Consider the following 72,089-nt stretch of genomic DNA (forward strand, 5'->3'; position numbering starts at 1 on the left):
ACTGGAAGGATTGTTTGCTAAAGGCATTTTATCTCAAAGAATAGCGTCTTAAGAACATTCCCACAGATTTTCTCAAGGATGCGGAAATGGATAATAACGGAGATGGAAAGAAACCGAGAAAGTTATAACGTTTTGAAGGATGTATCGTTACGGTCATACTGCTTGAGCGATAATTCAATACAATTCTTGGCACTTAGAACTTAGATTTTAGAAAAAACTTTCAATAGAAAATGTATCCTAGCAACATTAGAGCTACAATTAAGGTTGTAAAATATCACTTGGGCCCTTTTTTGATAAGCAAATAGCTCATTTATGAAGTAAAATTTTGAACAAATTTGTATAACGAACCTGAATTCTTTAAGTCAGTGATTCCCAACTTGTTTGGCCTGACAGAATCCAAAATACAAATTTTGTAATACAAAGCTGTGTTTGTCAGATCCATATCGGATTTCAAATCCGCTTTTACAGAAGTATATAGAAAGAAATGTTTACCACGTCAAATTTACCATGGTCTTCGCGGCTCCCTCAGATGAGTACCGGCCGCGAACCCCCAGTTGAAAACCGCTGCCTTAAATAGTACTATAACTTTATCGAAAAGAGCATTACTCATACGCTGGAGCTTTTAGAGCATATTCTCACCAAATTATCGCGAAAATTATCAGAAAGATTATCGTTAACAATGTACTCGAATTAAGTAGTACAGAATAGTGAAATTTAAACAACGAGATCAAATGTTACAAAGGCTCTTTAAATCCTTCTTTCAGCAGAATCGAAAAACTTTACACTCTGTATCTCCAGACAAGATTTTAATTGCTCTCTGAGCTTGCAACACTTTTGTATGCAGCGTAAATTCTCGCTCATATTTCAAGATAAAACTATTACCAAAGTACTCAACCTACAGCATCGAAGGAAAGCTAGCTATTTGCTCTTAATCAATCGATTCGCACCATTGCACAGTACTGTTTACACTTGCAGCAGCTGAAATCGATTTCATTAAGCACTTTTCCGCGTGGCATTCGATTCTCGTACGTCCTAACGGCGCATACTAGTGCGAATTTTGATTTTTTTTTTCCATTCAACGCCATCTCGTTTACTGATGTCGGAAATTCCGAAAGCATACCGGTAAGTTCTGGCCGAGTAGACGGCAGCTATCGCACAGCTTCCGATAGTGCCAACACCGCCAGCAATGCGCCAACGCTGGTGGTGTCTTGCATAGGCATCCGAATCCATAACGCGCCGCTGGTAGCCGTGCACTCGTACCGGTGTATATTCATGCAAACTTCAATGGAATCGAACGTACGTGATTTACGTCGAACAATTCTTGCTTCGCCAGTATCGGATAGAGCATATTAATTATTACGTTCGAGTAGCGGTACGGTTGATGGTGAGACGTTGTCGGCTCGATGTTGTAGACACGGCCAAGAATCATATCAATATGGGTAATCAGTTGGTTGCAATGGTCGATAAGACCGGACCAAAATGAAAGAATTTATGCTCGATTTCATTACATCATAAGGAATCAAAATTCACGAGAGTTCGAACTGTATTCCAAAATTTTATTGAATAACTTAAGGGTAACTTCAAACGCTGTTATATCAGTGCTCGGAATTGGAAAACGACATGTGTCAGAACAGAACTAAGCGGAACGTACACTAACCATCTTAATTGATCCGAAATTGCGAACAGAATTGGGTTCAATTGAATAACGTATCACGTGTCCACACAACACAATTCCACGACACCGATGCGGGACGAACGGTTATCGTCTTTGTTTCCAGTTTAGTCGGTAGCATTCTTTCATCATCAGCGCATCATCGCAGTGTGAATGACTTTTTTTCACGAAACGGATTGATGGCAGGTATGCGCTCATAGCACTCGCCGAGAGTACAACCAGTATAGAAAGATACACCGTTAGGCGGTCATTTCAAAAAACGCAAATTTGGTCCAAGCTTACCATCAAATGAATCGAAACACAGGAGTTTTGATAAAATAGCAAACATTAAAGCTAAGAAAAGTATACATATCTTTTGCAATCTACAGCACAGTTCACTCGAGCTCAAGTAAAAATTGCTTACATCTCAACACCTCCAAGAAGTTATCTGCCATCACTCTTTATAGCTTTGCTGTTTCATCCATTAGCACCAGTTTTTTTTTGTTATTCACAGTATCTGATAGCTCCATCAACGGTGAAAGTTGAAAGACATGTTTGTAGGCATCGTGCAAGAAACCAATCTATTCTGGATGGTTTTCGACGTTGTAGTGAAACCACTGAAAGTTTCACGGTAAATAACAACGAACAACCTCTTAACGGGTGTGTCAAAGTTGATTTCGTTGTTTGTATAGCGAAAAAAAGCATCAAAGTTGAACGTTATTATTATTTCGAAGAGGATGGATGGATGGTTGGATGCAACGTGTCCGCCGCAGGCATACCAACCATAACCTGATGGATTGGAAAAGTATGTAAATCATAACAAACGAAGAGAAAATAAAATCCCACAAAAATAAAAAAATTAACTGACTACCATTCACTCCATTTGTCTTTTTGAAATTCCGATATGAAACCGTTCCGTAACCACATGATCATATTTCGATCAAATATCATACCTCGCTACTCCCGTGTTTGTTTATGTTGATTTTTTTGACGTAGAATTACGTCTTTCGGCAACATATACAGGGGACCAGTTTCATTACAGGGATCCAATTTCAAAAACCAAAACCATCGGCAGCGTCACAAAAATTGTCCATTTTCAACCGTTTTAAGCTCAGTCAGTTTTCAACCGATTCTCGTCATTTTTGCAGTAATCGATTGGAAAATCAACCAAGCACCCGTCCAAATGCAGAAAGTTGTAATCTGATTGTTCGAACGATTGTACTATTGGAAATTGTCAAGCCTTGTCGAAACGCAAATGTCGACCTCTGATTGGTCGCACAATGCTTCTTTCCCTAACAAGGTCGACAGAATATACCTAGTTGACTAAGAATGTGCGCTTTGTGTTTTATGTATAATTCATTCCATGATTGTGCCGATACCACACGGACGTTGGTTGCTGATCGTGAAGAAGAAAGAAAAGCCGGGTTTCAATCTTTGTCAGGGCGGATATCGCGCGCTATCTGGACCATGAAGCATTTATGCGATAATTCAATGAAATTTGCAACTGCAGCAACCAGTCTTTTTCAAGGCTACTAAATATATCTTGAAGGGCATAATGAATGGTTATTACTAAATTGCAACTTTGATTGCAGTTTGATGCTGCTGCAATTGCGCAGCAGTGTGATGTATATTACGATTCATTAACACTGTGCATCACAAGCGGTATATGCGAAACAAATCCGATTCCAAACAGAAAAGTTCAGCAAGTTCTGCTCACGGCGCTGAGTCCGTTTTAGAAAATTCATAACACTTCATTAACAAATATGTAACGTCTTTAAGAAGACGGTTTTTGCTTGACATCACAGCATAATTACGACCCTTATATCCGATACGAGAACGGGAACATCTTCTTTCAAGCCGTGCAACACACGATACATGTGTCCTTTATAAGGCAACCTTTATAAGGCAACAATAGGTTGACAAGAGGAATGTAACAATTTACTTGGAGCAGCAAACGTACGGCGGTCTGAATCTTGCGGCAAGTGTAATAGTAGAACGTTTGTTGTAATCCGCCAACCGGGAAGCAACCGAAAATGTTTCTCCTTACAACGAGGTACGACCTGTTGTGACAAATTTCCTGGCTCCTTTGTCGCTTGCCTCTGGTGCCATCTCAATGATGATACATTTGTTGCCAGGTACACAGTTAACGATAAAATAATGCGCTTTCACGCTCAAATTTCGCTTATATACCGACAAACTGTGAGCAGCGTAGCCCATCCTCTTTTTTTCGAACGTAGTAGAATGATATAACTGGAAATAATTTTTCCAGTTATCTCATTCCACAACGTGCGTGAAAAATCTTTGTCAGAGCGGATATCGCGCGCTATCTGGACCATGAAGCGTTTATGCGATAATTGAATGAAATTTGCAACTGCAGCAACCAGTCTTTTTCAAGGCTGCTGAATATATTTGGAAGAGCATAATGAATGGTTATTACTAAATTGCAACTTTGATTGCAGTTTGATGCTGCTGCAATTGCGCAGCAGTGTGATGTATATTACGATTCATTAACACTGTGTATCACAAGCGGTATACGCGAAACAAATCCGTAAATGTCAATTTACTAAGTTTTCATCATTACAAACCAGTCACTTCTTACAGCATCTCGATCATACTCATGGTTCATAACAATTTACAGAAGGGGCATCTTTGCCGATTGAGGATTCCGGCCTTTCTCTGGTTAAACTCCGTCTTCTTACAGCATCATGAAATACAAACAATCTTCATATTCATATACTCGACCATGGATTCCGACGATACCTTCGAAAAATTAAAATTCTTTCTGCTTTGTTTATTTTAAACATTTAACAAGGCTGAAATTATTAACTGTTACTGCACAGTTCAATTGTTTGGTAAATACAACTAATATCAAACATTTATGAATTGATTATTCGATTTTTTTTATGTTTCTTTCAACAGAGTCGACTTGAGCACATCGATTAGTGCGTTTTTGACGTAGAATTATGTCTTACGGCAGCATATATAGGGGTACAAACTGTAAAACCGAAAGCATCGAGAGCGTCACGAATATTGCCCACTTTCAAAAGTTCTGAACTCAGCTAGTTTCCAACGGATTCCGTTTATTTTTGAAGCAAAAATAATATACGAAACAAATACGGAAAAATATATCGCTTCACACCATTAAAATGATTAACCCTAATCGAGTGTATTTCCAAAGCTATTGCAAAAAATTATTGACATAAGACAGGCTGTCGTAATTCTACGTTAACCTTGCGGTCGTTTTGTATAAACAACCTCTTCCACTTTTTTTTTTTGACGTAGAGCTACGTCTCTCAGAAAATTCGGCTACACAGCGATGTAAAATGAAAATCTAAAAACGGAAAAGGAAAAATATGTCCAAGTTCAAATGCTAATAAGTCTCTTAGTTTTCAATGGATTTTCTCGTACTGACTTTCCTAAGCACGATCGACAGAATCATAGACCTAGTAAATCAGGAACGTACTGTTTGGCCTATATAACAGCCTTTTTTGCCTAAGCTAGTCATATTAATTCTAGACAGCTACTAAACCAGTCCTTACTCATCAGCAGCGATTGTGGCAGGACCAGCTTATACAGCGAGACTTCCTCTAGTGAAAAGCTGCCTTTGTGCGGTAGCGGGCAGCATCAGTGGTAGTTACATCAACCGGCACTTCCTCCAATGAAAAGAAGCCTCGTTTTGACAGTACACTGCATATACTCTGACTGTTGAAACTTATTTGCGCTGTATAGTGTTTGTTTCAATCATGTTCAATGATGTGGTATTTATGTATGTAAATTGAAATTCGGTAGCACTTCAACTCCTCTTTTGCTCAGAATTTTAAACATATTCAATACAAGTAATGTAACAAACAACCTTATGTAGTTCTACGTCAACCTTGCGGTCGTGGCTTTGCGTATAACCCATGTGTTTCTTTTTTTAACATTCGTTACAGTACTTGACATCGAAATTGTCAATTTAAAGACACATCATAGTTGAAACTTTTACGACGAAATTACCACTTAACAAAATACCAGTCAGCTGTTGAAAAACATGCAAAATTTATGTTGTCTAAATCAGTTTGTTTTGTCTCTTCAATTATCGTGGTATCATAATCGGAATTCAAAATGGTATCTAAAGTATATTTCCGGTCTCATCCTAGTTCCAAAAAACAGCATTTTAGATGACATTTGGCTGTTTCAAGCTGTATTCTAGAAACCAGGAACCGCCATCTTGGATATATGTTTTGGTATCTAGGGAAGGATTCAAATCGAATAAGATCAATTGAGTTTTTGTTATCACACTGTTAAACATAAGAAATTTCAAAGGTAAGATAAAAATATTTAGAAACGTCGAAATGAATACACTCCCCCCACAATTATGGAACTCCCACAATTACGGATCACTTTTGTGTCTCATGTTATTTAACTCAGTTAAACTAACGGTTCGAAGGCATGTAACATTTTTGCAGTAAACTATGCCATATTTGCTAACACAGAAAACATCGTTTTTATTCCTGGATTTATGTGTTTTTCATAAGCGTGAAATATTGTCTTCCAGAATGTATCAAAATATTTGTCGTTTTTCTCAATCAGCGTAAGTAGCACGCTTATCATTCATAAGGTTCATATGTGATATTATCGCTAATTCTCGTGCAAAAAATAACTCATACACAAAGATCAAGGTAAGTTCTTCACGATTCATCAATATGTTGATGGTTAATAACGATTTTTCTGTAAAAACTAGTTATTTTCTAAGTGTTCCATAATAAGGACCGAGACAAGATAGTTCTCTATAAATATGAAACACTCCGATTCAAATGTGATTTTCACCAATTACAAACCCCTCTCAATTTCTTTTGAGCTCTAAACGGAAACTAAACAGTGCTGAGCCTTTGAAAAATATTATTTCTAAGGTTCGAGGGACAGGAAAGCTACGTAAAGCGGGAAATTGTTATGATGTACCGTATAATGGTTGATTGCTATCTTCGGAAGCGACAGACCTGGACTCTCGATCTAACTGCACCCTCAAAAGCCACATAAAATGTGGCCAGGCCATGCGGGATCTTTAATACGATTTAAAATATGTTATTTCTTCAAATGACATTATTTGAATAAGGTTTATTGAAAAAATTCGTTGCCGAAAGCTGTTTTTATTATGCTGATCCATAATATGATGCGAATTGTCTCATAATTAAAACCGCTTTCAAAAGTGATCCATAATTGTGTATTTGGTTAGTTATGAAATAAATATACTTTCTGAGAAATATTCACAAAATATGGAAACAAATACTCAATGAAGTGAAAGATTACATATTTCTATGACTGAAAACATTAAGAGATTACTTATGAATAATAAAATTGGTCAGAAATGATTTTTTGAATTCATACATCTTCTTAAGTGATCCATAATCGTGGGGGGACTGTAGTTCTGACATCGCTCTATTTGATTCTCCCTTGTTCCGACCAATAGAGTATGACTTATACCGTGTTCAATAAATTCGGATACAATTTCAAAATTCCAATAAGTTAATAGTACACATTTATTTAATGAGTATGTGTTTTTTATTTAAAGTATATTTCATAGTAAACATCTACAGAAGCTGTTGTGGAATAACCCCTCCCTTAGCTAGGTTCACCTTAGTAAGGTAGCCCTTCCAGCTGGTCTTGGGGTACGATGCTGGCCTAACAAACCAGTTGTCGTAGATTCGAGTCTTGGCTCGGGAAAAACTGTTAGTGTCAGTAGGATCGTAGCGCTAGCCTTGCAATTGTCCTGTACTCTAAAACAGTTGGCTGCAAAATCTGTGTATAATGAACAGTAGGTCGAGTTCTGAATCGGAATGTAGCAACAAGGTTTTTCTTTGCTAGTTAGTTGACCACCTTCAATGCGGCACGTATAAATTCGATGGGGTTTTCATTACAGATTTACTGGATAACCTTTTGAACTGTTCCAATTCGGAGATCTTATAATTAGCAAGCGTCGAAGTCATATAGAACTAGGCAAAAACCCTAACGACCTCCGATTTGCAGTTCGTTATCACCGACGATGTTCAAAGCAGCAGGTATGGATCTGAAGTGCCTCACCAGATGCGGTTCAGATGAGGTACCTTCACTGTTTTAAAACGCTGTATGGGAACAGTAACAACACCGAAAGCCACAGTGTTCAATCACTCTCTGGGTATCTTGTTACTTGCTGGAAAGGCTCGTATGTGTTTCAGGTCTTCGAAAGAGGCTGTAAGGTCATCGTCTCGAATTATCGAGATATATGTGCATTGAATGCTGCTTCTAAGCTGTTTAAGCTGACAGTTATTCGCTTGCTGGCTCAGAAACAAGTACAATAAATATCACCGGATCAGTTCGGTTATATGCCCCAACGTTCGACAACGACCAACTTAACCTGCTTCGCTTCGTTAGTAATTCGTCACCCAGAAACGGTAACGGTAAGAAACATGTCACGTCCGTTAAAATCGGTGATAACACTTTCTCACATTTTCCCGTTTGGCCCGGCGTTCCTCAGGAAAGTCATCCTTATCCATTTCTATTTTCATTCTATGTCGATGAATTTAGGTTTTATTACACGACAAAACAACTAACAGATGCATTTTTCCTGGAACAACAATTGGAAGTCTTCGCTGAAGGAAGGGTTTTCAACTTCAAAACTCATGTTACATAAGGGAGAACCGTACAAAACGCACCAGTTGGGTAGGATGGCCCATGTTATTAATTCCCTAAAATACTCATACCTGTGGCTTTTAATGGTGAAATCCTACGTTTTTCTCATATGAACCCAGCTTGCCTACAGTTTTCATCTGAAAAAGTGTACCATAATAACTAAAACACTTGAAAAACTGTAGAATTGTCTGTCCAAAATGTAATTATTCTTGAATTATATACAAGCTTTTATGGTTAACTGACTTGTGAATAATACAAAAACTGTGGTTCTTCCAACTTTCGTACTTTAGGAATTTATAATACAATGAATATTTCAATTCATGTCACTAACTTCCATCAACTTTGACCTGAAATTGGGTAAAACTGAAATTGGGGTAGAATGCACTATGAAGCGCTGCAAAAGATGACTTGACAACTTAAGATATGTTCTATTGCTTTTGATTTTACTTCTAAGACGTCAAGCGTTTTTCACTTCGCGTGTTGATTCCTGCTAGGGGCGTAGAAATTTTCAGCTTTGGAGCATATTGGCCTATTTTGTGGTGCGTCTTGGTCATGAGCTTGTTTGGTGGCAATGGTAATTTTTATCGAAAATAACATTGAAATTTAAAATTTTAGAGTAAGCTTTGTCTTAAACATACATTCTATATATCGTATAATCATTCTACACTTTCCCTGTCGCTTAAAAACCGATTAGATTTAGTAATCAGAGCATTGAAAGAAAGCCCGGTTCCGGACGGCCGACGATCTTGAGCGACAAGAAGCTTTAAAGTATACAGAAGAGGAAGACCGAGGGAAATGTGGCTACATCGCTGCGTGCGCTTGGCCTGGAGGTCTGTGCAACCGATCAAACAGTGCTTGGCGAACATGTACATACATGTCAGGCGAACATAAACGGCCAATACCCGTTCAATAATCTCGGAGCTGCTGGCAATGAAGCAGCGGCAGCGCCTGAATAAGAGTCTTACCCTGGATAGCAATGACTGGTAGGACACTTTGTATTTTACTTCCACCACGAAAGAAGTAAGCACTAAGGTGAAATTTTTTTCACACATCAAGTTCCCCAAGACGGTGCTGCTGTGGCTGACAATCAGCAGAAGGGGATGTCAAAGCTGCTCTTCTTTCGCTACGGACTGGCTGTGAACGGGGGAATTTATAGTACGAAGTAGTGCTGGGACTTTTAACCGGATATACTCAAGATCCGGTTATCCGAAGCTCGGATCACGGATGGGTAAACGAATACTATCCGGATACTCGGATATCCGGATACGGATCATCGAATAGTCGGATATTCGGGTAACCGGATATTTATTATCCGGATATCCGTATTTTTTTTTGTCTTTTGAAACCCCGTCAAATAAAACGCAACACGAAAAATGGCTTTTTTCCCAATCAATCCCCTCGTAAGTAATTATTTACATAATTCTCTTTAAACTATGTTCGGATACAAAATCCGGATATCCGGATACCCGACTATCCGAAAATCCGGATGTCCTGTCGGATAATATCCGGGTATCCGTTTGATCCGGATTTTGGATATTTGCCGGATATCCCGGCTTAATGTCGATGTGGTACCCAAGTTGGCGAACCCGTCCAACGTTCCCAAGTTGCGTCTCATCGAGAATTTCTGGCAAGCCTGAGGCGTAAGATCTACTTCAAGAGTTATGTCGCGAAATTTCAGGAGGAATTGATAAAAAAAAACGAAAAAAGAATCAAAAAACATTCCTACACGCATGTTTTCGTCCGCCATAGCGAATGTTCCAGTTAACTGCCGGAAGTCCGCACGCAAGATCGTAGTTTTTATTTTGCAAGTAAGCTAACATAATTACCTTCCATAGGGCATTTATGAAACTCAATTATCTGTCTTAGTTATTTTTTTACCACGATCCGAAAAAAGTCCATTTTTTTAAGCCATACGTTAGCACAAAACGACATTTTTAGCCCATTGAAACATCTGTGTAAAGTATCAGCCAGATCAAAAATAATTGATTGAAATGCTTGGCCTATGTTGCGTGGAATTGCACAGGTTTTTCAGTTGATCCACTAAGGACATTGCAGCGGCAAAAGTACCGGGCAAATCCGTGTTGATCACTAACTACTAGTATTTATTCCTATACTTCAAAGTATCATTTTTTTACTTCTAAAATTTTGAAAAACTTCCCCCCCCCCCCCTAATCGAAGTTCTGGCTACGCCCATGCTGAAAGTCCCCTCTGACACTTCGCGTGCACTGACATGAGTCAACCCTCGCTTGTGAACGATCACATGGAACGAATTCACCATCCAGGAATCCGTCTTGGTCGACGTTCGACCTTGCCGGACTCAAACTGCCACTGAGATTTAAACCAAAAATGTTTTGACCTTGAACACCCGCAGCGGCAGCGATAAAATGATGTTGGCCATCCTCTTCGATTTCTAAATTTTTCACTGATGTCACTGTCAATTTTTCAGTTGCAGCTTTTATTCCAAAACAACTCGACCCCGATCCAGAACGCTAGTGGGGCTCTGATGCTACCACGAACGCCCGTTTCTACTATTCCGCTGAAGGCTTGAAGGACATTATGCTGGATCGATCTGGGATGGCATATTTTCTATTCCTGGATCACTTTAATGACAACACCTCAAGAACGTAACAATAAAACACTATTGCACTGCTGGTAATTCAAAAAATGTACCACAAGGAACATAATTTTCGAATTTTTCTAGTGAAATTAAAACCACGTCAAAAATTTATGTCTGTTCGCGCTTGCTGCGATCTCCCATTTCAAATGGAAGGTTGACCTTTTGTATCAAACCCATGTAGGGGTACTGGAGGTAAGCCCGGCCCCCTAAGAAGAATGATGCTTAAATAGGACTTGATGGCAAATATTGTTATATTTCTTTCACAGAATCATTGCCAAGATTGTTTTCTACAAGATATGGAAGCTTTCAATACTTTCAAACTGTTATTTTACAAGGAATAGTGAAATTTTTAAACTAAGATAAAAACGACGTTTAACAACCAGTGCGGGTGAAACCGGCACCCCTTGGGGGTAACACAGGCACTTAAGTTTGTTCATGAATTTACTCGAATGAACCTAACCAATTTTTATTCGGAAACCGCCAAATGAGAGATCTAACATTTCTGTATGTTAATGTTGAATTTGGTTGTTGTCGGTTAGCTGGTTCTGGGTAGATTGCCAGAACAAGTTCCGGTGAACATTATGTATGAACAAGGATCACATTGACCACACCGGAGTATATTCCAAATACCACCGGAAAAGTTGTCAGTTTTTTGACTTGATTCTGTACATTTGACACCTCTAATAACCCTTGGAATCATTCATAAATCACAGAAGAGCTTGAGTGCATGGTTGTAAGTCGATTAATTAATTTATTTAGCAGCGAGACATCGGTAATAGATGAGAAATATTTGGCAGTAACATCCAACTGGCCTCAGACCATGTCGAACTTACCCCACTCACAGGGTGACAGTGTTACCCCGACAGCACACATTTTTTTAAAAACAATATTTCTACAAATTTATCGCTTCAATTTATCTCAGATTGAATTCCTGTGATTACTAACAATACAGGCAATAAATTTTAGAGAAACGAAAAATTATTTTAGTTTTTTCAAATGAATAAAAGCTTAAGTTCCACTTACGAAAAATTACATCCGTCTACGCATCAGCTGCAGTAGCGTATGTTTTGTCTATTATTTTGACGTTTGACGTTTCACGGTGGCTTCGATGTATCTTAAAATGTCTAAGATATTACATACCAACTCTTCACATATTCCAAAACACAGTTAATTAGCGTTTTCTAGTAAAATCCTAGGGGTGACGGTCTTACCCTCAGTGCCGGGCTTAACCCCAGTACCCCTACATGAGTATGACATTTACATTAAATATGGAATCGTGGATTTCAGATATATTTGACCCAGATCAAACACTTGCGCAAAGTTCTATTTCAATGTAAACTTCAATTTAATAGATTTCAACTTAATAAACTCTCTATCCATGTTGCTAAATAATAACAAACGCAGTCCTTAAGGCAAACAGATTTTGTATTCCTTCATCTTTTGTATTTGCTTCAGATTTCGACACAGCAAAGCTGACCCATGTTGCAGTCCCTCGCAGGTCGTATCATGTCGATAAGCATGCAGTCGTCCATACAGTCACCAAAATACTCGTCACATGTTAGTTGACGTTTCGCTTGTAAATAAAAAAAAAACAAAATTTAATCAAATGATAGGATATTTTAGATTTAGTTTTGGAAATGTTTGAAAATCATATAACCAATCTAAAAAGTTATCGCTATGAAACGGAAATTCGACAAAGGGGAATTAGACAATTGCAATCAACTATATCATACCAATTTATTAAGCCGTAACTCACGTATCCTACAAGCTAAATTTGATATTCATTTTACTAAGAATCGCATACTCGCAGTACAAAAGAATCTTCCATAAAACGCTTTTTTCCAAATTTACACTAGAAACTGAACAAATCAATAAATTGTGATAGAGAACCAATGTCTCAACAACTACCTAGTCTAAGCTTTAATTATTGTGCTGCCGGCTTCGGTAATACATAGAAAAAAATATATTTTTTAGTTCAAAACTACTAAATCTTTATTGATAATTTCAAACACAACCATTTTAATACATTCATAGCTATCGCCGTAAAAGGCAACTCTTTTTTATATGGTTATATGGTTCAAGATTTCAATTTTTTCCAAAGTATAAGAAAACCAAACTAAGATGTATTACGAGACACAAATTTTAAATGCATCCAAGTTGTAGTGACCTTATTGATTAAACACGAAACGTAGTGTATAAGGAACCTCTGTGTAATAAAAGTTCACTGTAATAACATCGATATTAATAAAAATGTATCAGAATCGGTAGCTGTGTACTCGCAGATTCAAAAATATGCCCTTAAACTACTACACAACATAGCTCGTCTTCTGCACAATCCGTCGCATTTCGTCTCAGTCCAGGAACATGGCAAGCGGTCATGCAGGCTCCCTGGAAATCGGAACATGATTGTCCACGTTTTGCTGGAACGACTATCATCGAAGAAAAAAACATTCTTACTAATTGCCAAATGCTACAAAAAAGATTAAAATATCGAAATTGCTTTGATAGCAGTACTATTGTTATTATTTTTATTATTTTTCAAATAAGAGTAGTGTTGAAATTTAGATTCCTAATGTAATATCCTAAAATCATTTCTCTTCAATGGCCTTCCATATACAACAACAATAAAAATTTTATCTTTTAAATACAGTAAAATACATACAATACGGTATACCTCCTGAAAAAACCGCATAATTACGAAAATCCGCGTAAAAAAACCTGACTGTATTCAGTCGTTTAAGATTTAATATCTTTACAACATGTTACAACATGGTTAAAGCGACGCTATTTCAACACTTACCTCATAATTACTCTGATATCGACTTTTAAAGCTGCATGTAGTATATAATGGGGACGGGACACGAGGCATATGGACGCTAGGCATATGGATGTTAGGCATAGTATGCTAGGCATACAGACGCGAGGCATAATGGATGTGAGGCATAATGGATACGAGGCATACTGCCACAAGGCATAACGGACGCGAGGCCGAATGGACGCGAGGCCGAATAGACGCGAGGCCGAATGGACGCGAGGCCGATTGGACGCGAGGCCGAATGGACGCGAGGCCGAATGCGATGTTGTACGATCGCATGAGATCCAATTATGTAGTTCAGGTGTTATTATATTCCTAAAGAGTTTAAGTTGGGTATAATACCTTTCTTGAAATCATGCGGCGAAGACGCATAATCGAGGGCAAGGAAACGAGGCGGCACTAAGCCGCCGTGGTTTCCGCAGTCCGAGCCGGCCGCCGACCCGCCGTCGGAAGCGGCGGCCTCTCGCACCCAAACGACTGATCTACTGGTTTGCTAGGTCTACTCAAACAGAGTTTTCTTCCCTTAGTTAAGTCCGAACGAGCGGTAGCGAGTAAGGACAGCATTCGCTCGGACAGCGAGTCGGCCGAAGGCCGCGAGTGTATTGCTTTTCAAATGACACTTTGAAGCGAAATACATGTTATCGAATGCTGTGTTGATGATGACGATAATAACACATTCCATATCACTTCCCCTTGGCCTTGTGTCCTTTCGGCCTAGCGTTTATTCGGCCTCGCGTCCGTTCGGCCTCGCGTCCATTCGGCCTCGCGTCCATTCGGCCTCGCGTCCATTCGGCCTCGCGTCCATTCGGCCTCGCGTCCATTCGGCCTCGCGTCCATTCGGCCTCGCGTCCATTCGGCCTCGCGTCCATTCGGCCTCGCGTCCATTCGGCCTCGCGTCCATATGCCTGCCGTCCATTATGCCTAGCGTACTATGCTTCGCGTCCGTATGCCTCGCGTCTGTATGCTTAACGGGGTGTCATCGTATATAATAGAATGTGTTTGTAGATTTCATAACTGCTTTATTGAATAATTCAATCACAATAGCCGAAACATATACCTATATAACTAACACCTCGTAAGGTAGAGTCTACTCAAATTAAACTATTTTTGGTTCGAGATACATCATTTGATGTCACATTTTGGAGTACTTGATTTTGGTATTGTTGTTAATACAGCTCCGAAGAACTTGGTTAAGACACGGGTTTTGGAACCGATACTTGATTGAGAAAGAAATGTGCCGTGTTGCAAATCATTATTCCATTAAATTCCACAGAAGTACAGGTCGGACTCGATTATCCGGAACATCAAAAATTTTTTCGTTCCGGATAATCGAATCACACATAAAATACTGAAATTTTGCGATCAACGAACATAAAATAAATATTTCTTTTCTTTATTTACTTGTATGATGCAGTGGCGTAACCAGAAGTTATTTCTGAGGTAAAAAGGGGTAAAATCTTGAGAAGCAAAAAAAATAAATTTGACATTGATTATTTTCACTTAAATCGAACATGTCCCAAACAAGCCGGAAATGACTTAAATGGTAACAAATATGCCAGAAGGGATGGTAAAGACAAAATTACGGAATAAAAGTTGAAAACGGACAGCAAAAAAATTAAATTCCGGATAATCGAGTCTAAAATTCCGGATAATCGAATTCCGGATAATCGAGTTTCCGGACAATCGAGTCCGAACTGTTATACGATAGCAGCTATTCTAGAGAAGTAAAAAAATTTCATATTCTATGCTACAAGTAATACACATCACTTCTCGTTTTCTGCACAATCCGTCGCAGGTTGTCCAGCAGCTTTGCAAAAGGTCATACACTCGCCCAAGAAATCGGAACATGATTGTACATGTTTTTGTGGAATGACTATAAGTGAATAAAAAGATTATCCTTTACTTGATTCTAAATACTATTAGAATGATATAGAAAAACAATTACTCAAATAACTATTTCATTTCATAAACTGCAATTAATATTTGATCTCTAAGAATCAATGGCATGACTTATAAAATTGCAAATAGCAATCTTTCAACACTTACCTTGCAAATTTCTTAATGACTCATATATACTTTAAAAGTTGCATGTAGAAGTAAAATAAATTTCGTTCATTTTATTCTTATTTTATTGAATAATTCAAACACAACAATCAATATATATACATTACAAAGCTAACACCAACAATGGTAGAGTCAACTCTTTTTTACACGAACGGTTTGTCATCAATTACTTTTTCCAAAAAACACTGAAAAATAAATCCGAAATATACTACACAAAATATTATTATAATTTGCTAAGATTTTAAGTTAACTTTTGTCATTTTTTGAGCTAAGTTGACTTACTTTTTTACTTTTTTATAAATTTTGTAACAGTTATTTTATGCAGCTTCAAAAAGTTTGAAAATTGTATCACGACATGATATTTCAATGAACGTAATTATACGCAAAGGTAAAATAACATGGTTGAGAGACAAGTATTCATAGTCACACGAAACGAAACATAACGTGTTATGAATTCACCGCGCAAAAAAGAGCTACTGCAATTACATCAATATTATCAACAACATATAGTTACTAACAATAATTACAATGCCATTACATCTTTGTCTGTAATTTTGTATTCATAGATCCCATTCAGGGAACACGATTGTTGCTATTCTAGAGCACACAAAAATGGAAATCAACAAAATGTTAAAATTATTTTTATTATCTTATCTTATATTCTACATTCCTATGATGGTAACGAAAAGTACTGCAACCATTTTTTTTGTGCATACCAATTTCACCTCGCTTGGTCATAAATATGTAATTAGGTCAATACACAACAATACTCGTCTTCTGCACAATCCGTCGCAGGTCGCCTCAGTCCAAGAGCATTGCAAGAGTTCATACAGGCGCCCAAGAAATCGGAACATGATTGTCCACCTTTCGGTGGGATGACTATAATGGAATGAAAAAAAAAAAAGAAAAAAACTTCGATCGGTGTTTTGCTGGTTTTTTTGGATTGTCTAAGAAGTACAATCGCTTGTATTAGCCAATTTGTTATTTGAAAGGATGATATTAGCTAGCTATGATTTGAAATATATAGTTTTTAAATGAGGAACTGAAACGATGAGATCGTTTTCGAGTTTCCAATATTTTATCACAAATTTAGTGTAACTGATTGTAAATTTGGTAGATTAATTAAATAAAAACATTCTTTAATCCCCCACAGAAAACTCTCTCCAACATCATACCTTACAATAGTTTGTACTACAGTTACTCAAGTTGCATACTCAACGCCGTAAGCAACCCGTCAGAGAAATATTCCGTTGACTGTTAAACCGTCCTCATTTCTTGTTTCGAGTACAACAACTTTTACCAGCGCCACAGTCCTTGGCTGGCACACGATAAACAGGATGACACCACTCAACGCACTCTCCTTGATACCGCCGACACGTAAGTCCTTTCGGCGGTCGCACTATAAAAAGACGAAGCCAAAGTTCATGCTATATGAAGCCAGCTATTAGCTCTAATTTTACCATTAATCTTCAGTGCAGTTAGAATTATATGAGGCAGCTTTTTAACACAGTATGCACTCTTGGCCAATTACAAATATGACGCGGGATGAATATTACGAGAATGATAATAATCCTACGTCACAGATTCCAGTGAAACACATTTCAACACTCATTTTAATTAACAGTTAACCTCTCAATTTAATAAAAAAAATGCTCTGCTCAACTCGCCCAGTGATAGAATGGACAAAGTTTTCCTGTTTTTATGACAACAATCATTCGTGGAGATATTTTTTTATGCACATCTACTGCGAGAAACGGATGGTTCAAAAGTTATGTATTCTGTCTTCAAAGAAATGCTGCCCAACAACAGTATACAGCGTCATCATTCTTATCGTTGTGACTGACAATGTTAGCACCTGGGAGAGGAATAAATGATGGTAGCTCTCGAGGACGACGAAACAATGCGGATCAGTTGGAGTGTTATCGCGAAACCGTCCTTAATTTGGAAACTTTTTCATGATTATCGCTACGATACATATTTGCCGTGAACGAAGATGTTGAGAGGAACAACGGAAGGAGCGTCCTGCAACCTTCCTGAGTGACAGATTCGAATTAGTGAAGAGTTGTTAAAATGATACTTGTTTAGGGGAATTAGAAGACGAAAAGTACTCAAAAGTTCATGCAGACTACAAAATTAGTGAAAATAACCTTTCGGTTTCGCATGCGTGTTAGGCAATACAAAGAAGAAACGTCCAAAATTAACCTTCGTAACAGCACTCAACGCCCCTGTGGGCGTTTTCCGGACATAGACCTTTCTTCGTTGTGGGCGACTGGCAATCCGATTTATGCACGCACAGTCCACCCTGCCTGGCGCAGACATCTTCTACTTTGTACACCGTAACACCCAAGTATGCTGAAAATCGGAAATAAGATTTGTAGTTAATTATTTATACACGAACAATCTAATGCTTTCACAAGAAAATTTATTTTTAGTATAATTTTATCCGATGACAACATCCGATATTTTCACAAAGTATTACTCGGTACAGTTTCTGGTGGTCTATAATTTTTACTGAGGGCTTCGTACGTGGCTCACAAACACTTGACTCCGCTTCACATGCTTGGGATGGTTTTCTTCAACATGTTTATTGGACAAATAACTTCAACAGTCACATCTACCTGTCTAGAATCATCGGCCATATGGAGTACCAATAATCACGTGCACATATGCTACTGTTTGATTTCCTGACCCAGTTATGCTGTTAACTCAGCTGCACGGCGAATATAAAAAAATGCCATCAGCTAGCTTGTTTCACGTACGAAACACCCGGTCCATAAAGAGTTCTACAAACGACACTAGAAAGTGCAGGACACATATTGTCCCAGGTGAAGCAAAAGATCTCATTTTTTGATATGTATTTTATATGAGTTCAAAATTTCCGAATGATTCGTACACTATATACCATGTATACTAGGCCACACGATGCAGCAACTTGTAATCTGCAGAGCGCTTGAAAGTGTCACGTAATTGAATCAAAAATAGGGATACACGATTAATTTTCTTGGCTGATCCAATTTTAAATTCCTATTTAGATTGCTCGAAAATTCCATCTTTTGCGAGAGGATGTTTTGAAACTAATGATCAATTCTGCGCTCAATTTCTTTTCGGTAGGGGAGCATCAACACCAATTTCTTAACCGACAATTAGAATGATTTTCAAATGCATGACATGACGATTGGCATTTCGTTTCAATAGTAAACAATCGAAAAAAAATCGACTAAGTAAAGCAAAATTTTATAATGTTCACGAATTGGCCACACGCTATGCATCATCGTAACGCAGATATCGAAAAGGTAGATGAAAAAAGTAGGGTGAATGATCTTTGGTGCACTATGCAAAATCTTATCCTGGATCAAGCTATTAACTCAATCATTGACTAATCGGAATATCACTGAATCCGAATTGAATATTCGGATATTTTAAATTAAAACTGTTTTCAAAGCTGTGTCTGTCACTTACCGATACATACCCTGGATTTTTATAATTAAAACTACGTCAGCTAGTACGGATAATTAAGCTCATAAGAGATGTGAATTAGGCTGCCAATGCCTCCACCGAGGAAGTCTATTTCAACATCTCTACAGTATTATAGCCCAAATTTGAAACATTCCATTAAGCGGGGTGCGAAATTTCGCGAAATCTCGATTTTCTCGAAATTAAACAAAATTTATCGAATTTCAGCACACATTTTTCAATAAATAGTTACTACTTATGATTTCTGAACCAATTTTTCTGCTGTTATTCAATCTTATTAAGGTCCGAAAATGCTTCAAAGCTTTAATCCTTACAAAGTTTAAAAAAAATCTAGATTTTACCATATTTTTCTTGATATCCGGAATTCTTTTAACATTTTCCACTTAAATAAACTCAAAATATCTCTAAACCTCCTTTACAAATATGAATAAACGAAAAAAATTACATAAAAATCATAAATTGTTGTTATTTTTGAAGAATTTCAAAAAAAAATTCGCGAAATTTTGCACAGCCTTAATTCCATTCCAAGAAAAACTTTCTGATTGTGACTTATTTTGATAATACAATATCAATTTTGAAACTCTGGGTCGCCCTACAAATGTTCGTGTAGAGTTCGAACTAACTGCTTTACAGAAACCTCGTAAAGATCAAAAAAAACAGTTAGATTTTTCTATCAAATAAATGGTTCGGATGAAAATTATAATAATTTAACCGATATTTGATTGAAAAAAAACGACGTCACGTGCCCGACGATTACACCAACCGACAAAACCGAAAAAGCGCTGCCCTAAAGATAGAAATAGTTGCCCTAGAAAGATTATAGCTTTTACCCTATTCCTGTGAACTCTGGTGCCCCTAGCTTTTACCACAACGCGTCAACTTTCGTGAGAGTTCGCATAGTAATTGCTCGCCGGGTTCGTCGCTTCAACGTAATGTTTACGAGAAAACTCATTTAAGTCTCTGAAAAAATGTATTTGGCTGGGGGCACAAAAATTCACAAGTATGGCTAGGAATCTGTCACCTCCCATTTTTTACAGTTTGAGGTTCAGGGCCACACCTGTGTTGACCAGTGTCATACTTGAACCGCGATTAAAATTCTTGTAACTTTTGCAATTTTCATCCGATTCTGATAGTTTCAGTACCAAAAGATTCAGTAAATAATTTGCTTTCATAGAAGCGCAGCAGTGTCCAGAAAGATGCTTCTCGTTTTCGAATATCTGATTTTCCCGGGCTGTGTTCCGAAACTGAGGAATCCTATAAATACTCGAACAAAATCTTCAATAATTGGTTCAAATTTCATAAAATTAACAGGCCTTTTTATGGTTTTAGGTGTTTCGAAACAATATCGCACGCTTAGCCTTGGGGCTAATAGTGGTCTCGATCAACTAGATTAGTTGAGAGAATTCGTTATCGATATTGTTTTTGGCACATTTTGTATGTGTAGGATAAGTACAACGATACACCGTGCCCCAGTGCTGAGTCGAGAAAATTTCCAGCTCGAAAAGATCCTCGACTCGATCGGGAATCGAACCCGATATCACAACCGTGTGGGCGAGCTAGCCGACCGACATCGCTAACCACAGAGCCACGGGGACCACCGGTGTCAGGTGTTTCGGTTATGTGCATAATAATAAAACGGATTTGTCTTAAAAATGGCAATTGAGAAAGAACAATAAATGGAGTATGTAATTTCATAAATTTTGATACCCATTGTGTGACTTTTTTTCCTGTGTGGACTCATCACTGCGATCAGAACCATTGATCTTTTGTGATATCACCCGTGTGTTTATTGTATTCCGCAATTCTGTTGTTATTACTGAGAGTAAGTGATATATATATATATATATATATATATATATATATATATATATATATATATATATATATATATATATATATATATATATATATATATATATATATATATATATATATATATATATATATATATATACCGCGACGACGCGAGACAGGACGACGCGTCGTCGCGGTATGTGATTGTTCTTACGTTGGCACAAGAAAATTAATAGAGGTATATATATATATATATATATATATATATATATATATATATATATATATATATATATATATGTATGGGTCGGTATTTGGCGATTACCGTAGGCCACGGAAGTGCTAACTGCAAGAACGCAGTCCCGGACCATCAGCGAGAGCTAGCCTAGGTTGTGGTGAGACTCAGGCATTGGGCCTGGGCCGCCGAATTCTCACAAAAGCCACATTATCCGGAAGCAGCTCTGACGGAGCGAATAGTGCCGCTCCCACCACCCAAATGCACTAATTCGCCCATTGGGATTGATGCCAGTAAGTTCCCAATTACGGTAACTGGTCGCAACGCCATATGATAAAAGTCGGATTTCGTTTTCGTACCACGATTCTGGGCTGGCACCTGCGCCGAGCTCCCTTAGTAAGGTCGTGTGACAACGGCTTGAAACGGCAAGACAACAACCGGTGCAGGGGTCTCCGTCCCGTAAAACCTGGCAGGCCTTCCAGTACGTTCCAAATTCATTGCCCGGTGGGAACCGGGCAGGAGTGGGATCAGATGTCCTTTCCTGACTTGCGCCGGTCGGGTGTGTCATAGTTGCTCATAAGGCGCTTTGGCAGCCGCCCCTAGCCATGGCCTCACTGCTTCGGCATAGACTACCATGGGACCAGATAGGCGACCACTCCAGTATGGATAAGGATAGCGGCTGGAAGGGGGACCCAAATTAACAAGAATGAATATTGAAAAAAATGAAGATCAACAATTGGGCGCAGATGGGTTGAAAAACCCGTTTGCACGAGGAGGCATCCAGAGGTCTCCGCCGAGAAAGGCGGAGATGGATGCAGTAAAGGACGCCTGCGAAGACGGCAAAGGCAGTACGCCTACCGGATCGACGCAAGACATCGCAGTGGCTGGTCCACTGTTGATAAAGGCGGTCGGAAGACAGCGAGACACACTACCGAAGGTAGTAGCGCTGTCGGAGCAGCTCGATGCCATAATGTTTTTGGCACATTTTGTATGTGTAGGATAAGTACAACGATACACCGTGCCCCAGTGCTGAGTCGAGAAAATTTCCAGCTCGAAAAGATCCTCGACTCGATCGGGAATCGAACCCGATATCACAACCGTGTGGGCGAGCTAGCCGACCGACATCGCTAACCACAGAGCCACGGGGACCACCGGTGTCAGGTGTTTCGGTCATGTGCATAATAATAAAACGGATTTGTCTTAAAAATGGCAATTGAGAAAGAACAATAAATGGAGTATGTAATTTCATAAATTTTGATACCCATTGTGTGACTTTTTTTCCTGTGTGGACTCATCACTGCGATCAGAACCATTGATCTTTTGTGATATCACCCGTGTGTTTATTGTATTCCGCAATTCTGTTGTTATTACTGAGAGTAAGTGATATATATATATATATATATATATATATATATATATATATATATATATATATATATATATATATATATATATATATATATATATATATATATATATATATATATATATATATATATATATATATATATATATATATATATATATATATATATATATATATATATATATATATATATATATATATATATATATATATATATATATATATATATATATATATATATATATATATATATATATATATATATATATATATATATATATATATGTATGGGTCGGTATTTGGCGATTACCGTAGGCCACGGAAGTGCTAACTGCAAGAACGCAGTCCCGGACCATCAGCGAGAGCTAGCCTAGGTTGTGGTGAGACTCAGGCATTGGGCCTGGGCCGCCGAATTCTCACAAAAGCCACATTATCCGGAAGCAGCTCTGACGGAGCGAATAGTGCCGCTCCCACCACCCAAATGCACTAATTCGCCCATTGGGATTGATGCCAGTAAGTTCCCAATTACGGTAACTGGTCGCAACGCCATATGATAAAAGTCGGATTTCGTTTTCGTACCACGATTCTGGGCTGGCACCTGCGCCGAGCTCCCTTAGTAAGGTCGTGTGACAACGGCTTGAAACGGCAAGACAACAACCGGTGCAGGGGTCTCCGTCCCGTAAAACCTGGCAGGCCTTCCAGTACGTTCCAAATTCATTGCCCGGTGGGAACCGGGCAGGAGTGGGATCAGATGTCCTTTCCTGACTTGCGCCGGTCGGGGGTGTCATAGTTGCTCATAAGGCGCTATGGCAGCCGCCCCTAGCCATGGCCTCACTGCTTCGGCATAGACTACCATGGGACCAGATAGGCGACCACTCCAGTATGGATAAGGATAGCGGCTGGAAGGGGGACCCAATTAACAAGAATGAATATTGAAAAAAATGAAGATCAACAATTGGGCGCAGATGGGTTGAAAAACCCGTTTGCACGAGGAGGCATCCAGAGGTCTCCGCCGAGAAAGGCGGAGATGGATGCAGTAAAGGACGCCTGCGAAGACGGCAAAGGCAGTACGCCTACCGGATCGACGCAAGACATCGCAGTGGCTGGTCCACTGTTGATAAAGGCGGTCGGAAGACAGCGAGACACGCTACCGAAGGTAGTAGCGCTGTCGGAGCAGCTCGATGCCATAATCGAGTTTGCGAAAAGTCGCACCAACACGACGAAGTACCTGAAGCAGGCTCTCTACATGCTTCGGTCCTCCGTCGATGCTGCGAAGAAGGAGCACGCCGAGCTCAAGGCTAGAGCGGTGGCTGCAGAGAAGAATGCAACGGAGGTGACCGGAAGGGCGACGAAGTCGGTCCAAACGGACACCTGCACGTTTGCAGCGGTTTGCGCCTCCGGGTCAGCCGCAAAAAGAGCAAGGCAGTCTCCGGGGGAAGCCCCCGAGAACAGCAAGAAACGGTTGGTTGTGCTAAGCCCGCGAGATAGCACACCAACGGCCTCCAAGTCCGCCGAAAAGTCTGCCGAAGTGGCAGCTACGGGAAACCCTTGGGTTACCATGGGAGGAAGGAAGCGCCAAAAAGACAGCAAGCGCAACGACGAGAAGGCGACAAATCGTCCAAAAACGGGAAAGAAGGCGCGAAGCAGGGGCGACGCCCTCATACTCAAGACGGAGGGGTCCAAGTACTCCGAAGTCTTGAAGAAAATGAGAGGCGAAACCCAGCTCAAGGATCTGGGAGCGGATGTGCGGACCATCCGTCGTTCTCGCACCGGCGAGATGATCCTTGAGCTCCGTAAGGATGCTAAAAACAAGGGCGCTGCCTACAAGACGGTAGCCGAGCAGGTCCTCGGGAAAGATGTGCAAATTCGGGCACTCACCTCAGAGGTGACTCTCCAGCTCAAAAACCTGGATGAAATCACCGAGAGGTGCGATATTGCACAGGCCCTCAAGGAGAAGTGCGGAGTGGAAGTAGCCACTGAGGTAATTCGCCTCCGAAAGGGTCCAGCGGGGACCCAGGTGGCCACTTTTCGGCTTGCATCGGCCGATGCAACTCTGGCCCTGAAGACAGCCAAACTTAAGGTTGGCTGGTCAGTATGTCCCCTGAGCATACTCCAGCAGCCGGACGTTTGCTTCAGGTGTTTCGAGGGAGGACACAAGTCCTGGACCTGCAAGGGGCCCGATAGGAGCCAGTTATGTAGGCGTTGTGGTGGTGCTGGCCATAAAGCTAAAGACTGCGGGGAGCCTCCCAAGTGCTTGGTATGTACTGGAAAACGGGACGCCAAGCACTTTATGGGAGGCCCACGGTGCCCAGCCGGTGAGGCGGCCACGAAACCACGGGCGTGAGGGTGACACAATTGAACCTGAACCATTGCTATGCGGCACAGCAGCTGCTATACCAAGCAGACCGAGTCGCGGTCGGACATCGCAATCGTATCGGACCCCTACTGCATTCCTCCCGGAAACGGTAATTGGGTTGCAGATAAGCCCAGTACGGCGGCCATATGCACGACCAGCAAGTTCCCGGTTCAGGAGGTTGTGTCAACCTCAAATGAAGGATACGCGGTTGCCAAGGTGGACGGAGTGTTCTACTGCAGTTGTTATGCTCCGCCGCGTTGGTCTATCGAAAGGTTCACCCAGATGGTCGATCTGTTATCTATGGAGCTGACGGGACTAACACCCTTAGTAGTGGCGGGCGACTTCAACGCTTGGGCTGTTGAGTGGGGAAGCCGCCGCACGAACCGGAGGGGTCAGATCTTGTTGGAAGCTTTGGCAAAGCTCAACCTAAATCTGGCCAACGTTGGAACCAAGTGTACATTCAGCAGAAATGGTGCGGAGTCGATCATCGACGTGACGTTCTCCAGCCCAGGACTGATCGTGAACTGGAGGGTAGACGATGGCTACACCTATAGTGACCACCAGTCGGTCTGCTATAGCGTAGTCCAGAACGTGAGGCGGCAGGCGACGGGTAGAGCCAATACTCCGACCGTCCGCGGGTGGAAGACATCGCATTTCGATGCCGAGGTATTTGCAGAAGCAATGAGAAGAGAGCGCGAGGGGGGCAGTTGGCTCCACCCGAGTGCTGACCAATTAGTTGCCACATTATCGCGGGCGTGCGACGCCACCATGCCTAGGACCCGCCAACCTAGGAATGGTAAGTCACCGGTATACTGGTGGACCGACGCGATAGCGGACCTCCGTAGCGCGTGCCTCCGTGCAAGACGGATGTTGCAACGTGCACGTACCGATGCACAGAGGGTAGAGCGCCGTGTAGTATTCGGATCTGCAAGATCGGCGCTTAAAAGTGCGATAAAGGCGAGCAAAAGGGCCTGCTTCGATAGGCTATGCGCGAGTGCCAATACGAATCCGTGGGGCAACGCCTACAGAGTCGTAATGGCGAAGACCAAAGGCGTGTTGGCGCCTGCAGAGCGATCACCAGCGATGCTGGAGCGCATCATCGAGGGACTCTTTCCACGACACGAGCCAAATCCTTGGCCTCCGGTTGCTGAGTCTCACGTCCGACGTTCCAGTATCTCAGACACAGACCAGGGATGGTCGGCCAACCTGCCGGGCATCCAATCCGTGAGAGACGGCAGCCGTGCAGAGGTTGTGGAGGAGGTAAGGGTTACGAATGAGGAACTCATCGTGATCGCCAACTCCCTAAAGGTGAGCAAGGCACCGGGACCGGATGGAATCCCGAACTTGGCCATCAGGACGGCCATGAAAGTGGCCCCCGATCTATTTCGAGCAGTCATGCAGAAGTGCCTGGATGACTGCCTCTTTCCGGACAGGTGGAAGCGACAGAGATTGGTGCTGTTGCCGAAGGCTGGGAAACCGCCAGGGGACCCATCGGCATGCAGACCTATCTGTCTGCTGGACACTACGGGCAAGGTGCTTGAGAGGATTATCCTCAACAGACTGGTGAAGTACACAGAGGGTGTAAACGGTCTGGCAAGTAACCAGTTCGGCTTCCGGAAAGGTAGATCCACGCTGGATGCTATTCTCTCTGTCACCAAGACGGCAGAGGTAGCACTCCAGCGTAAGAGTTGGGGCATTCGCTATTGCGCAATCGTCACGCTTGACGTGAAGAATGCCTTCAATAGCGCCAGTTGGGACTCCATAGCGCTCGCGCTTAGGAGCATCCACGTACCGGTGTCGTTGTACAAGATTTTGGAAAATTATTTCCAGAATCGGGTACTAGTTTACAACACGGAGGAGGGTCAGAAGTGCGTCCCAATCACCGCAGGCGTACCGCAAGGTTCCATCCTGGGCCCGGTGTTGTGGAATGTCATGTATGACGGGGTGTTGAAACTAAAGTTCCCTGTAGGGGTTGTGATCGTCGGTTTCGCAGACGACATCACGCTAGAGGTCTACGGCGAGTCGATCGAAGAGGTCGAGTTGACGGCCGCGCACTGCATACGCAAGTTCGAAGACTGGATGCACTCTAGGAAACTGGAGTTAGCGCACCATAAAACGGAGGTTACGGTTGTGAACAACCGCAAATTAGAGCAACAGGCGGTAGTCAGAGTCGGTGACTGCACCATTACCTCAAGGCGTTCCTTGAAGCTCTTGGGGGTTATGGTTGACGATAAGCTCACATTTAAGAGTCACGTCGACTATGCCTGTAAGAGGGCTTCAACGGCCGCTGCAGGACTATCTCGAATGATGTCCAATAGCTCAGCGGTATATGGCAGCAAGCGTAAACTTCTTGCCAGCGTGGTTTCGTCCATACTTAGGTATGGTGGGCCAGCGTGGTCCAAAGCGTTAGGTACCAACAGTCATCGTCGAAAACTGGAAAGTACCTACAGGCTCATGTGCCTGGTTGTGAGCGCGTACCGTACAGTGTCATACGACGCAATCTGCGTCCTGTCCGGCATGATGCCTATCAGCATAGCCATTAAGGAGGACGTAGAATGCTTCGATCAACGTGACACAAGGGGTATACGAGGCACCAGAAGGTCATTCTCGATGATCAGATGGCAGCAGGAATGGTCCAATTCCGTAAAGGGTAGATGGACGTATCGACTTATTCCGGACGTATCCGGATGGGTCGGGAGGCGCCATGGAGAAGTTAACTTCCACTTGACACAGATTCTGTCAGGTCATGGTTGCTTCAGGCAGTATCTACACAGATTCGGGCATGCGGGGTCCCCCATGTGTCCCGAGTGTGCGGATGCGGAAGAAACTGCTGAGCATGTCTTCTTCGTGTGCCCTCGTTTTGTGCATGCGCGGAGCGACATGATGGTAGTGAGCGAGCCAGACACCACTCCGGACAACCTAGTTCGGAGGATGTGTAAAGACCCAAACATTTGGAGGGCGGTTTGTACAGCCGCCTCTCAAATAGTTTTAGAATTGCAAAACAGGCGACAGGTTGACCACCGACACGCCAGTGTTAGCTAACGGCCAGTCTCCAGGTTAGTTAGCTAAGTTAGCAAAGAGATCTATAGAACCAAGAGGGTGCACAGAGCACAAAAGCCGCTCCCCGAAGCAATACCTAGCGGTGGTCCCGGGGAGTATTATGGGCTGGAGACTGGAGGGGTTTTAGTGGGTCCGGTCACTGATTCAAACCAACCCCACACTCCCTGAGGTTGGTCACCTCAGGGGTTTGGATGCAAATTTCCCCTCCACCTGAAACAAAAAAAAAAACAAAAAAAAAAAATATATAAATATATATATATATATATATATATATATATATATATATATATATATATATATATATATATATATATATATATATATATATATACATATATATACATATATATATACATATATATATATATATATATATATATATATATATATATATATATATATATATATATATATATATATATATATATATATATATATATATATATATATATATATTATAATTCGTGCTTGTGTGTATGCCCTTCCATTTTTACTTTGTGTAGTATATTTTTAACCACCCTGGAAAGTCTATCTCGGAACAGCCGTTTCTAAGACAAATTTTCAAGTCACCTTGTTCATCGCTGGATTCATGAACTAAAATACATAAAATTCTATGGTTCTATTTAATTGTTCCTGTGGCTGTTACAAGATTCTGTTTAAATATGCGTAGAATTCATCAGTTTCCTTAGGGGAATTGTTGACGCTTATTTGGAAGTAGATAAGGATAAATCGGAGTAAAATTGCAGAAGTTCAAGAATTGTATATTATGGGTAACCGGGTAACCCGCCACGTAAAGGATTAAAAATTTCGATTAACCCCACCTAAACCACCTTCCTATTATTACTACAGAATACCTAATGTTGTTGAAAGTTTCTTTTAACGCGTTATAATATGTCACTGATTCACTCCGTCGAGCACATAATGATTAACAAGCAAGTCAAGTTAATATTCATTTTCTGGCCACATGCGCATGTAAATATTTTGTGCGTTGTGTCATTGTTTTCGTATGAGTCGTTCCATACGAAGTGTACATACCACTTGGACACGACCATCACATATTTTGCTCAAAGTTGGGAAAATTATTCATCTAGTGTCACTTAAAAAAAAACAATTTTGATGAAGATTAAAATACCCCCCTAGGCGGGGGCCTAGTTAGTTGGTAACGTCTCCGCCAACCACGCTTGACGCCTGGGTTCGAATCCCACCGCCGACATAGGTGTCGATGGTTGTGAGGTGGCGTGATCCACTCACAACCAACCCAACTGGTCTAGATTCAATCCTAGCCGACACCGGGAGATTTTCTGAGGCGAAAAATCTCTGGGATCACGCCTTCCATCGCATGAGGAAGTAAAGCCGTTGGCGCCGGTCCGTTAATAAAACGGGTCGTGAGTTAGGGTCCTGGGTGTGGAGTCGTCTCCCTGGGCGTCGGTGATTGGCCACAACAGTGGCGGAACTAGACCGACGGAAAATAAGCGAGAATAAAAAAAAAATACTCCCCGCTCTGTAAAACCCTCTTCTCTGTTGCTTAATAACTCACATTTTGCTAAAAAAAAATCCTTTTTTTTTAATGCATAGACGTAACGCAGCCGAAAAATACTGATAGGTGATTTTGAAGAAAATAAACCAGAAAAAAATATCTTTTTCAACCGAAAGTGAAGTGCCACCAGATACATTATTTTGTATTATGGAAAAATCTATACCCTGTTGGTTTCTCAAAAATGTTTCCTCAAGTTTTGATATTTTTCGTCTGAAAATGCATACCTACACTGTGCAACAACGCGGAATACCATTTCGAATAGCATTAGCCTGATAAAAATTTTGCTCTTTTTTTGTAAGATTAGGACCACTGCGACCATTATTTTGAGCAGACGAGAGCTGTATTGGCTCGTGCTGTATCAAGAAGTTGTTCTCTCCAAGCAGCGCGTACAGCTCATAGTTCTTGCGCTGGCGTCTGTACTCCACAATAGATAGTTCGCAGCACCTTCCTGTCGAAAACTCCAAGAGCGTTAAGGCCTTCCGCCAGAAGCGCCGTTGTATCGATTCCGTAGAGGACTACCGGTAGCATCAGGTACATCGTCAACTTTTTACTTCGTCGTACTACACTCGATCGAAGTGGGCATGCCCGAGCCAATATCCGCACCGCATTTGGTGCGTACGTTTGTATGTCGGAAAAGAACGTCGATGAGAACATGGTCAACGTGGTTTGTTATACGTTGGTCAGATGATCTCCAGGTGGTTTCGTGGATGTCCTTATGAGAAAGAAGTCTGTGAAAAGCTGTGAAGATGACGCATCGCTGGCCGTTGTCATTCTGCGTGGTGTGCAGGCTGTGCTGGCTGATCACCGACTTATATATGTCTTTTCTACCGATCTGAGTGTTCATGTCACCAATGACGATCTTGATGTCTCTACGCGAGCAGCTATCGTAGAGTTTCCCCAGCAGTGCGTAGAACGTTTCTTTCTCTATATCGGGTCGTCCTTCGTGAGGGCAGTGAACATTGATGATGGTGTAGTTGAAGAACCGGCCTTTTATTCTCAACAAACACAACTTTCCAGTTTCCAGCTTCTTATCGTCGGTCTTATTTCGTCGGCTAGGCCAATGCTGGTTATTTCGGTTCGTTTTCAATTCTTGATTGTTCGTAGTATGTTTATTTTAGCATGCTGCATTACTAGGGCTGGGATGCTTAGGATGGTGTAGCTGGCAAGACACCGCATTTCATAGTTATTTCGGATCAGTCGCTGTTTGAGCCGCCCCTTATCCTAGGAAACAGACGCTCAAACAAGCTGTACTCCAAAGAGAACAACTACCCCTTCCCTGTCAGCATACACTGGGGTCGCTTTTTACGCGGTTGGTTGTACCGCATTTAAAAGATTAGATTAGATATATTCATACTAAATTTATTTGATACCGCGTACAAACCATCTTCCGAATCGAGTAAAAATAATCCGCGTTATTGTAAAAATATCCCGTTCAAAAAACAGCATAAAAACAACCCGCGTAAAAAGCGACCCCAGTGTACGACCAAGTTCCCACAAAATCACCGATCTTCCCTTGGTTGCTCGAATTCCAGTCGGTTCCACGTGGTGGTAGGGATATGGCAATATGTCTTGGACCACACTGGGGTCTATTTATGCCAGCTAGTACGGGTGTACCGCTGGTATGCACTGCCCAGCCGTTTACCAAATATAGCTCTCCTCAACATAGAATCAGTGTTGCTGAAAGAGGTTGGCGTTGACGCTGTGGTCAAGATATTCAATACATCTTCGGAGATTCAATCCCGTTTGAAGTGATTTCTTCTACTATTACGACACTATTTTATGCGTTTTTAAATAAGCACATTTTAATTTTTTTTCTCTGTTCTTTAAATGAAATTTACGAAAACTAAAAATTTTCGATGTTTTTCCGACGCCGTTTTGTTATAAAACCAAATATCAAAATTTTAAGAGTTCGTCCACATATTAGCATTTTCTTACCTAACTTTCAAAAAAAAAAAACAATTGATTCTACGAAAACGGTGTTGGTATAGTTTTAGCATATTTCACAAAGCGAATTAATATCGAGTATGTCTGAGCATTAATGGTAATGCGCTAATATCTCAAAGTGGTAATCAAATTATGTCTTATATCAAGTAAAAAGGTCTCAGAAATCGATTGGTAGGTGCCTGATCTACGTAAACAAAAGCATAACATATAGCATGTAAGTTAGTTTAAAACATATGTAGTCTACTTTTGTTTGACGAAATAAATAAATAAATAAAATGTCAGCAAAATGTCGATTTTACCCCAATTCTCCTACAGTACCAAATTACGTTTATCTCGAGGTTATTTTAACTTTTTTGAAATCTGTTCAATGAAATATCAAGAGTGTAAACGATACTCAAGGATACAACAACAATTTGTCTTCACATGATCCTCCCCCTTTTGCGAAGGGAGGGGTCGCATTATTGGCCAGGACCGGTCAAAACATAAAAATCTCGCTTCGGGTATGAGACAGAATCATCGCATCGTCGATAAAGTTGAATGCGAACCCCTCCCTACAAAGTTGATATTATTTCGCTTTGTGAAATATAGTTTTCGTAGAATCACCGTTTTGAGCTCAGTTTTTATCCGATTTAAAATCTGTGTTTTTTTTTTATGATGGGCGAGAAAATTGTAATATGTGGAAAAACTCTTAGAACTTTGATATTTGGTCTTAAAGCAAAATGGCGTCGAAAAATTATTGAAAATTTCCGATTTCTCAAAAATTCAAAATGGCCCCACTGTTGACCCTAATGGTGAAATGTGTTCAAACTCGGGGGAATTTGTTTTTGCGTCAAAACACATGAAAAATCATATATAGAAGCCAAGGCCGAAGAAAAAGTTAATTTCTGTTGCACTGTGTGATCATTGGGTACCGAATAGCGTACGATTTTCCAGTGAAATTGAGCCAGTCACCAACTGGAGGTATGCCGAGCTGCTCCAAGAATGGGTTGAGCAACTCTAACGACGAACTAGCAGGAACAGCACGATTATTATCGAGCGCCAGAGATTTCAGAACTATTTGGTGTAAATCCGTAGATTCTACGGAATACTCCGGATTTCGCCTGTCAAGCGCCTTTATCTCCACAGCGAACGACTTTCGTTGAATACTTCGCCCCTACTACATCCAGCAGAAGATGCGGTTGATCGTGGTCCGTTACCACTAGCACAATCTTCTTCTCCAGTAATTCGTCTGATGGCTACTCGTTTTCCAAATGCTTCCGGGTGTTCCAATGTTGATCGAGAAGCGATAACCAGTTTGGCAGCTTTGCTAAGTCTTTCAGTATAGCTCTCCACGACACAAGATTGGTTGGATTCTCCGTTCCCTTGCGATGGTACCACTTATGACACTTCTACCTAAGCCACACCAGAAACGAGTCCCGATCTCCTTCTTTCTTGAGTGCGTGCCTGGCAATACATCTTGGCAGCAATATGGACATCTCTCAGCTCCAACCTTGCGGATATATTCATCTTCAGGCTTGTAGAACGAGATTTTGTAGCTTATAACTCGACCTGCAGAATACGTCTCCATAAAACTCGTTTTGACTGCTCCCATTCAGTCGCACCTTACACCCACTGCTTGGGCATCCTCGTCGACAGCACACATCCAACGTGTACAGGGTTTACCTCGAAGTCGTCGACCTCTATCTGCATCTCTGCAGAATGTAACCTGTTGTGTTTCATCAGCTTGATCAGCGTGTTAGCGCACTTCGTACAGCTCGTGACTCATGTCACCGCGTATTGATCGTAGGATTCTACGCTCGAAGACCCCAAGCGCTCGCCGATTGGCTTCCTTCCACAATCATGACTCATGTCCGTAGAACACCATCTGGTGGATCAACGTCCTATTTTGTACGGATCTGTAGACTGCAAGATACGCTGGCGACTAAATCCCTACAAGCCCCTATCTGTTGCCACAATCCATTATTTCATTTAGCGGCTCACCTCGTTACCACGCGTTACGGTAAACAAATTCATCAACATCTTCGAAAGTATCGCTACCATAATTCCAACGCCCGTAGGACTACCGCCCTCTGCCAGTCACCAAGTACTTCGTTTTGGCAGTATTTATAGTGAGTCGAATTCTCGTAGCTTCCCTTCTGAGAGCCGTAAAGGCCTCCTCCACAGCTCTTCAATTGGTGTATTGTATTTATATTTATTCGTTTTTCACCATCAGACCAATATCAGTCCCCATGAATGTTGCGTGAGGAAAAGCTCACTGGTCACGTGGTTCCTCGAATGTGCGTAAAAACCTCACCATCTTTTAGTCTAAAATATACTTTACAAAACTACAACATAACAAAATATTGGAAACTAATCTCCAAGGATACATTACTGATGATTCGTCGGAGCAAACATTTCACTAAAATCGTTGAATTGGCAAATCATAGATGTGATGGAAAGTTCGCGGCATACTGTGTTGACTGGAAATCCACCTGTAGCATAGCTTTGGGTCGTAACGTTCTGGATGGCGCATCGAATTCTGCAGTTATCAATTTGCAAACAAATACAGCTTGTTCCTCGGTAGCGTTGATCTAGCGTTTTTATGCCTAAAAGGCGGCAGCGGTTTTCGTATGTAGGTATGCTTCAGTGGGTCATTCAAGGCAAGATTTCGCAATGTATAACGAACAAATTTGCGTTGGACACTCTCTTTTTACCTTTGTTATACTAAACAAAGGTTATAAAATCGGTCGAAAAACGCAAAATAGATCCATGATCCGGAAGGCCGAATCGTATATACCATTCGACTCAGCTCTACGAACTGAGCAATGTCTGTTTGTGTGTATGTGTGTGTGTGTGTGTGTGTATGTTGTCTGTATGTATGTGCCGCAAAATACTAACGCACCTTTCTTACAGAACGTAATTTCCGATTGGAATGATCTTATACGCAAACGGAAGCTACTGTGCTCCCCCAGAATGCTACCGAGTGGATTTTTGATTAGTGGCTTGAATTTTAAAATATTGATCAAAGAGTATTTTTTATATGAGACAATTAACTTTTAAGGCAAAATTAATGGCACGGAGAGCCATGTGTTGTATACCAATTTACTCAGATCGACGAATTGAACAATTTATGTATGTTTGTGTATATGTGCTTGTACGTATGTATGTGTAAATATGTTGTTTATATGTGTAGTATATCAAAATCGACCAAAAAAAAAATAGCAAAAAAAAAACTCTCTTTACAGAACGCTTATTCCGATTTTGATGTTTGCATGCTCAAATGAAAGCCCCAGAGCTCTTTGAAAATCATACTGAGTGCGATCTTTTATTGGTTGCTTGAACTGTAGAGTTTTGACCAAAGTATATTTCAGACATGGGATATTTTACTTTCTGTATAATTTTTCTCTCTCACTGCTCTTTCTTCTTCTCTATCCCTCTTTTTTTCGTATCGCTATTTATTTCTCAAAAGAAACCAACAATCATCGACAACTTTTCATAATCTTTACACTCTTTGTAGTGCGTCTTAACTGGTGTAAATAAATTACCCTTCAGCTTTTTCTTGAAAATTTGAACCAGATTTTAGGAGAAACTTCAATGCTTACTTAGCTCCTTATCTTCCTTCACTTCTTATAAAATATATACTAAATTGTACGTTGAACCTAGATTTGCGAAGAGTAAGAAACATTTACAGCTTTCGGGAGCCAAGCATTGTAGTAAAATCTGATCCCACAGTGTGCAAATGTTTAGCGATGCAGATATTTTGAAAAGCTCTACCAAAGATGTATAGACCTATTTACGTACGAATGTGTCAGTGCCATCCGCTGAGAAAAATACAAATAAATCGCTGTTTTTTTGCAATGCTACGTTTTGAACAGCTGGAAAATTTTCCAGTTGAACACTTATTTTATGTTTTAAATTTGTGACTAGAAATCTGAAGTAGCTGATGAACGTAATCGGCAAAATAAGGAAAAAGTGTTGAAGCAACTCTACATGGCTCTACCCGTTTACTAGTGTGAGCAGGTGAAAAGTCACTTATCTCTATGAATGATACAATATGCTCATGTAAGATATAAATATTGCTTTCTAATTTAAGACTAAATGCAAACAGAGTAGGTATTAGAGTGGCCATTTTTGTAACATCATGCGATTTCGATGAGCGCCGGGCGGAAAAACTTTCCTTTTTACTCCAAAAATAAGCCATGAAAATTTGAAGTTGGTCCGAGTTCATTTAATGGACCCACAAAACGCTTATATTCAAAAAAAATAGATTCTCATAAGAATTGCTGTTTTTCATCTCTTTATGAAGTTTTTTGCCTTAGTTTCCTAAAATAGTTGTATATTTTGCGTCGAAATACTCTTTAATCACAAAATCATATCATTAGGGATATTCACATGTTACGAAACGCTAAATTTTAGCAATTTTGAATACCTTTCAACCCTGAATAACACAATTTTGCATGGGGCCTTGCACAACGGAACTCTTTATTGAATATCCCCTTCTTCTGAGTACGTTACGTAATAAATGAATGACCTCCTGTATTCGTTAGAGGATTTGAAGCTGCCATTCAGTGATTATATCCCTAGTGAACCGTCACAATCGGATTGGTGAAGCAAAATTATTGACGTTATCAAGAGCTTTTTGTATGGATTTATTATTAGTTTTAGTATTATTATAATTTTTTTCTATGAAAAAGTTCAGCACTAGTTATCTGAATTCACTAGGACAGTGATTTTTTTCAAATATAGTCGGTAGATCTCATGTTGATCGAATTGCAATTCTTATGAGTTACGATGGAACAGCAAAGTTCTTAGGCGCTTAAAATTGATTTAAGCTCCGGCCAAAAATATCGCCTAAGAAGTTCATAATACGCTAGTGGATAGGAATATTTCGGAAAAGTTTCAAAAACTAATCAATATTACTTGTACTCTTCATATCTTCGAACTTTTATGCAAAATATATTGCATGGCAAAAGCATCGGACCTTAAACACCTTTCTTCAACCATTTGTAAGAGCATCAAACGAAATCATTAACAGCTTCAATGATCCAAAAGTTCGCTCGAAATGGTTCGATGAAGATTGCAATCAAATCAAGCAATTTTATGCAATCAAGTTCGCGGCTACTATGAAGTGCTCTTGGAGTTAGCATTCACATTTCTTGGTTGTAAAGCGACCCTTTTTCACTTATCACACGCAAGATTTATGGTAAGAAAAAAACATTTATTGCCTGCGAAAATATTTGCTCTGATCATTGATAAATTGCATTCGGGACATGTCCCTTTTTATAGTCAAACTTTACATTCAGGTGTTTTTCGGGTGTACGAATGCTATCCAATGTATGATTCAAGTTATGAATTTTCTACATGATTCTTTCGCATATATCGAAATCGATAGTCGTTTCAGACGCTGTAACTGAAAAGATGAAGAATCGCTTGTGGTATTTAAGCGCAGAATAGGCTGGATTGGCTTGACATCCCGCTTTAAATTAAACGAAAATTGATCAGGCTCAGGATCAGGATTAAAAGCGAATGGTCCTTAAGGTGAAACGGTATTGAAGCCACAAACAGCCAGTTTCGAGCTCCCCTTCGAATTTTTGAGAAGCACAAGACTCGTAAATAGATAATGCATTCCCTGTAAAAACGCTATTTTATGTTTGCTTCACCGCAGCAAACATAAAACAGCGTTCTCACAGATGACGCATTACGTGTTACCGAGTCTTGTGCCTTTGAAAATTCAAAGTGGTGGCTCGAAGTCGGCCATTTTTGGTTTCAATACTGTTGGCCTTAAATAGCTGATGTCGAATGTCGCAAGCAATAAAATCCTGAACAGTTACCAGTATATAATTTATCCCATCTCGTTTTATATAAAACCAGTGCTTTCTTTTCGAGTTTTGAACTTAATATTGATTTTTTCGACCGTGACCCAGCCGAATAGAAAATAATGAGGAAAAGCAAACTTTTTTCAAAAATTATTCGTTATTTACGACGCCACAGAACATGCTGTTTAATTCATGAAAAATTCCAACCGTGTTCCAACACATAATGAAGACGAACTTCAGTTTATATTGCATGTTGTTGATTCATACCGTAAAAATACCCTACTCATTCAAAATTCGAACTTTTTAACAAATACCAAAAATTTTAGATTATTTCAAACTTAAATTAGGATAATAAAATAACGGTTTTATAAAAATACAAGTTTATTTGAATACGTTTATCGAGAGATATATAATAAAAAAAGAAAAAACTCCGTACAATTTTCATGTAAATCGATTTCTTAAATATAAGCGCTTTGTGGGTCCATTAAATAAACTCCGAACAATTTCAAATTTTCGTGGCTTATTGTAGAGGTCAAAAGGAAACTTTTTCAGCCCGGCGCTCATTAAGATCGATAGTTTCAAAAACGACCATATAAAATATGGCCACTCTAGTAGGTATCCATGTTATTCCACTTCTCGTTATCGCAGCAAGATTTAAAAAGTATTTATTCCGGATTTTTTCATACAGCCTAGGCTTCGAAAAGAATAATGTTCTCGCCTACACTCTGAAAATCCAAAATTCTCAAAGATCGTGGAGAGCCTTCATTTTCAGATAATGCATTTGAGATAGAATTAAATTGACAACTTTCATCAATAGCTATATTTTTTTCCTGTGTAATTCTGAATAATATTTCGAGAGCAGGTTTGTAGAAGCTTGCTTCAATTCGTAAAAACAAAATTCTGAAAATAAAGCGAGAAAGTATAACATACATGCTTGCTGTTCTAGTGTGAAATCAGCATCTATTACTGTTTCCCCACGTTCGATTATCTCAAAAAAAAATTAATTGCTTCTAGCCAGCATTTAAAAATTGGTTTGTGATCGAAAAATTAAGACTCATGTACTTCAGTGATAACATTCATATTATTTGCGAAAACCACGTCAAGCTTTAATTCAATGATCGTCGTTCTGAAAACTATCTTTTAAATTCATTACATTCACTATTGAAATTGGACTTACGTTGGTATACGATTTGTAATTGACTGGCCTAATATGTATGAAGTAATAGTTAGTATAACAAAGGTTTCTGCACCACTAGGTGGATTAATTCAGGTTTTTAAATCCAAACTGCTTGATAAGGCCACCATACAATGCTGGCGAATTCTAACGTCGAACGGACAAGTGCACAGTATAGCGCTTTAAAGCAGAGCAGGTTAAATTCTTGAGCGATTTTAAAAATATACCTTAGCTGACGATTTGCTCTTTCAATAGTAGCAGAGATATAAGGTCTAAATGACAATTGTTCATCCAGTACTGCACCCAAGTCTTTCAGTTTTGTACCAGGAATCTCGTAATCATAGGACAGAACATTTCGTGTGCGATGATAGCTGAAATTGAAGCATTTCTAAATGCTCAACAACAAGCACTTTCGATAACACCAGTCACTGAACAAATTCAATAAGTTTCAATAAGTTTCAATTCAATAAGTTGGTCCTCGAGGCACCTGACGACTAGGAAAATTTTTGAATCGTCATAATAAAACATATTCCCTCCTGAGTTGAGTAACAGTGCGACATCATTATTGGCAAAGCAGAGTAAAGCCTTGGTGCTACATTCCGATCCGGAACTTGACTTTCTGTTTACTCATAAAAAAGCAAAGCCTTGGTGCTACATTCCGATTCGGAACATGACCTTCTGTGCCAACCGTTAAGTGTACAGTACAATAGCGGGGCTAGCGCTACGATCCTACTGACACTAACAGTCTCTCCCGAGACAAGACTCGAACCTACGACGACTGGCTTGTTAGGCCAGCATCGTACCTCGAGACCAGCTGGGGACTCATACACAGACTAATTTGGACAAGAGAATCAATGAATAACCGAATCAAAGACAGTTTTTGATTCGGTGATTCATTCCATTCTCTTATTCAAATTAGAGAAGCTTGACTGCACTGTTCAATCCCTATGTTTAGAAGCATGTGAGGCTTCGTGCTGATGGGGCCGCTCCTCAGGCCATCCAACGTCATAAACGTGTCTTTTCCCCCACTGTCCTAACGCTTAAGGTTAAACCTATAGGAGTCGCACGTATTAGCTTTATCAGTTTTGTTAGGAAACCATGTTCAAACATAATCTACTAAAACTCGTTGCGTTTTACATTTCTATATTTTTTATATGAAATTCAGGTACGAAACGGGTTTATGAGAGATCCACTGTTTTCATAAGCCGAAAAAACAGGCCTCAAACTCCTGAAATTCATTCAATATCTACAATTTCAATGATGGTAATGAAACTCTGACAGCTAGTTAGTCTTACGAACAGATGAAATACGGTTCATTGCAGAAAAATCATCAATTGCAAAAAAATATGGAGTCTTTTTTACCTCAAACCATGAGAATTAGAAAAATGTATTTGCAATGTTATTGCAATCACGCTCGAGTCACTTCAAGAGCAGCTCACATTTACTGTAAAAAAAAATTTCATGATAGATCACTTAAATCCTTCTACTTTCCTCTTTTACTTCCCAAGGCGCCACTTTACCAAAGCATGTATGGAATTGGCAGAGGTTGTATATGTATGTTTGGCATTTTAAAAGAAAGCATTACATATTTTTTTTAGGTATGATTGAGTATAATGTTAAGAGATTGTTTCACTTTTCATGTTTTTATGAAAATTTCTTATAAATTTTAGAACCAACTAATTATTCTGAGTAGAAAATCACTCATCTGTATTGGATGGATTTTCAAATTTTACATGAAATTAGGCTGATACAAATTTCGAATTCTCTTATGTCCAGGGTTATCAAAATATGCAAAGGGGGTGGCAAAAAATAAATAACACCGAGACGAAAAAAAAGAAATATCTTTGATCAAAGTTTGTGTGCAAGTTATGACGTTTGTAACTTGCACTCGAATAAATGTTGAAAAATGACACATTCTTATTTTTATTATTTATTTCGCTTGCCTTTCGACGACACTCTCGCTGTCACCTGACTTGTTTGTTGCTTAATTAAGCATTTATGCTGTCGGAAAACCAATGAAATGAACAAAACGGTTTGAGTTTTTTTCTTCCCCTTCCAATATTCAAGATTTTTAAAAGGGGGGGGGAGGGGGTGACATAAAATGAAAATAAAATTTGTAACGGCCTCAGCATTGACTCTACATTAATTTCGCATCTTTTAAAATGCACACTTAGATCTTTCGATGAAATATAACATGTTCACCATTTCACCAATTAAACCCGATTCGATTCGATCAAAACCACGTACAAACACTCAAAACCTGATGTCGCCAGTGCTTTTAGTTTATAATGGGCATGAAAAACGTCCGCTGAAATTCATTTCCTAATTCCAGTTCTATGGAAGTTTTTCCCTCGCAGGACACTGTCAACCGGGAATGCCTCTGAATTGGTATGCTTCTGTAATTACCAGAAGACTTCTCCGTGGCACTAGATGATGGCATCTTCCTCCGTCGGCATACCGAGCAGTTTTCGTTCGCCGTTCCAGGCCAGGCTGCATCTGATCCCGAAAAATAAGCGCAACGCTACTTTGTTGGGTTCGTTCGCTCGCGCAAAGAAAAAGTTCAAATTACGGTGGAAAATTTGATTTCCACTAGTTTGCCACAAATTGTCAGCGCGGCGGAAATTCCTATCTAGTTTGCCATGGCAGAGGGTTGTCATGTTGTTAGTGGTATTTGTTTGCAGTTGGAATACCAAAATTGGTGAAACCAACACTTCAAGAAATATGTTAATTGAAAAACTTTATTCTATTTTACTATTTGCTAATTATAAAATGTGACGTGCGATGTTTTTTTCATTCTTGATTTTGATTAAATTTTACGATAGGAAAATAGGTATTTCTTTCCCATGTTCATAACAAGGCGTGAATAAATTCAACCGCACAGCGAAACATCCCAGGCTTCTGCAATTGCGCTCGAGGCAACAGCCCAAAATTTCGTTAATCATCCATCTATCCATCAGTCCTTAGAGTGTCGTCTGACAGGAACTGAAAGACATTCTCTACTATTTATCAAAAAAATATCGACAGCTTACCCAAATGAGCCTTCTCCAAGAACGTTTTGACCGACGAGTTCTTCTGTCGTCAGCAAATTATTCTGCCGGGAGCAATTACCGTAATTAATTTCGCTGAGATTTTTTTTTACTGCAACGCAAAGCCACTGAAAATTCCCAATTCCATGGGAGCGGTGGATTGTAAACCCCTGAGGATATGCATAGACTTTCATACAGCACAATCTGGGTGGATTGTTGTTAAATCCTTTTTAGCCAACAAGGGTGGGACTGGGGCGATGTGATAGATGCAAAGTATGGATTACACGATTTGAAATACATATTAATCGGATTTTTTTGCGATGAGGATCCCACTGAAATTCAAGTATTCACGGCGCCCATGTTCGCATGCATTTGTATCCACTGACCACGGCTTGGATATAGTGATAGAAAACGTTCGGGTGGGATTTTGGAACGCTGTTTTCGCCTTTGGTAAATCGAGCGCAGACACTAACGACGGCCGGTGCTGGTCATGATGCTGCAATATTTACTGTACACCAAGGACACTCTTGGCGAATGTTAGACAAACCAAGCTGAAACGGAGATGTTGTTAGTGGCTTGTTTGCCTGTGCCTATGAGAGCGACTCTCGTTAGCAGATCATATTATAGCTAACTGCAACAGAGAGCTGCAACAGCCCAGCTAGATACGGCGCTAGGAGCTGTGCCCTCGTGATTGAAATTAAAGCTAATGGCACAAATTGGTTTAAAGACGGTAAACCTGCGAGTATTCAAACAAGCGTGAAGTACTAGGATCCTATTTTCGCTGTATGAAATGTCGCAAGATATTATTTAATAGAATTTTAACGAGTTTTTGATAATTTTCACTAACATTTACTTTTATATAAAAAAATACTAAATACTAAACTGCTCAATGTTCTTATAAACAACACTACAATTTTTTGAGAGACTCACAAAGCTCATTTGATATTCAAGAATGTTCAAAAACAAATGCTTCCAAGGAAACCAAACTTTTATTTTATTATCAAAAATAAATTCTGTACACTATTTCACTCGAATGAGTATAAACTGATCTAAGAAATTGAAAACTTTGAAGAGTTTTTAATTGAAACTAAAATTATTTTGCTTTAATCAAACAGATGAAAAGAGACACTACAGCTTAAAAAGTGAAAGCAACAACAACAAACATTTTAACGGCAAAAGCATGCAGTGCCTAAAGTCCATTACAAATTGCCGCACTTTATCAAAGCGCAGCTCGAAAGAGAATATCACGCGACATTGAAAAACAACCGCAGTAGTGTTTAAAGCAATAACTTACATTAATAGCAAAAATAATAAAATGTTTTGCTCGCCCCCACCATTCACATTTACCGAGATCTATCTATCTGTTAAGCGAAAATTGCCCACGTCTTTCCCTGTTACCATATATCACCGGAAAATGTACGACCCGTCCACTTTACCGGAGTATCATTACGTGTGTGCAGCCCAGCCGCTGACGCGAAATGCTTGCCTCAACAACATACAGTGTAGGTACGCAGTTTATCAACGGGCTCGTGAATGTCCTCCGCAACGGAACTCACATTCACGCACGATATGCACAAAGATAATGGGAGCGAATGAGAACTGCTATCAAACGGAATATTATTCTCATTATGATTTTATTAACGTAAATAGCTCTAACTGGATGTGCTTGCGGTGCTTGGAATAATAATCATTGCTGTCTTTTTCCACCTTTTCACCATTCAAATTGTGCTTTACGTCAGCGTTATATACGCGTTTTCTTTTTATGTGTAGTCGTCAATGTTGTAATACGATTTGACGGATTTAAAATTATTTCATCAGATCAAAGAAATTTTATTAAGCACCCAAATTAGGTATTAATTATTTGCATTCAATGATAAATAACTAGCTGCTCACCAATATGTTCTCGTTCTTGCTTAGTCAGTTTATGCAACTAAATTTACAGCAAAGTTTTAAAAAGTACATGTTTGATTAAAATGCAATATTCTATAACACATTTGGTTGTATACTGAATTATACAAAAAAAAATAATTCTGCTATGCTAAGAGAGCCTATTGAGGATTTCAAACTTTGAAATTTGTTCAAACTTTTTGGAATGTTATCATCCTTCATCATATTTCATTTTCATTTCGTCATGTCATTCAATGTCATGTCTTCGGTACATGAGAACAACTTTCAATTTTTGCATTATAGACTCTTTAAATGGACATTTTAGACTCTTAAAATGGGCCATATCGGTTAATGAAAAAAACCAGTCCTAGAAGCCAGATTCCGTTTTGCGTGGTGGGACAAAGAAATATTTTTGACATTTTTTAGTGAAGGAAGAAATTTGAAAATAATACATTTTAATAAATTTCTTTTTGAGCGTCTTAGTATAATGGAATTGAATATTGAGAATGGAAACATAACCTTTTCTCAATATTTATAATACATTTAGCTTTAATATATATAAGCTAATCTATAGAGTGTAAACAGTTAAAGGATTCATTTCATTCATATGAATTAGGAAAATCGCGCTTGGGGCAATGCAAGCGCGTGGGGAGAGGAGCGGTCTGACTAACACACTCCAGCCCGCCCTCTCCCCTTGTGACCTTTGAATATTTTTGCTCCAAAACAGGCACAGTAAGCCTGTATTTGAAGGTCAATATAATTTACATTCACAGTTTTGTAAGATTTTTGTTGTGACTCATCGAAAATTGCACCAGATGTATGTAAACAAGTCAGTTGTATTTTTAAATAACTGCGTGCTTCGAGAGTCTAAATTTTTTTTCACTTGCGGAGAGAACTCAGATTGCCAAATCAAGTGTATGTTTAAATTGAAAATGGTCGAACTGGGACGATAGATCACTTGGTAAGGATATGCAAATTTTCTTCAACTTTGATAAGCGAGGTATAAAATTTACCATTCCATTTGAAGATCAGTGTGGCTTGAGTTGTCCGTCAGGTCTGTCGCATTTCGGTTGCCCGTATATGACTGCCTATATCTTTAACAGTTATCGTTGGTAGAGACAGCAGGAGATCCAATGTGCATGAGAGTGATGATAACAAAGTGCCTGCCACCAAACAATAGTCTCTATTGAGTAAATGCATGGTGTGCGAGAAGTGTGCAAGCGATACGAAAGAACTACTTAGTAAGGCCGATTTATACGTCCTCCGGTGGTGTAACGGAAACGCATCCTACCGTAGATAAGAAGTTGTGGGTTCAAGTCCCATCTGCTGGAGTATATTTTTCGAAAATTCCTAATGAACTATTTCCCCAGTTAGCACATTTTTCAATCGTCGACCCTACATTTACTGCATGAAATAAAAATAGAACTGAAGATTATAGTGTGTGACAGTGCGTTTTTCAACAACTATCCGAAGGTTAGATTACATCAAGGTTTTTGAAGTCTACTTATCCTGAATTGAACATTTCTCGTATTGTCTAAAATGACAGAATGAAAAAAACGCATCGCTACGAGGTGAAAGAGAGATTTTTCTTTCTGACACTTCTAGCGTTTGTAGTGAAAACTTGCGTGATATTCTGACTAAGCAACTAAGCATTCTGATTTAAAATAAAACCATTAAAAAAAACTGCTTTGAAAAGGCAGAAAGTTCGACCTATTACTTCCATTATTTTTGAATTTAATATTTTGAAAAAGAAACTTCCAACCACAAACAAACGTGCCTCTTCAAAAAAAAAATCCTGGAAAATCTGCTCCCTTGTTTGAAACGTGTGAACTTACTGTCTACAAACTTATTTTTGTAAAAACGGTTTTTGTTTTTGCTTATAGCAAAACCAGTGGCATTACTGTCTGCTAAGGGGCTTGTCACATTCCACGATACAAAAATCGTAATTTTAGACCCCCCCGGCCCCCCTCGTGGACAAGCGTGGACATTGACCTAGACCCTCCTCCCCCCTCTCTTTGTTCACATGGACATTTTTCTCACAAGAGATGAAAAATGTATTCCTGTGGTTTATTCAGTGACTATAAACTAGTCATAATTGAAAAGAATCCCATCAAAATTCAGCCTAAGAGGCAAAGACACGAAAAAGGGTTAAACAAACGCCTTCATAGTTCAAGAGAAACTGAAAGAAATATAATCACAACTTATGCTTTGAATGATTGAAAATATCTCTAAACGCCGTAAAAAAATAGATTCCAAAATCTATTGTATTTTTTCTGGCGTTAATTAAAATGGTTGTAAACCGTTCAAAACCAAAATGCCTGAAAAACGAATGAACAGAGAAACGCGTCTAAGACGAGAAAAACAGCTTAAAAATTGATCTCGAATTAGCATCTAATAACTTAAAAAAGCAATTATTATTCAGGAAATGTACCTTACTCCGAAAAAAATTTGATTTGGTTTGATTTGAAATGCATATACACTCTTGTAAATGTAGCTTGAAACATCTTTTTTTCAAATTAAAAAGATATATTTCAAATTAACGTATGAGGAAAAAAATCCGAACAAACTTTCAATCCCAAATTAAAATTTTGCGCAATTTATTTTTCTATATTTGTTAGTTTATTCAAGTAATATAACTCATTTACAAACCTTATAAAAAAACTCAGCTCCACATCGCGCTGATTTCCTGATCCTCTGGGGTACTTGCTTTATAGTTTCCTGAATTCCGGATGTTTCAATTGTTATGAGCTCCTTCTTGATTTTTCTATCAAACAATCGACGTTTTTTGCTCTGTATCCTTTATGGTAGACCGGATATTTGTTGCCCAGCTCACAATATGATTACGCCGACCGACCAGGCGTTTCCACCTTCAATTTCGCTCGAACTTTGCACTCTTGCAAAGTGCATAGTTGTTCGGAACCACATTTTCTTTTGAAGGTATTTCCATTCTCGAAGAGTTCGTCAAAAATGTATATAAATGTTTTTTTCTATATCGAAGATCTTAGAATAGCAGGACTCTTAACTTTTAGATTTTTCTTCATTTCGCTCACAAAAATTGCAAATCAATTTACGACGATCTTCTTCCAACCACGTCTTTTTCCCAACTAAGCGTCACTTGACAGAATCGACTAGTCGTGTTACCACTTATATAAAAGTGGATCTTCATTTTGTGGAAATAGATTTTTCGATTTCGTAATCGACTTCGTAATCGTAGACCAATTTAAAAGTTGTTTCATTTCATGATTCAGCCGCCCGCTCTCAGACGCTGTTGTGCGCCACCTCTAACATGGAGACAGCCGCATACGTTCCCCCTTCCCAGTCAGCATACGACCAAAGTGACGAGACACCTGGAAAACGGACGAAACAGAGCCCAAACCCAAACAACATGGTGAGCAATACTTCTTGACGCAGCATAAGCCAGCATTTTACAACTGTTTTGAAAAAGGGGAATATTATAGCTTTCACCATTAATACAGATTTGTATTAACTACACCAAAATATGTTGAGTCATTGCAGCTCAAATCGTCTTTTTTACTTTTTTTATTTTTGTATGAATAGTACCAAATATGTTGAGTCATTGGAGCTCAAATCTTCTTTATTACTTTTTTTATTTTTTTTATCTTTTTTCTATGAATAGTATCTGGTTGGCAAATGGCTGGGCACGTGTAACTTGAGACCCTAATGTGGCCATTCACCTCTGTCCAGCAACTCCTATCCCAACCTCCACGTGGTGCCGACCGGAATACGAGTAACCTTAGCGGAGATCGGGTAACGAGCCCCGAGGGAAACTAGGGTCGTATGCTGACTGGGAAGGGGGTCGTACGCGGCTGTATCCCCATAGGGGCGGCGTACAACAGCGTCTGACCCGGAGCGGGCGGCTGAATTGTGGAATGCTGTATCCCGCCAGCTACACTTAAGATGGCAGCCCCATCAGCAGGATGTAGGTATCGCGACCCTAGTAAGGTAGCATACCGAAACCTTTCATCACTCACGAACAACGAATTTAGAAATACGGAACGGATCAATCGGCGAAGACCTAGGCTACGAACACGGAAAAAGATTAAGGTAAACGATTGGAAATTGGGTACTGGGAACGTCCGATCTCTCAATGAACCGGCGCGGGCTGGCTTGCTTGCTCGGGAACTACAGCGACAGGGAGTCGAAATCGCAGCAATTCAGGAGGTTCGTTGTAAGATCCGCGCACGGTTGTCGAACGTGCTGAAATCTCGCACAGAGAGGACGACGCGTTTCAACATTCAGCGGTTGAAAGCTGATGATGTGGCAGCAGAATACGCCAGAGAGCTGGATCAACGGATCGCAGAACAGCGGGAGGAAGGAGTGGAAGACATAAATGGGCTGTGGAGCAGTATCCACGGCGCCATCGAAACGACTGCGAGAGAGTTGGTAGGTACGACGCGTGGAAGACAGCCTAATGGCTGGTTCGATGCAGAATGCCAGAAAGCGACAGATTAAAAGAACCGTGCCAGGAGCCGCATGCTCACTGCGGCTACGCGTCAGAACAGAGAGAGGTACAGGGTGGAAAGAGCTGCCGAAAAAACCGTCGGAAGAAGCGCGGGTACGAGGAGCAGGTGCTCGCCAGCGCAGAGGACAGCTATGTTCAAAACGGCGTGCGAAGATTCTATAGAACTGTCAACAGAGTCAGAAGCAGGAATTTTCCTGTGCCGGTCATGTGTAATGACAAGGACGGCAACCTGCTTACTGATAAACCGACGGTTGCAACCAGGTGGAAGGAGCATTTTCAGGCGCTATTGAACGGTGAGGATCCGGATGAGCAGCGCAGGAACAGGATGACGATTATGAGTGACGAACAAGCTGTGGAGCCACCAACACTGGAGGAGGTGAAAAAGGCGATTAGTGAGCTGAAAAACAGCAAGGCCGCTGGGAAGGACGGTATCCCGGCCAAACTTCTAAAAGCGGGAAGCGAGCGGCTGTACTATGCGATCCACCAGATAATACTAAGAATCTGGGCGGATGAACAAATGCCGAACGACTGGTTGGAAGGCCTCATATGCCCTATCTATAAGAAGGGCCATCGATTGGATTGTGGCAACTATCGAGGGATAACGTTGCTCAACTCCGCATATAAAGTGCTCTTCCGTATCCTGTTCTTCAGATTGAGACCGTTAACGGAATCCTTTGTTGGCGAATACCAGGCTGGTTTTCGACAAGGGCGTTCCACGACGGATCAAATCTTCACCCTGCGACAGATCCTCGATAAGTTCCGGGAGTACAACTTACCGACTCACCATCTGTTTGTGGACTTCAGGGCGGCATATGACTCAGTGAAAAGAAACGAGCTGTGGCAGATCATGCTGGAACACGGTTTTCCTACGAAACTAATAAAGCTGAGTCGTATGACACTGAAGGGATCAAAATCGTGCGTGCGGATAGCTGGCGAGACATCAGCCGCGTTCGTAACGTTGGATGGACTGAAGCAGGGGGATGAGCTCTCCAACCTACTGTTTAACATCGCTCTTGAGGGTGCAGTACGAAGAGCAAACGTCGAAAGAAACGGTACGATCATCACGAAATCTCACATGCTTCTTGGTTTTGCGGACGACATCGAAATCATCGGTATCAACCGTAAGGCCGTGGAGGAGGCCTTCGTACCTTTTAAGAGAGAAGCAGCGAGATTGGGACTTGTCATTAACTCTACCAAAACAAAGTACATGGTAGCTGGCAGTAAGCGTGGGAGTCCCCGTGGTGTTGGTGCTGAGGTGGAGATAGATGGGGAACGATTTGAAGTGGTTGAGGAATTCGTTTATCTTGGTACGCTTGTGACATGTGACAACGATATGAGCCGTGAAGTGAAACGTCGAGTTGCAGCTGCGAACAGGGCTTTCTACGGACTGCGTAACCAGCTAAGGTCCCGTAGTTTGCAAACTCGCACAAAACCAGCGCTGTATAGGACGCTGATTACGGTCATGAAGCATGGACGCTGAAGAAAACTGATCGACGAGTGCTCGGAGTTTTTGAGCGTAAAGCTCTGCGATCGATACTTGGCGGTAAACTGGAAGATGAAGTGTGGCGCAGACGCATGAATCACGAGTTGTACCAGTAAACATGATGATATAGTGAAGGTAAAACAGCGGGGCAGGCTTCAGTGGGCTGGACATGTAGCCAGAATGCCTGACGAGAGAGCCGCCAAAACTATCTTCAGTAGAGAACCAGGAAGAGGCCGTCGACTTCGTGGTAGGCCTCGCACGCGGTGGATGTGCGCGGTGGAAGAAGATGCACGATCTGCTGGTGTACGGGGAGACTGGAGAACGGCTGCCCAAGACAGAAGAAGCTGGACATCTCTAATTCGTTCTGCCCAAGACCGGTGAACGGTCCGTTAGCCAAAAAAGTAAAAAGTAAGTATGAATAGTACCTACTGCAAATACATTAAATGCAATTCGAATGGAAAATAAGTTGTTTTATAAAGGTCGGCTGATTTTGAATTATACTTTTTCAGGAAAAGCAGAACTTTTGGCTTAGCGCTTTTGAGCTGTTTATTTCACGGTGTTACAAATGAAAAAAATGCAAGCACTTTTGATATGACCTCGCTTAGGTTGTAGCTCTGGTCCAGAGTTGCTAACGCCCATGGTTAAAGTTTTTCAAATATCCCTAAAATGGTCAAAACCCCGTTTTTTGGAAATTATGCAAAATTGGATTAGAAAGAATCCTTCAATCAATACTGCGCAGTTATTGACAACGTCTTGGCATGAACTTAAATATATATCACAAAAAACGGTTTTTATACAAACATCTTTTGAAAATATTTGGTTCTTCTTGATCGACAGGTATTCAAAATTAAATCTTTATTAAATTATTATTAGCACTAGCTCTTGACATTGCTTTCATTAACATATAAGAATCTTATGCAACCTTATTATTTTATCATAACTCGAAAGGATAATCCACTGTTTTATTGACCTTTTATCAATGTCGAACGAACTAATTTGTTTTTATTTAATAATTTTAAAATGAATCAAACATTTTATTTTATTTGATTTTCAAAAAAAAACGATCAAATCACTGAAAACTGAAATCGAAAATAAAGTTTTCTTAACAAGTGAGTACGTTTTATGTTGATAACATGCATACGAAAGGGTGGCGATGCACCACGCATTAACTTTATCGAAGAATAAAAAATCAAAATCAAACAATCATTAAGGAATTTGATAAATTGTCTGACAATATACTACATGACAATAAAAAACTGAGTGGATAAGCCCGTATACATTTTAAAACGCAAAGCAAAACATCAACCTTCGAAAAAAACATGCATTATTCTGATAGTTTAACATTCATAAACAGTTTAACATTCATGAAGTCAATCGGTCGCATAAGAATAACCTTACTTTTATCTAAAACAAATGCGTGTCTACAACGATTTGATTTCTATTCCAGCTTGAAGGATTTTTGCAGGTTCCGCCGTGTCAGAAGGTAGCTGATCGGTTTCGGTTCATCCGACTTTCGCATGCATAATTCTCTTTCAACACGCCCTCAGTTTGTCGTAACCACCATCTGTTATTCGGTTCCGTTTATCTTCGATCCGGCTAAATGGGATATTCCATCGTCATCGCTGCAGCAGCCGATTGCTTGCTCAGATTACCTTTGCCTTCGATGGTAAACATGGTGAACGTGATAATTTATACATCATCTTGCCAAGTGACAGCTGCCGTTGAAGGTGGAAAATGGTTATATATTTTTATTCATTTGATAGACTTTTTATCGTTTCCTTCCTGTGTGGCAGCTGCGGATAAGAAATCGATGAGCTTAGTGGCGTGAGAAACGACGAGAATACCGTAATAATAGTTGATGATTCTGCTAAAGACGACCTTGGCCAATGCATAAATAAATTGAAACGTTATGACCTTGAAAGATTGTGAAACTTTACAACTCTATAGAGGCGATGATGGAATGAATGATTTTTTAAACATATGAAAGATGTTTCTTTCTGCAATATTCAATCATGACACATACCAAAACATTAAATATCCGTTTTCAGTCTGTTTCTCAATGACAATTGTCACAAATTAAACCGCTACCGGTTATGGTTTTAATCTGGATGCTACATGTATTTATATTGAAATGCCAACCGATGTAATTGATATTCGCTGTAAACGCAGCAATTCCCAATTCAATTTACTATCACTGATATCGCAATTAGCCATCAATTGAATAAGTTAATAGTGATCACCGATCACCTGGAGACACTCCACTGCTGTGCACTTATGGCCTGATTGCTTCTGCTGTTTTTGCTCTGGGGATTACAAGTGTACCCATATGTCATACAACTATCACTAATTGAGATTGCAAATCACACACAAGGTAAATTTTGTGCTGGAATATTGGTTTATCGTCGGTGGGTAGCTGTGTACAACCATGTTCTATTTAATTGACATAAGGATCAAAATCCATTTGAGCATTAACACATTCAGACTTATAGCAATTTTCAAATCGTACGTTTTTTTACAAAGCAAAATTTCATTACGTAGCACCAACAATTTTTTCTTGCAATTAAAAATTAATACACTTTGTTTAAAAATTTTCCTTTTTCTGATTAAATTCATTGCATTTGACTGACCCCACAACGAATCATAAAGCCACAAACATTAAATGGCCCGTTCGGCCAGTGTCCCTTCAATATCAAAACCCGCAATCGTCCGGTCCCGAAGGTGAGTGAAAAACGTTGCTGCTAGCGGGAGCAAGCAGCAGGTGTGACCTTTTTACTGCTGCTTCCGGGACATCGTTAAATAATGGCAACGTTTTTTCTGCACTTCCTGTCTATCTACAGCTTCCAATTAGGGTTTCGCTTCCGTTCTCCGTGTTGGCAACGTTGGTTTTTTTTGCCCACTTATTTTCCGTACGCTGGCTCCCACAATGATGGCCTACGGATGTGTGAATGTTTGTTCAACTAACGGAATCAACATTACCAACTCCCGCCTCCGTTAACGGGCCACCGCCACAGTTCGGTGGCCTAATGTAAGTTGATAATAAAAGTGTCTCGTTATATCCTAGTTAACGAACCGGCCTTTCATTCGCGTAGCTCGAGAAGCAGTGCTCGATTTCGTGGTTGTGTGTTTGAGTTCTACCGAATTAGGCCGTCTACCGGGGTTATAATTTTGAGTAAATTGACAAAAATGAAACATTATTTGCCATTCTCTGTGTCACATGTGATAGGAATTAACATGAATATAAAGCATTACGGTTTCAGATTTTTATTTGGCAAATCGTATAGCATTACGCTAGTTTTGATGGATTTTTTGTCGATTCGAGAATAAACTCAAAGGTTGAAATATCGTGGTCGACAATACACGGTGACAAAAAAGTCCGGTCACACTTTTTTGGGGTCGCCTGTAGCCTACACGTTGCATCTCTCTGGTGCAATCTATATGTCAAATGAAAGGGTTAACTTTGCTGCCCAAAGTGGCAGAGTTTCGTTTCTGTGCAGTTTGCTTACATTGAGTTGTGAGCCACGGCAGAGTTAAGAGCAGCTGTTATCGCTGAATATGTGAAAGGGTACAAACCCGGACACATATTCAAACACCCAAAACCGCTCGGAATCAACCGGAAATTCGTGTACCGGACCATAAATCGGAACCTAGAGACCGGAGGCACCGAGGACAAGGCACGATCTGGACGACCAAGGTCTGTGAGAACTCCAAGGCTGAAAAAGATTATACGAGACCGGAGTCGCCGGAATCCCGCCCAATCTGCACGGAAGCTGGCCAGGAACCTTAAAATGAACCGAGAATCAATACGCCTGCTTCTGCGCAAGGATTTAAAACCTACACCGTACAAAAAAGGTGGTTCATGGGGTTAACAAAGCTACAAAGGACAAGAGGTACCAACGGTCGCGGGAGTTGCTCGGTTGGCGCGCAGATGACGAGATTATTTTTTCGGACGAGAAGCTGTTCGTTTTGGAGCAAACAGTCAATCGCCAAAATGATCGAGTTTTGAGTGTGAGCCTCCAGCAAGCTCCTGCGGAAAAGCTGAACGTTTTCCGGTTCCAAAATAAGACGTCAGTGATGGTTTGGGGAGCCATTTGCAAGAGAGGTAAACTGCCTCTTATTTTTATCGATAAAACGGTCAAAATCAACGCAGCGTACTACCTGAACACGGTTTTGAATAAAAATGTCCTGCCTCAAGCTGAACTATTGTTTGAAGACGATTACTACTGCTTCCAGCAAGATGGCGCCCCATCCCACACCGCAAAGGTTGTTCAGGCAAACTTGACCGATTTCATTTCGAAGAATGAATTACCTCCGTCGTCTCCGGATCTGAATCCACTGGATTATTTCGTGTGGGGATACATGATGTCGAAGCTGAACGACTATAAAATAACAAATTTGGAGCAATTCAAGCGAGTTATCACGAAAATCTGGGACGAGATGCCGATGGAGCACGTGCGCACCGCTTGCGACGACTTTCCGAGACGTCAACAAATGATATCTCTTAAACTAAGCACAAACCAAAGCTTGAATAGCAATGAACTTCAGAATAAGTCTCACAACTGAAAATATCTAGCTTTTGCTATTATAAGAAATTTCGAAAATTTGGCGAAAGGATACTTCTAATTTACAAAAACCAGCACTTAGGTATCACAGTTTCACATTTTTTTAGTCAGTGCCTCGCTAAATTATGGTGAAAAAATTGAATGAAAATTCACACGCTTTCAGAAAAAGCTATATGTTTCACGGAAATGGAGCTATGTCTTACCATTTGTTTAAATAGTCTGAAGACTATTTTTTTGGCTCGGTTTGGCCATCAATAAACTGCTTCAACAAAGTTTGGTCCAATTCAGGATACTTTTGTTTATTTCTTTTGACCTTGAAAAAGGTCTTTCAGCGAATTCGACCTGAAAATATCACCAATAATTTTTCTTACCCTTTTCAAGCCTTCGAAAACGACTTGAAGATTCAATGCCCCTACTTCGAGAGTTTTTAAATCGATCAAAGACTTATTAAAAATATTTATCGAATCGGAAGAACCGATATCAATCATCTAGGCAAACGAAAAAGGACGAAAACTTAGCACTTGAAATGTAGAACTCTGCACGAAGCAGCATGCGCAAGCGTCATAACCAGAGAGCTGCGGAAGGCAAATGTGGAAGTAGCGGTCACACGAGAAGTGCGTTAGCCAAAAACGGGACAAACGGAACTTCGCGTCGGTTCCGTGCTACTAGGAAACCAAATGAAGGGTGTCATTAGGTGAAGATCCCTCTCTGTCCTTCTAGCAGATCTCAAATACAGCCTTATTAACGTGTACGAGCCGACGGTGTGAAGAATGAGTTCGACAAGCTCCTTGATATAGAGACCCACAACACGATATAAAGATCGTCATGGGAGATGTGAACGCACAAGCCGGTCGGGAGGAATTCTTTCGCCCCGTTGTTAGTAGAGAAAACCTCCACTCTACCACCAATGACAACTGATGGAGGTTCAGGAACTTCGCAGCGGCCAGTAGGATGGCCACCTTTTGTATCTATTATGCACGTCGCAACATTCGGAAGCTCACCTTGAGGCACCCCTAGCTCCGAAATGGTCTACAGTAAGGTTTTTTTTTACGCGGGGGATACGTACCTCGTAAAAAAAACGCGTTAATTCGAAAATCCGCGTAAAAAAAACCGCGCTTATTCAAAAATCCGCGTAAAAAAACGCGTTAATTCAAAAATCCGCGTAAAAAACCACGTTTTTTTAAAAATCCGCGTAAAGTAGTCCAGCAAGAAGGGCTTTAGAAAAAACCCGAGACACTCTAGAACCAGTATTTAATACAGTATTTGATTGTCCTCTTTGACGGTCATTCCGGATCTTTCGGTGGGCGGAGAGTATTTTTTGGACTATGTCTTTTACTAAATAAACACTTAAACGTTTCTGGTTCCAAAAACCGCGTTAATTCAAAAATCCGCGTAAAAAAAACCGCGTTAATTCAAAAATCCGCGTAAAAAAAACCTCGTAAAGAAAACCGCGTAAAAAAACCTGACTGTGTATGCTAATTGACGGCCGGCACTTTCCGGACGTCATCGATGTGTGGTCTTTTCGGGGGCCAAACGTCAATTCAGTCGCTCTCTCATGGCGGGCAAGGCTCGCGCCCGGCTAACCAACGTATTTAAATCGAGATCAAAGGGGAAGAAAAAGAATGTTACGATCAAAAATTGGTCAACTTCAATGTGCCGTATTATTTTTATCATGTATAAAAAAACCAGAACACCTCTCATTTTAAACATGCGTGTGTATAATATCATGCCTTAGGTATTTTTTTTTATAATACTTCATTTTTTGTACAATTTTGCTCCTAAAACATGACTGTAGCAATCAAACAAACCATCGTTCATTTTGAAACCTGAACTAAACTCACGGGTGAGAACTGAAGATTTTTTCCGTGTCAAATAAATGTTGTGTGAAAAAAAAATAATCTTCGATTGAACGACACTGGAGTGGATTTGTTGGGTTGCGTATTTGGGGTACAAATGGAGTCGAGTGGTTGCTTAGGAACGTTTGTGTTTTTGACGTACTGTGATGATATTTTTTCTGGCTAAATCACATACCCAATTCATCTATATATGATGTTTTAAAAGAAATGGAATCATAATGTTGTTCAAACATTCGTTCTGGTATAAAATGATGTTGAACGGTGAGGAATGTTAAAGAGTCGACGAGGGGAACACGATGTGTAAAAAGCTTGCAGAGAGCTGAAGAACCACGTAGCCCATTAGGGGTACTGGGGGTAAGCCCGGCTCCCTAAGGAAAATGATTCTTTAGTAGCACTTGATGGCGAATTTTGTTATGTTTCTTTCACGGAATCATTGTCCAGATTGTTTTCTACAAGATATGAAGGTTTTCAGTACTTTACAGTTACTTACTCAAAAACGACGTTTAGCAATCAGTGCGGGTGAAACCGGCACCCCTTGGGGGTAACACCGGCACCTAAGTTTGTTCATGAGTTAACTCGAATTAACTGAACCAATTTAAATTCGGAAACCGCCGAATGAGAGATCTTACATTTCTGTATGTTACTGTATGAATTTGGTTGTTGTCGGTTAGCTGGTTCTGGGCAGATTACCGGAACAAGTTCCGTTGAACATTATGTATAAACAATGGAAGAATTTGATACTCGACAAGCCTATCATGTGGCACTTTAAATCATATTATTAACTAGTTTCATTGAAGCCAGGATCACACTGACCACACCAGAGCATATTTCAAATACCACCGGGAAAGCCGTCAGTTTTGTGACTTGATTCAGTACATTTGGCATCTCTAATAACCCTTGGAATCATTCATAAATCACAGAACAGCTTGAGTGCATGGTTCTAAGTCGATTAATTAATTTATTTATCAGCGAAACATCGGTAATAGATGAGAAATATGTGTCAGTAACATCCAACTAGCCTCAGACCATGTCGGGCTTACCCCACTCACTGGGTGGCGGTGTTACCCCAACAGCACACATTTTGTTAAAAAGAGTATTTCTACAAATTTATCGCTTCAATTCACCTCAGATCGAATTCCTGTGATTACTAACAATACAGGCAATAAATTGTAGAGCAACGAAAAATTATTTTAGCCTTTTCAAATGAATAAAAGCTTAAGTTCCACTCACGAAAAATTACTTCCGTTTACGCATCAGCTGCAGTAGCGTATATTTTGTTTATTATTTTGACGTTTGACGTTTCACGGTGGCTTCGATGTGTCTTAAAATGTCTAAAGTATTAAATACCAACACTTCACATATTCCAAAACACAGTTAATTAGCGTTTTCTAGTAAAATCCTAGGGGTGACGGTCTTACCCCTACTAGTAGCACACAGAACCACTACTTACGAACTGCTTGGACTCATATGCCCGATCAATAATAAGGGACACAGGCTCGACTGTAGCGACTATCGAAGCATAACCCTCCTCAATTCCGCACAAGCTTGGTATTCTCCTCAATATGTGAGAAGAGCAGAGTGAATATTAATTGTTTACTTCTTGTCTAGCATGAGCGCTGCGTGTAGCTTTTTTTAACACTACGCTTTTTTTTGTGCTGTGTTTCTGTTCAGAAAAACTAAAACACTTGCTGCTTACACCACAGCTGAGCGAGACAAGAGTCTTGAATCACTCTAGTGTGAATACACTGAAGTAAGTACGCCGCGATGTGCACTGCTAAGATAAATTCTATAGCATTCGAACAGCAAATAGGCATTACGGGAACCGGTTTTTTTTTACAGTTTCGAGATGCAACGCAAACAACGCAATATACTTTCCTACATAGATTTTCCCCTCATTTTATATTTGCATAAGAGACACACAGTAAAATCACTACAGTGAGCTCTGTTGTGTGGTTATTAAGTATACTGTCCAGTGTCCTTACATGTAAGAAGGATCAGGAAGGATCAGTTTATTACTTCTCTGAATAGATATATCAGATTTCACCGCGTTGTTTTTTTTTGCGTGCTTTTCAAATACACACGATTCACAACTCTCATCGCTTTGCCCATTAGTGTTAGAGCAGTTGTTTTCGCAGTGAAAAATAATTTCCTACATGGTAGTGCTTCTTTCTGAGGAGAAAAGACAAGCCTGATTCGGCATATAACATCCTCTACCGCATTCTTTTCAACAGACTGGGGCCGCAGCAGGAAGCCTTTGTTGGTGACTACCAGTGTGGTTTTTAAGCAGGACGATTCATAACGGACCCATCACCTTGAGACAGATCCTCGACACATTTCGAGAACACAAAATGCAGACACATCATCTGTTTATAGAATTCAAGGCAGCGTACGATTCAGCGAAACGCAACGAGTTGTGGTAGGTTATGCTTATAAATTGTTTTTCAACAACACTAAGTAAGTTGAGACGTGCAAATCTTACCGGTTTCACATCAAGCGACAGGACAGCGGAAAAAACTTCGGACGTGTTTGTGACGTTGGATGACCTGAAGCAAGGGAACGGGATCTCGAACTTGCTGTTTAACATAGTGTTGGAAGGTTCAATCGGCAAGCGACACCATCATCACGAAGTCTCACATTCTTCTAGCAACTTCACCCAGAGCTTGAACCTACAATCATTTAGTTTTAACGTAGGACTACGTCTATCTGGAAGTTAGGTGCCTGAATTTGAAAGTCATGAAATTCATTTTCATTTTTTAACAGATTATCGAGGTTTTGGTATCAATCGATTAGAAATTTCTTTTCGGTAGAGTTGTCGTAACAAAAACAATTATTTGATTGGGACACTGTTGAAAAAATTGGTGGATAACATGGATTGTCTAAATCATACCGAGCAACCATTCCCAAGCACAGTCGATTTCAAAGTATACAACCGATCTGACTTTGGAACGATTTGTTGTTGTTGTTTTACTCGCTCTAGTACACACGGTACGCTTTCCGGAAATTTATGTAAGTTACCATTCAAACATTTAACCATCATTTTCCTTCCAAAACCGTACCGATATCATACGGACGCTAGATGCTGAACGTGAAAAGAAAGAAACGGCAAAATAGTGCCGGTCATCTCGTGCCGAGTTTCACCCGTATATTTGGCGGCTGTCAAGTAGTCCTTGGTAGCCGCAAAAGTGCCAAAAATGACTTGAAATTCTGCCCGAATCAAACAGTTTAAAACACTAGTGGACCCGAATCGCTTGGATTTGACTTATCAATGGTTGGAATCTCTTTTAAAAAATAACTCGTGATTCGAAAAAGATTTGTAAAACATAAACGGTTTTATACGCGATTACGCGATCATTTGAATTAAAAATTCGTATGAAATTTTGAATATTTTCAGGTCATTTTAGATAGAAAAATTGGTGATTCTTAGTAGTAGATGGATTTGCAGTGCTAAAGTACAATATTACAGAAGGGACAATTTGAAAAACCACTTATTGCAATAATGATACAAACGACAATACATTTTAATCCGGAGCCCGACATTCTGTAGTTTCAACACAAAAACTCTGCATCCAGTCTTTAGGTGTACAGGTCAAGGGTTAGTTTATGCTCATACTGAAGCAATATAGATTTCTAGTATACTATAACTGCCTTGATAGCCCAGCATCCTACCTCGAGACCATTTCATTGTCACCGATCGAAATTCTTGGACACCGTAACTCGAAAATCTAATGCTATCGAATCAAGATAAACATTAAGATACCGCCTTTAGAATGATTGTACAACCCAATACTTGAACGAACGTAAATGTTAATTTAATTGACCATTTGTCTCAAAATTTGTATTCATTCCCAGTTCAAGCTGAATCGTTTCACATTGGCCCCCGGTGGTACCGAGCGTATTAAGAGAAAGTTAGCATCCATAAACCTTTTAAACGACGACAAAATCCAATAATAATAGACGAGAAGATGCACCGTTAAGATAGCTTACGGCCGGTATTGAATACTCACAGAGTGCTTCATCGCCGTTCTCGTGAACCGATGGCAGCGCAATTTCAGCTCCGGAACAAGCGTAAACTGATGCCACCACCAGCAGCAACAAGGTCATCGGGTAGACATTCATACTTCAGCCTTCAGCGCGTTGCAGCGTGTTGCGGTTTACCGAAATGTGCTCACTGTTATTCTGGCAGCGACCGTAACGATTCAAATTGGTTTTGTTGCTGATAAGCAATAGTTCTAGATCACTAAATTCACTGCACTTATAAACACTGAATATTTGCCTAAACACTCGATCCTCTGTGGACGTTTTGAAAATCGGCAGAACAATTTATATGACCAAATCCCAAATTATGGTCACGGTTCGGGTTGCATTGGCCACTTCCGGATGTTTTACAGAATTTAAATTCATATATTGAACTCAACGCGCTCGTCAACACTAATGTTATATTGGATGCTAGCTCTTGGTGCTCTAAACTGTCGACTGACGACCGTTTATGAGTAATCAATAGCTTTTATATGGGTGGCACTTTAGATTCGCGGTTTTGACACCGCACCTTTTTACTGCTAGTGCCACGCCATCACAGGCCGTGTCTAGTGTGTGCACACTAGAGTATGACGGCACTATAGTCTGAACGGCTCTATGCCTACAGCCACTAATACCTACACGATGCATGCATGATGGGCCGGTTGATATGGATTTTGCATACCGGGCGCAACAAATGAAAACAAAAACAACGCATCACTTTTGTACAGTACCTTAGCTAGATGGAGAAAGCCAAACGACGCGCGGAAGGGTGTCGCGATTAGGAGTTTTGACTTCCGAAGAGTTGTTGACGTTTCATTTCAGTTCTGATTAGGTATACTGGAAGCATCGATGATTGGATTAGTGTTTTTTTACGTCAGATATTTATTAACGTTTATTGAGCAATTTTGTTCTCTAACTCTTTCTTATAAAACTAATCATTCCCATTATTTGAGATTCATTAATGCAGATTCTTTGAATTAAAAAAAAACAAATTTAAGATCACGCCACATTTCAATATAACCCATCGATGTCTTACATCTCTTTCAACTGTATTGGGCTGGACTAAACTGGACTTTGTTTGTTTTATTTATTTATTTATTTATTTATTTATTTATTTATTTATTTATTTATTTATTTATTTATTTGGCATTCCGCCATAATGACATGCCCGCATAATCAATACCATGAACGGATGATTATCCATAAGGTTCAACGATAACCCAAGTAGTCGGGACTATATCCTGAACTAATTGTTAGGCACGTTTTATGATTATTGATTACGAGGGTGGCCTGATTCACAAAGTTTCTTCAATTCACTCGATTATTGGCTGCCGCTCTCCAATCCTTGGGTCAGCGTGATCTCCCTACCAGATCTCGCTCCACTCGGTCTAGCCGTTTTGTCCGCTGCGCCCCTGGTCGTCTTCTTCCTACCGGATTCGAGGCAAACACTATCTTCGCAGGCTGGTTATCCGGCATTTTTGCAATATGCTCTGCCCAGCGTATCCGTTTAGCTTCAGCCACCTTTCGAATACTGGGCTGTGCGAGTTCATGGTTCATCCTCCACCCCCATAATCTGTTTTCCTGCACACCGCCAAAGATCGTTCTCAGTACTCGTCGTTCGAAAACTCCGAGCACTCCACAATGGTCGGAAAATTGAAATTTCCGGCCAAAATTCATTTTTTGTGCCAAATTTTTGGTTTTCCACTGCAGATGATTATGACATATAAAAAAAGTTTTGTACTGACAAGGGGCTGTCTATAAACCACGTAAACTGAGGCAAATGTCTTGAGTTTTCGAATAAATGTAAATAACTCGTTAGTGGAACGAGTTAACCGATTACTGTTTTCAGCAAAGATGCACAGAATAGTAAAACGCTTCTTATGGCTTTGAGAGTTAGTTCGCGATTTGTCCGCAGAGATGGCGCACGAATCTAACTTTTGATAGGGTCATCCAAGAGATATGGTTGCTTCAGCAAAGTTGTGAATCTATTCAATTCAAACAAAACTACTGATGACGAAACGATTTAGCAAATCTCGATTGTAGAGCCAAATGTTGATGCAGTTTTTTTATGGTATTGTTTGTAAAAAACTGTTTTAAAACGGTGCTTGATCAATTCAATGCAATCATTTATAACATTTTCTGTTCTAGGTTGTATGAACAAACTCACTAAATCGATATTATTAACCTCCTCGTATGATCCTTGCTATGACATATGTTGATAAGTCAACATAAAACTCCAAAAAATTACGTAAAAAATAAAAAATTTTAAATTATCTTTCTTTACAAAAACGTTAATTTTATTTAAACTATTGACATATGTTTTAAACAACGTATTTTCTTATAAACCAATTATTTTAATAATTTCACGTTTTTTTAGTGTGCTTTGAACCAAATTGCTATTATATACAAAAAACTTTGTTGATAAATCACCCAAAAATTCAAAAATTGCAAAAAAATGGAAAATTTTTAATCATCTTTTCCTACCAAAACGCAAATTTTCTGAAAACTTTTAATACATATTCTTGAAGGGCACAAGTAGGGTTCTCAGACACACTATCAGGTGCTGTGCTTACACGTGCTTACATTTAATGTTTTTGATGGTCAAAATTAGGAAAATTACGCATATTTTCAATGTGGCCTGCGACTGACTCTGTAGGGTTGAAATCCATTACCCATCCTGTTTTAGGAAACTAATTTAATAAGCTTCAAATCATATGTGAACATACCATGATAGCTTTAGTAGGTTTTTATATATTCCAAAATATTCAGAAAAACTATTTTTCTCCGTTTCTGAAATAGGTAACTTTGACGGCATTTTTCAACATGAACCGTTTTTTGTATCAAGATTTCATTCCAAAATTATGAAAATATAGATAAAATACTACAAAATCATGTGCTCGAAATATCCTGAATATGAAATTCGCATTTTGGTAATTTTGGCCACTCTTTTATATAGGGACCGTCTTATGTGCACTCGCAGGTCCTCATCGAGCATTGCCCACGTTACATGCCCGTAAAGAAAAACCGGTCTTTTTTTTTTCAAAGGTGGCGGGGAAGTCTGCAAACAGACACCTGCGAAGAGAACTCAGGGTGTGGGGATGAGACTAGGGGAGAGATGCTGGGGTAGTTACACTCCCCCAGACACCTACTGATCCCTGTCCCGACCCACTAAAACCCCTCCAGTCTCCAGCCGTGGTCTTCCCGGAGCGACGGTTAAGTATTACGTCGGGAAGTGGCTTTTGTGCGTGATGCACCCTCTTTACTCTTATAACCTCCTAGCTAACTACCTGGAGACTGGTAATTAGCTACCACTGGCGTGTTGGTGGTTGACCCGCCACACACGTTGTCCGGGTCGTCGCACATCCTCCGGACAAGATTGTCCGGAGTAGTGCCAGGCCCGCTCACAGCCATCATGTTGCTCCTCGCTCTTACGAAACGGGGGCATACGAAGAAGACATGCTCAGCAGTCTCCTCCTCCTCCACGCACTCGGGACACATGGGGGACACCGCGTGTCCGAACCTGTGCAGATATTGCCTGAAACAACCATGGCCCGACAGGATTTGTGTCAGGTGGAAGTTCACTTCACCATGTCGTCTCCCGACCCAGCCGGATATCTCCGGTATGAGTCGGTGCGTCCATCTGCTCTTTGTGGAGTTGGACCATTCCCGCTGCCAGCGGAGCATCGAGAATGACCTTCTGGTACCTCGTATGCCCCTTGTGTCACGTTGGTCGAAACACTCTCTGTCCTCCTTGATGGCGATGCTGATAGGCATCATGCCGGACAAGACACATATTGCATCGTATGACACCGTACGATACGCACTCGCAACTCTCAGGCACATGAGCCTGTAGGTACTTTCCAGTTTACCACGGTAACTGTTAGTACCTAGCGCTCTGGACCACACTGGCCCACCATACCTAAGTATGGACGAAACCACGCTGGCAAGAAGTCTTCGCTTGCTGCCATAAACCGCTGAGCTATTGGACATCATACGAGATAGTGCTGCAATAGCCGATGAGGCCCTCTTACAGGCATAGTCGACGTGACTCCCGAACGTGAGCTTGTCGTCCACCATAACCCCCAAGAGCTTCAGGGATCGCTTCGAGGTGATGGTGCAGTCTCCGACTCTGACCACCGCCTGTTGCTCCGATTTACGGTTGTTCACAACCGTGACCTCCGTCTTATGATGCGCGAGCTCCAGTTTCCTGGAGCGCATCCAGTCCTCGACCTTGCGTATACAGTGCGCGGCCGTCAACTCGACCTCCTCGATAGACTCGCCGTAAACCTCCAGGGTTATGTCGTCTGCAAAGCCGACGATCACAACCCCTACAGGGAACTTGAGTTTTAACACTCCGTCATACATGACATTCCACAACACCGGGCCCAGGATAGAACCTTGCGGAACTCCTGCGGTAATTGGGACGCACTTCTGACCCTCCTCTGTGTCGTAAACAAGTACTCGATTCTGGAAATAATTTTCCAGAATCTTGTACAGCGACACCGGTACATGGATGCTCCTGAGCGCGAGCGCTATGGAGTCCCAACTGGCACTATTGAACGCATTCTTCACGTCGAGCGTGACGATTGCGCAGTAGCGTATTCCCCTTCTCTTGCGCTGGATTGCTACCTCCGCCGTCTTGATGACGGAAGAGATTGCGTCCAGCGTGGACCTGCCCTTCCGGAAGCCGAACTGGTTACTTGCCAGACCGTGTACACCCTCCGTGTACCTCACCAGTCTGTTGAGGATGATCCTCTCAAGCACCTTGCCCGCGGTGTCAGTCAGGCAGATAGGCCTATATGCCGATGGGTCCCCTGGCGGTTTCCCAGCCTTCGGCAATAAGACCAGTCTCTGCCGCTTCCACCTGTCCGGAAAGAGACAGTCATCCAGGCACCTCTGCATGACTGCCCTGAACAGCCCGGGGGCCGTTTTTATCGCCAGCCTGATCGCCAGGTTAGGGATACCATCCGGTCCCGGTGCCTTGCTCACCTTTAGGGATTTGGCGATCACGATGAGTTCCTCACTCGTAACCCTTGCCTCCTCCCCTGCCTCGACACGGCTGTCGTCGCTCACGGATTGGATGCTCGGCAGGTTGGCCGACCATCTCTGGTCTATGTCTGAGATACTGGAACGTCGGACGTGAGACTCGACCGCCGGAGGCCAAGGACTTGGCTCGTGGCGTGGAAAGAGTCCCTCGATGATACGCTCCAGCATCGCTGGTGATCGCTCTGCAGGCGCCAGCGCGCCTTTAGTCTTGGCCATTACGATCCTGTGGGCGTCACCCCACGGATTTGTATTGGCACTCGCACATAGCCTATCGAAGCAGGCCATCTTGCTGGCCTTTATCGCACTCTTTAGCATCGATCTTGCCGAACTGAATGCTTCGCGGCGCTCTGTCCTCTCTTCTTCGTTTCGCGCACACTGCATCCTCCGTCTTGCACGGAGGCACGCACTGCGAAGGTCGGCTATCGCGTCCGTCCACCAGTAAACCGGTGGCTTTCCATTCCTAGGTTGGCGAGTCCTAGGCATGGTGGCGTCGCACGCCCGCGATAGCATAGCAACTAGTTGGTCAGCAGTCGGGCGGAGCCAACTGCCCCCCTCGCGTAAGAAAAACCGGTCTTATGAGCGTTTTGTACATATTAGTCTGTTCGACCGCAATTCCTTGTGAAGCCACGACTTCCGCTGATAATACGCCTCCGTATCTCACGGCTCTTATCATTGTCCTTAGTGAGCCAAGATAGACAAACTCGAACTCATCGCCGTCGATCGTAAATGCTACTACCAAGGCTTCATCGGTCGGCTTCGGTACCGCGGGCTAGCAAATACTTGGTGTTTATATGTCTACCTGCAACCCAATCCTCGTTGCTTCCCATTTTAGCATGGGGTACTGTTCTGTATGTCATCAGCAGAGCAAACGCATTGACTGGATTTGTTGAATGTCGTACCCGACGTGTTGATTACCGCTCGATTTATAACCCTTCAGCGCAATGTTGAATACCAGCCAGGAGAAGCCCTCACCCTGCCGAAGCTCCCTGCGGGATTCAAATGGACCCGACAATCCAGCCGAAATCCGCACACAGCACTGCGTCCCATCCACTGTAGCCTTTATCAGTCTAATCAGCTTCCCCGGAAAGCTCTTTTTGGTCGATAGTGTTATACGCGGCTTTGAAGTCAATGAATAGGTGGTGCGTGGAGCTCTGTATTCACGGCATTTCTGGAGGATCTGCTGTATGGTAAAGACTTGGTCCGTCGTAGACCGTCCTTCCAAGAAGCCGGCCTGATAAATTCCCAGAAATCAATTGGCGGTGAGAGTCAGCGGAAAATGATTTGGGAAAGCACTTTGTAGGCGGCATTCAAGGCGGTGATCGCACGATAGTTCCCACAGTCCAATTTGTAGCCTTTCTTATAGATAGTGCAGATCACTCCAGCCTTTTACTCTTCCGGTAGCTGTTCTGTATCCCACATTCTTGCAGTTAGCCAGTGCAAACAAGTGGCCAGCTTTAACCCCCCCCCCCTCCTTCTTTATGAACTCCGCTCCGAGGCCATCCTCCCCGATTTATTGTTTTCCAGCTGCTTGATGGCATCCGTAACTTCGCCTTTCGTTGGGGCTGGCGCGTTGTTCACGCATGTCGCACCGACGGGATCGCTTTCTCCGCCGCCATGGTCCTCTGCCTGGGCGCCCTTCCGGTGTTTGTCGGAATGCTGCCTCCACCTTTCGGTCACCCCACGATTGTACGTCAGAATACTACCATTTTTATCCCGACACATTTCGGCTCGCGGCACAAAACTTCTGCGGGATGCGTAGAGTTTCTGGTAGAACTTTTGAGTTTTCTGAGAATGATGCAGCTGGTCCAACTCCCGAAAAATTTGGGTTTCCCGGCAGATTTGGGTTCGCTGCACCTTCTTCTATCTGTGTCTCTTGACGTTCTGACGAGTGTCACTGCGTGTCTTAGCCGCCCACGCAGCGTACTCCTCATCCATCACCCTACTACTTTCGTCGTCGAACCACTCGTTCCGTTGGGATCGTCCCAACGTAGCTCAACTTCGAGCGAATGCGCGTAGTTTTCGGCGACGTTAGGCTGCTTCAGTCGCGCGAGATCTAACCGGGTAGGGTGTCGGAACCGAATGTTGTTAACAACGGAGAGTTGAGGGTGAATCTTAACCATCACCAGGTAGTGGTCCGAATCGACGTTAGCGCTCCTATAGGATCTGACGTCTATGATGTCTGAGAAGTGTCAACAATCAATCAGAGCGTGGTCAGTCTGGTCGTGATCACAAGTACACCTCCGAATGTACTTGTGTAGGAGGCTGTTCTAGGAGCAGGTACTACGCACGGCCATGTTCTTGGAGGATGCAAAGTCGATAATTTTAAGGCCCATTTCGTTAGTCAGCTGGTACGCGCTGGCTTGTATTGCTCCTCCTGGCCAACCTGAGCGTTGAAATCCCCGATGACGATCTTAATATCATGATTTAGGCAGTGGTCGTACTCACGTACTCCTTACCTTACCAAACAGTCCCAAGCCGTGGTGTGGCCTTTGCTCTACGTAAGAGTCGTCTCCATTCCACTCGGTCCATGGCCGCAGTTCGCCAGCTCTGCAGTCTGCGTAGGGTCTGCAGTCCGTCTTCCACCTGATCGATCCACCTTGCCCGTTGTGCACCTCTCCGTCTCGTCCCTGACGGATTGGTTTCAAAAACCATCTTTACCGGGCTGTCGTCTGACATCCTTACAACATGCCCAGCCCACCGCAACCTGCCTATCTTAGCGGTGTGGACGATAGATGGCTCCCCAAGTAGCTACTGCAGTTCGTGGTTCATTCGCCTTCTCCACACTCCGTTTTCCATCTGCAGTCCACCGAAGATGGTACGCAACACCTTCCGCTCGAAAGCCGCAAGGGCGCGTTGGTCCTCCACAAGCATAGTCCATGTCTCATGCCCGTAGAGGACTACCGCTCTGATCAGCGTCTTGGTTAACTTGGTGCGGCGACGAATTCTACTCGATCGGAGCGTCCTCCGGAGACCAAAGTATGCACGATTTCCTGCCATAATGCGCCGTTGAATTTCTCTGCTGGTATCGTTGTCGGCAGTTACCAGTGAGCCCAGATACACGAACTCATCAACCACCTCGATTTCATCACCACCGATTTGAACTCGAGGTGGGAGGTTAGCACGGTCCTCTCGTGAACCCCTTCCTTTCATGTACTTCGTCTTCGATGCATTGATGACCAGTCCAATCCGTTTGGCTTCAGCCTTTAGTCCGATGTACGTATCCGTCGGCGAAACCAAACAGTTGAACCGACTTTTGGAATATCGTGCCTCGTATAATAACCTGCCGAACCGCGAATATCTGATCCGTGGTGGCGTGGGCACCCAAAAATCCCGCCTGGTAGCGCCATACAAACTGCTTCGCAAATGGTGATAGTCGACAGCAAAGTATTTGGGAAAGTACCTTGTACGCGGCGTTCAACAGAGTAATTGCCCGGTAATTGCAGCACTCCAGTTTGTCGCCTTTTTTGTAGATGGGACACACAATTCCCTCCATCCACTCCTCCGGTACTCGTTCTTCCTCCCAAACCTTGACAATGACCCAGTGCACGGCTCTAGCCAGTGTTTCTTCACCGTATTTCAATAGCTCACTGGAAAGTTGGTCCACTCCAGCAGCTTTATTGTTTTTCAGCCGACCAATCTCCTCCTCCACCTCCAAAAGATCGGGGGCTGGAATTCTGATGTCTTCTGCTCGTGCACCAAGATCAGTTGCCATACCGTCCTCGCGCTCTACTGCATCGCCGTTTGGATGCTCGTCGAAGTGCTGCTTCCACCTTTCGATGACCACACACTCGTCTGTAAGGAGGTTGCCGTCCAAGCTCCTGCATATATCGGCTAGCGGCACGAAGCCTTTACGGGAGCTGTTCAGTTTCTCGTAGAAGTCCCGAGTGTCGTTAGCTTGGTACAGCTCTCCCATCGCTACGCAATCTCGGTCCTCTTGCTGGCGCTTCTTCCTTCGGAGGACTGAGTTTTGGCTGTTCCGTGCCTGTCGGTATCGTTCCACGTTCGCTCTCGTACGGTGTTGTAGCATTCTCGCCCGTGCTGCATTCTTCTCCTCGACTAGGGTAAATATGTATAAAACGCCCCCCCGGGGCATAACGCCCCAGTCCATTTATTCGGAAATACACAAAAAATAAGACATGAGACTATTGGGAATCCGTAGCGGGTCATAGGACCAACCTTCTGTGCAAGTTTTATAATTGTCACTAGCAGCAAAAAATAAACAAAAATCAATTTTGATTTGAGCTGCTTCAGATCTAATTTTTTGCAGCGTTTCCGTAACGTTTTTTCACTAGCGTATAAAGTTTATTACCTGGTATTTGCACTTATATATCTCAAATGAACCTCTAATAAGCTGTGTCTAGTGAAGAAACGATAAAAATTATATAATTTGCCTAAGTATTCAATGCTTTCTGCTACATTACAGCTCCGGACGATATGCCCCACCGCTAGCCCGGCTGATTTGTTCATTGCTTTAGCGTTTGCTTCTGAGACTTCAAGCGCTGTTTCACTTCGCGTGCTGAGCTGCCATATGAAGCTACTGCATGGGGCATATTATACTGCATCTGGGGCGTTTTGCCCCGGTAGATTGGAAAGCTTGCAATTTTGTCATATTTTTCAATAAAATTATGGCGTTTTTGTGTAACAGTAGTTACAAAACAAAATGATAGCAGTGCATTACCAACTAAATAGTGTATCCAACTGCATGAAAGATTTGTTGTTTGTGATAAACATAGCCACAATATTGACGATGTTCCTTAGGGGGGGCGTATTATACCTGTTTACCCTAACCGTTTGCATTCGCCGTCAAACCAGTCGTTTCTATGATTCGGGGCCCTTGTACCTAGTAGCGCTACTGCAGTGCTACCTATGGCGGATCGGATGCTCCTCCAGCCATCTTCAAGGGTAGCTGCGCCAAGCTGCTTTTTCGTAGGTAGCACTGCCTCCAGCTGCTGCGCGTATTCCTGTGCAGCCTCGGCGTCCCGCAGTTGCTCAATATTTGGTCGCGGCGTTCGACTTCGGCGGGTGTTATACACCGTCGATAGTTTTGAGCGCATGCACACAGCTTCTAGGTAGTGGTTCAAATCTATATTCGCACTGCGGTAGGTGCGAACGTTGATGATGTCGGAGAAAAACCTGCCGTCGATTAGAACGTGGTCGATTTGGTTCTCTGTCTGTTGGTCGGGTGATCTCCAGGTAGATTTGTGGATACCTTTGCGGGGGAAGAAGGTACTTCGGACTACCATACCACGGGAGGCCGCAAAGTTTACGCACCGATGGCCGTTATCATTAGACACGGCATGCAGGCTAGCTGTTCCGATCACCGGTCTGTACATTGCCTCCCGTCCTACCTTAGCATTCAAGTTCCCAATAACGATCTTCACGTCCCGTCGCGAGCAGCTATCGTAGACCTGCTCCAGCTGCGCGTAGAACGCTTCCTTAGGGTCTTCCTTCATGTAGGTAGTGCACGTTTATGATGCTGTAGTTGAAGAACCGGCCCTTTATCCTCAACTTGCACATCCTTGCGTTGATCGGCTGCCACCCTACCACGCGTTGGCGCATCTTACCCAGTACTATGAAGCCGGTTCCCAGCTCGCTGGTGATACCACAACTCTGGTAGAAAGTAGCCACCCGGTGCCCGCTTTTCCATACCTTCTGTCCTGTCCAACAAAGTTCCTGCAGCGCTACGACTTCGAATATGCGTGGATGTAGCTCGTCATATTATCCTGTCGCATCCTGGAAGCAGAGCGATTTGCAGTTCACTGTCCCAAGTTTCCAATCGTAGTCCTTATTTCGTTGCCTAGGTCCATGCCGATTGTTCCGATCCATATTATCTCTTACGTTGTTTGTAACATGTTGTTTTCCAGGGCGGCTCGTTGGGCCTTCCCCAACTCCCTGTCTCGCCGGGGGACCATCGTGTCAGCTCTTTTTAGAGTTCCACGCTGCCACCAGGACGTTGATCAGCCGCGTGGAGATCAGACGCTGTTTTGAGCCGCACCATCTTGGTGATCAGACGCTCGGGTTGGCGAAGCATTTCCACTACCGCCGGAATATGTTTTACGCACCAATGATCGCGTCGCACCTTCTCACTTAGCTATTGTCGGATGACAACATTGTCCAGGCAACACCAACCAGTTGTATCCATGTTTCAACCGGCAGTCTAGTGTAATCATATGACTCGTGGAGGTGCGAGATAGAAACTTGTGAGGGCCGAAGCTATGTTTGACGCTCCTTCCAGGTTGTCAACTCACCATTTGATGCCCAACACTCACGTACTCATTCATCCGATTAAATTGGTTACCCGTTTCTTTGTGGAATTGCACATCTAGGTCCTGGAAATAGCGAAGCACAATGGTCCAGAAGCTGAATGTAGGAGGAAATTTGGTTCTAGAATTCGACAGCAATATTCTGGAGAAAAACATTCTTCGACAAAGCTGTTACATAATAACACAGTTTTTCGTAAAAGTGGTCCACTGAAGGAAGTGGTCCATCCACAGTGGTACTACCTCATATTAAGAGAACAAACAGTTTTTCGTCAGGGTGATTCATTTTACCTATAGTGGACAACCCGCCTAATTAACTCGATTGGTGCGAGAGCTTGAGAGCTTTTCAGAAAACTTCGGAACACATCTTATTCAGCTAATCTGCAACAGAATCACGAGAAACATTCTGATTTACATTAAGAGAAGTTAAGTTAATCTAACTAGTGATCCACTGTATGAAAAGGGTCCACTATAGGCTAATTTGACCAGCATCCGTGATGGTTTAGGGAGCTATATCCTCGCAAGGCCATCTACCTCCACTTTTCAAGGGGAAAGGCCTCTAAATCAATGCAAATTACCGAGCAAATTGCTATCTCGAAAACGTTTTAAAGGAGCATCTGATGGAACATGCTTCGTCCATCTTTTGTGCCCGCGAATGGACATAAGACTGGGACACGGTTATATGGGAAAAAGTGATGGTGTTATTGTTTCGCTCCTATGCACTTTTCGTGTTCCCTATAGGTCCTACAACAACTGTGTCAATTTTCAGATCGATCGGTGAAACTATATTTTTGCGCCGATTTTTAAAGTTTCCATACGATTTTATATGAGAAAATCCACTTTTTCAAAACTTTTTCTCTAGAGATGTCAAGTTGGCTCCTAAAAATATATCGATACATGATTTTTTTTTAAGGTTTAAATTAATTTATTTGACACGGCACG

At 41.4% G+C, this 72,089-nt stretch overlaps 1 protein-coding gene across 2 annotated transcripts; it reads right to left on the reverse strand.

Annotated features, from left to right (window-relative positions):
• Positions 1–15,837: 15,837 nt before the first annotated feature.
• LOC129722645 (U-scoloptoxin(19)-Sm1a) lies at positions 15,838–60,395 on the reverse strand. 2 transcript variants are annotated; one of them, XM_055676255.1, is made up of 3 exons: positions 59,829–60,395; positions 17,998–18,147; positions 15,838–16,674 (listed from the first exon to the last, which is right to left on the reverse strand). In XM_055676255.1, the coding sequence occupies exons 1-3, from the start codon at positions 59,938–59,940 to the stop codon at positions 16,544–16,546; spliced, it is 393 nt and encodes a 130-aa protein (XP_055532230.1). In that variant the 5' UTR covers positions 59,941–60,395; the 3' UTR covers positions 15,838–16,543. The 2 variants fall into 2 exon arrangements, with proteins under 2 accessions (XP_055532230.1, XP_055532228.1); XM_055676253.1 differs by lacking the exon at positions 15,838–16,674 and adding an exon at positions 16,971–17,194.
• Between the last annotated feature and the right edge of the window lie 11,694 nt (positions 60,396–72,089).

This window comes from Wyeomyia smithii, chromosome 2 (assembly GCF_029784165.1).
Source record: "Wyeomyia smithii strain HCP4-BCI-WySm-NY-G18 chromosome 2, ASM2978416v1, whole genome shotgun sequence".
NCBI lineage: Eukaryota > Metazoa > Arthropoda > Insecta > Diptera > Culicidae > Wyeomyia > Wyeomyia smithii.

Bases quoted from the DNA above. Each gene is read 5' to 3' on its own strand.
- LOC129722645 (XM_055676255.1), bottom strand. From the start codon at position 59,940: ATGAATGTCTACCCGATGACCTTGTTGCTGCTGGTGGTGGCATCAGTT. The intron at 18,148-59,828 runs GTGAGTATTCAA...TCCGATTTTCAG, and splicing joins GAACGGCGATGAAGCACTCT to CATACTTGGGTGTTACGGTG. The intron at 16,675-17,997 runs GTTAATTTTGGA...ATTCCATTATAG, and splicing joins CGTTGAGTGCTGTTACGAAG to TCATCCCACCGAAAGGTGGA.